Genomic DNA, 72089 nt, shown 5'->3' with positions numbered 1-72089 from the left:
GGAGAGGGAGAAGGTAGTGAGAGAGAAGGAGATAAGGAGAGAGGATAGATAGAGAGAGAAAGACAGACAGGGTAGAGAGAGGGAGAGAGAAATATATAGACAGAGAAGAGAGAGCCCTCAGAGGGAAAGAGAGAGGGAGACAGAGAGGAGAGAGAGGTAAGAGAGAGACAATGAGGGAGAGAAGAGAAAGAGAGACAGAGAGGGAGATGGAGCTAGAGAGAGGGACAGAGAGGAGATGGAGAGATACAGAGACGAGGGAGAGAGACAAAGAGGGAGAGAGAAGAAAGAGGGAAGGAGAGGGAGACAGAGATATGATAAGAGAGAGGGAGAGAGAGGAGAGACAGAGAGGAGAAACAGACAGAGGAGAGACAGAAGACAGAGAGAGGGAGAGAGAATTTCCCCAGCTTCTCCACATTCCTTCTGTCAGTTACACAGAACCAAAGACACAGCACGGTAGACTCCAGCAGATCCCTCCCATCTGACTGGTGGGTCCACTAGCAGCTCTGGTTTGCTGGTGAGACCTGAGTGACAGGACCAGGTGAGCAGAAGAGACACAGCACAATGGTTTAATCTGAGCAAAGAATTCCTGTGTGACCCCAGGGGAACAGAAAACCAGATTCCTAGAGGTGAATCCTGAGGTGAGGGCTTTTACCACCCAACCAGCCACTCCCCCCAACCCTCTGTGCATGGAGCCGGCAATAGTGGGCTTTTCAGGGGTAGAGTCTGGACTGAGGTGACTGCATGTGAAGACCTATCATTGGCATCTTGAGGGCAGGGTTAGGAACAGAGCAACCAAACATTCCAACCTCTCTGCATAGATACAGAAGCTGCTAGGGTTTCCACCTAAACAACCTAGACTCCCTGGGTACAGGAGCCTCCGTTTAATTCTGGCTTCTTCCAGCTGAAAAGGGACAGTATGGGAAGGGATGAGTCAAGACTAGGGGCTCACATTCAGCAGGAGGTAGGGGGGAGAATTATCCACTTAGCTGCCATCCTGCCACCCTGTAGACTTCAGGCATCGGTTCCTTGAGGAGGCAAAGAATGAAGGTTGGGTTAACCTTCCACCATAACAGGGAGGTGCAGGTGGAGAGAGGCTGCTTTGACTCCAATCTGTGTTTGGCTTCACTGATCCAATCCCAGCTCTCAAGGTGGCAAGGGCAGACCCTCCCCTGTAGTCACCTCAGTTCAGACTCAGCAATTAAAAAGCCAGCCATTGTCAAACAGAGAAGGGGAAAAGGACAAGAGCTCCTGAACAAATTGGAAGCATGTGGGGGAGGGGAGAGGGAATTTGGAGAAAGAGAAGGGGAGAAAAGGAGGGAGGAAGACATGAAAGGGCAGGAAGTTTGAGTCACGGGAAGAATAGAGGAGAGCAAGAAAAGAGAGACCATAATAGAGGGAGCCATTACAGGTTTAAAGAGGAATCTGGCTCTAGGGAATTGTCCAGAGATCTAAAAGGATGAACCCATCTAAGAGTCTAAGCAATAGAGGAGTGGCTACCTTAAATGCCCTCCCCTGATAATGAGATTGATGACTACCTTATATGCCACCCTAGAGCCTTCATACAGTAGCTGATGGAAGCAGTGGCAGACACCCACAGCTAAACACTGAGTGAACTCCTGGAACCCATTTGCAGAGTGGGAGGAGTGATGAGCAATGGTGTCAATACAAGGCTGGGGAAACCCACAGAGACTGCTGACCTGAACAAGGAGGAGCTCATGGACCCCAGATTGACAGCTGGGAAACCAGCATAGGATAAAACCAGGCCCCCTGAACATAGGTGTGAGCTAGGAGCACTGGGCAGTATCTGAGGCCTCTTAAGGTGGTACCAGTGTTTATCAAACTGCACAAATGGACTTTGGGTGGCCACACCCCTTGGAGTGACACTCTCTTAGACCACATACATGGTGGAAGGCCTAGGCCCTGCCCCAAGTGACTTGACAAATTTTAATGATCCCTCACTTAAGATCACACCATCCCTGGCGAGTGGACTGAGGTAGCACAAGGGTTCAGTGAGGGGTGTATGAGGATGTGAGGTAGATGGGGCCAGGGAGTGATATGTAAAATTAGATAGTTTCTAATTTAAATAGAATTCATATAGTAAAAAGAAAGTAACAGGGGAAACAGGGTCGTAAATACCAGAGCTAACAATTGCTGGGGCCATATCCATGAAGGACTAGAGATTAGGAGAAGACCCAGGACCTGCTGAGGTGCTTGCAGAGGGTAGAAGAAACACGAAATGGGGAGTGGAGGAAGGTAGCTCCAAATTCTGTCTAAGGCCACATCACCAGTAGCATAATGAGTGTTATAGCTGATGTGAGTGTTTCTGTTGTATTTTGTGAATGATGTATTCATACAGATATCTGTATGTGGCAGTATTCAGGCATCTGCACCGGATTGCCTTTGGGGTTCTGACAGGACATGCCCTCAGCTGCAGCCACTAAGAGCATCGCCTGTGCACATCCACGATGTTGGCTTTTAAAAGGGCCCTGACCCCTCAGGCATGAATGGAGCTTCTGGTAATGGATCAGTATTTATCCCTGGTGTACAAATTGACTTTGGGAGCCTACTCCACCTGGTGGGATGTGAATGCGGGAGGTCCTCCGTCCTGCCCTGGTTGATATGACAGATTTTGGGGATCCCCCATGGAGTGCCTCACCCTCCCTGGGAATAGATGGAAGATGGAATTGGGATTGGGGGCTGGTATGGGGCAGGGGAGGAGGGAAGGGAGAGGGGCCCAGGATTGACATGTGAAGCAGACTTATTTCTAATTTAAATAAAAAACTTAAAAAATAAAATAGCAATGAAATAAAATAAAAGTGACCCGACCACCTTGTTCCTGTCCAATTTTCTCATCCCCTCTGTCTGTCTGTTCCTCTCTCTGTCTTTCTCTGTGTGTCTCTCTCTCTGTCTCTCTCTCTATTCTCTGTCTTTCTCTCTCTCCCTCTCTCTCTACTGCTACTCTCTCTCTCCCTCTCTCTCCTGCTACTCTCTTTCTCCCACTCTCTCCTTCTCTCCCTTTCTCTCTCTTCTGCTACTCTCTTTGTCTGTCTCTCTCCCTCTCTGTCTCTCTTCCTGCTACTCTGTGTCTCTTTCTTCCTGCTACTCTATCTTTCTTTCTCTCTCTGTCTCCTGTTACTCTCTATACTCTCTTTCTCTCTCTCTCTGCTTCCACTCTCTTTCCTTGCCTCTGTCTTCTCTTCTGACTTTCCCACTTCAGACACCATTCTCCCTTCTCCCACTTGCACTTTTCCCATTTACTTTATTCCCCAATAAAATTCACATGACATCTCTCTCTCACACATGATGCATTCTTAAATGTCAACAGTATTTTCCTTCAGATTCCTTATCACATGTGGTAGCAACGATTAAGAGAATATCAGTGGTTATCAGATTTCAGTTTGAGTGATGAGAAAGATGTCCCCCAAAGGTCATTGACACAATTATAAATATATACAGCATTTATAATTATCTGTGGTATAGTCTTGTTTTGTTTAAGCATAATTATGACCTGGTTATTGTTTTCATTTGGAGATTTATCATGATAAATGGTGATATGATTGTGTGTCAAGTTGACAAGGGATGGAATGTGATGTCTATACTTGGTTGTCAACTTGACTGTATCTGGTATTTTATAATTCATAAATAGAGGGCAGAGTTGTGATCTGAACTCTGAGTCAGGAAGATGACATGCCTTTGACCCAGATTCTGAGGCTGGATGACACATGCCTTCAATCAAGACCTGGATGATTGAAGGCACACCTTTAATCTAGGTCACACCTTATGCTGGAAGGACAATGGAAGAAGGAAAGTAGTGTGTTAGTTCCTTGTCTGCTTTCCCTCCACTTGTCAGCACATCCATTCCTTCACAGGCAGTGAATCCTGCTTCTTTGGGATTCCATTATATAAAAAAATTAAAAAGAACTCTGAGACACCAAGCCTTAAGGGACCAATCAACTCTAGATTCTTCAGTTTTTCATTTACTGCTGTCCATTGTTGGACTGCAGCCTTTGAGGCATTCCTGGAAATCCCAAAACACACGTATGTAGACAGATAGATAAATCAATAGACAGATAGATAGATAGAGATAGATAGATAATAGATGATACATAGATGATAGAAAGATATGGATGATAGATATTGATAGATGATGCAGAGATAAATGACAGATAGATATATAGATAACTAGATAATAAACAATAGATGATAGATAGAGATAGATGATAGACATTAAATAAATGATAGATATAGATAGTTAGATACAGATAATAATAGATAGATGATAGATATAGAATGATGATGTATAGATTGATGTTAAATTATATATTTAGAAATACAGATTGATGAGGAATTGAGGTAGAGGTAGATGACACACATGCATAGATATGTGATAGATGAAAAGGGATAGACATAGATAGACTGATGATTGATAGATATACACAGATGATAAGTATATACATAGATGCTACAGGTAGAGATAACTAGATGATAGAGATGGATACATAGATGACAGACATAGAAATATAGATATAGACAGATGATATGTGTATAGATATAGATAGATGATAGACAGACAGAAAGAAAGATAGATAGATGGACAAAGAGATTATATTTTTAATTTCTGTGACTAGAGAACCCTGACTAATACTGTGGGATTTCCAATTAAATAAATTTCTATACTAATTTTGGATTTATACTCTAACTACACATCAGAAATACCTTTACCATATACTTTAATACCACAATACATAAATTTGCAGCAAATATCATTTTCTAGTATATAAAGCTAAAGAAAAAGGGAGACAGTGAATCATTGGGTTGGGTGTTATTTCTGATGAAAAGTTTCTAAAATAATAAAAGTCATTAGACACATGGCTAAATTTGGTTACTTTTTGGTCAAGTTCATAGATACTTGTTACTTAGTGTAAAATTACTTGTTTATTAACTTAATCTTATAAGCATTCATTTTGGAAACTTATTAAAGCTTAAAAAGGAAAATCCATCATCAAAGTTCCAATTACAAAGGAAAGAGAAAGTAAACTCTGTCTCCAGTTGTAAAGCCACCAATTATAAATGTAGTTAAAGGACTGAATGATGGAGATGGATAGATGGTGCAGCATTTAAGAACATTGGCTGCTATTCGGGAGGACCTAGATTCAATTCTCAGCTATCATATGGTAGCTCACAACTGTCTGTAGATACAGTTCTAGAATACCTGACACCCTCACACAGACATACATGTAGGCAAAACACCAGTGCACATAAAATAAAAATAAATAAACAGCATTGAATGAAATTTAACATCACCTTCTAAATGGAGATAACTTGTTCCAGTGGCATCCTGACTTGATGGATTTTCCAGAGTTATGTTTGTACAATACCATCACCTGGCTACATTGGTTTGTTTTTGGTTTTGTTTTGTTTTGATTTTTTTTTGGTGTTTAGAGACAGGGTTTCTCCGTATTGTTTTGGAGACTGTCCTGGAACTCGCTCTGTAGACCAGGCTGGCCTCGAACTCACAGAGATCCACCTGCCTCTGCCTCCCAAGTGCTGGGATTAAAGGCGTTCGCCACCAACGCCCGGCTGTTTTGATTTTTTTAAGAAAAAGAGACATGTTTGATCATGGCAGCACCAATATACCTCAGAGAACATAATGGGCATTAATGAAATTCCACATGGGTTTTACATTCTTTATCGCAAAACTAAGCCATTGGACAAAAAAGTGCTCTTGCCTCAACTGCAGACAGTATGCTGTCCAAATTGGGCCAGCAGGACACAAAAGAGAGTGAGTGCCAAACCTTCCTAATACAAGGTGGGACAGTTCTTCACAAATACTGCCTCATAGAAAATTCTGTCACATATGCTATGCCGGTAGGCCAAAGATGAATGAGTAGATGATACAGAGGATCCTTGGATGATTCTGTAAGCAGCCAGCAGTTTCTGCAATTTCTTCCAATTTTTGAAAGTTTCTCACTTGCACTTCCTGTTTACTTGGGTAATGTTATTCCCTTCTTGTGTTTCTGATGGATTTGAAGACTTTATAGATACAGTTGTAGTTTTTTTCATCAGTTTCAGAAAGTAAATTCACTTGAGAAATGTCAAGTGTATAAGGTTGAGAAATGCAAAAAGATAGTTTTGATAATGCAAGTTAGAATATACAGTGAATTATCCACAACCTCTAGGACTGAACAAAATAGCATAGATACTCCCGTATTTTCTTCTGAATTTGTCAAATGCTGATGGGCTAGACATGGTTGATGCATTTATTCCCTGTGTATACTGGATATAGTTATTGAACTTATTGCATAGTTTTTCTTATATTAGTTATAACCTTTCTTACTTTAGACAAAAAGGCAACATGTGGTGATATTTTGTTTTTGCTCCTTGAAGGCCTGTATTCATGGAGTTCTTTGATTGTTCTTCCAGGACCAACCACAGGCCAAATCCAGTCTATAGAAAGCTGAAGGTGGAGCATAAGCTGGTCTTGTTGAACATTCAGAACTCTGCAGGTTCCTGTTCTAGAGTAGGAACCAGGGCAGGGACCCCTATGCTGTGTCTTTAAGCACACTCTGACCCTTAAGGAAGTGCTCTTGTCACTCAAGACTCACCAGCCAATCAGGGTCACGGGGCCAACCCACCAGTCACAAGTCTCTCAGGACATTTCCTGGAGCCATGCTGCAGGCTTGTTTTCATAGCAGGACAAGTGCCAGGGGATTGATTACTGTGTTATGAGTGCTGCTGTAGGGGATGTGAGGGGAGCATGGAGGAGCTCTGAAGCCACAGCATGGTGAGCAAGGGGATGCTATCCCATTATGTGTAGGACAGGATGGAGAGGCTTGGGAGACAGTGTGGCAGGTCCTCCCCCAGAACGAGGTTGGGTGGGAACCTGTAGCCACATTCAGTGCTCTGTGAGGTCCCATGGGGTCATAATGACTCCCCAAACCCTGGTGCTGGCCTGTGAATCCTTCACTTTATGGGCTGCATTTGTGGAAAGCATTCTGATCAGGGAGCTTTGTGTAGACACATCTTTGTAGTTAACACCAACGTGCTCTTGATGCATGCAGAAGGCAAATTGTCAAACTTGAAACAACTTAGTTTCTCTATTGTCTTCTAGATGCTCTGTACTTTACATTTGATGTTTAGGTATAAGATCAATTCAGAGTTTATTTTGATATGGTGTAAATGGCATTCATTTTCCTTCTTTTTTATACTTATTTATTTTTGGATTTTTGAGACAGAATTTCTCTCTATAGCTTTGGAATCTGACCTGGGACATGCTCTATAGCGCAAACAAGTCACAAAGTCACATAGATCTGCCTACAGAGTGCTGGGATTAAAGGCATGTACCACCAATGCCTGTCTCTTGCTTTTTACATATATTTTTAATGATTTATTTACTTATTATGAATACAATATCATTCCCCCATATATGTGTGCACACCACAAGAGAACAAAATATCTCATTGTGGATGGTTGTGAGCCACTATGAGGATGGTGGGAATTGAACTCATGACCTCTGGAAGAACAGTCAGTGCTCTTAACCAATGAGCCATCTCTCCAGCCCCTATTTTTGTTGTTTTTTTATTTGTTTGTTTGTTTTTGAGACAGGATTTCTCCATGTAGCTTGGGAGTCGGACCTGCAATTTGCTCTCTAGAGCAGGCTAGCCCCAAACTCATGGAGATCTGCCTGCCTCTTCCTCCCCAGTGCAAGGATTAAAGCATGGGACACTAAAGACATCTGTAATGGCCTTGTCGTGTTGGATCACACTCCACTATTAAGCTGTGATGTTGGAGAGTAGAGTTGTTGATATAAAGAATTTACCAATCTTTAGGGAATAGTAAATCCTGCAAAATAGAATTTACCTGAGGGAGTGCTGACTCTAAAATATCCTGAAGATAACTGGTATGCTAACCAGGACTGTTAGAGGTTAGGATGCTAAAATATGCATTAGTTCTCCATGACTGTCCAGACATATGGCTCCAAACCATGACAAATGAGAAACCCCTGATTTACAAACAGGCCATGGGCCCATCCCCATATCACAGGACAGGGATGCTGTCTTAAGTCAGGGTTTCTCTGTGGCTTTGGAGGCTGTCCTGGAACTCACTCTTGTAGATCAGGTTGGTCTTTAATTCACAGAGATCTGCCTACCTCTGCCTCCTGTGTGCCACCATTGCCTGGCTGAGGAATAGCATCTTGTATATGACTTCCCAGGGAAAATGGACCAAAAGAGGAAATTTCTAGGAAGTCATAAGAAATTATCACACATTGAAACAAACTCAGGTGGTCACTCAAATGATGCTGCACAATAGGACACCTGGTTACAACTATTTGAAACATAAAACACTGTTGTATTAAGTCCTTGCCTGATCAATCAAGGATTTCATTTAGGCCCTCAGGCAGGGAGGAGGATCATTCCTGGGAAAGCTACAGACATCCTCAGGCCTCGGTCTTTTGTGCTTTCCCTAATGGCCTGATGTATTGATAATTAAACAGGGAGCCAGCTATGTGTTGGTGGCACATGCCTGTATTCCAAGCACACAGGAGGCAGAGGCAGGTATATTTCTGTGAGTTAGAGACCAGCCTGGTCTACAAGAGCGAGTTCAAGGACAACCTCCAAAGTCACAGTGAAACCCTGACTTGAAAAACCCCCCATAAGAAGCGATTCCTCTTAAGAAGCTGACTTAGAATAGTGCATTGCTTATGCAAATCCTCCCTGCCCTAGCATGTAAAGACTCAACACCTTCAGCTCTGCATCTGCCTGCTAGCTGCCATGACCCCTCCCATGATGATGATTAAGTGAACCTCTGAAATTTTAAGTGAGACACCTCAAATAAATTTTTCTTCATAGGCGTCTGTTCACAGCAATAAAAACCTATAAAAGACAGAGGTTAGAATCAGGGACTGGTGTATTGCTGTCATAGGCTGGTCCTGTTGTACAATTTCTCTGATGTGTTCTCAGTAGTGTTGATCTGTTGTCTTGCCTCTCCCTTTATGTCTTTTCTCTGGGATTTTTTTCTCAAGTCTATAGGCTACTTAAAGGGCCAAGATATGTTGCATGCGAGCCTCCTAGTCTGTTTCCTGCTAAAGTCGCTGGGTGAATACATTTTAATCTCCATGTCATGAAATAAGTGTGTGAAACACCAGAATTATATAATCATATTTTCAAAGAAGCATACATTTACACTGTGAGAATCAAACTTCCTGGTTTAAACATGTATGGGTTCTTTTAGGACACAGTGTCTTATCATGATGTGCACATCAACTTCACTCAGGAAGAGTGGGCTTTGTTGAATCCTTTCCAGAAAATTCTCTACATGGATGTGATGCAGGAGACTTACAGGAACCTCTCTGCCATAGGTGAGGCTGAATTTCCCTTCATGATTTTAAATAAGGGGACAACATTTTCTTGGTTATTAATACTCTTCTGTAATTTTGATTGAGAAATGGAATATTAGGTGAATAAGACTTAGTTCTAATGTTCATTGACAATATAATTTAAAATTGATGCAATTTTCTTTCATATTTCATGTATTTTCTGGTGTTGTATTTTAGGCTACAAGTGGAAAGACCATAATATTGAATAACACTGTAACAGTTCTATAAGAAATAGAAGGTAATTTTCATGTGCAAGCTTATGCAAATTGGTATTACATCCCATTGAGATGTATGCTGTAGGAATGCAAATCCTTTTAGTTTCATACCACTTAGATATTTTAAACAGTATACACATTTAATAGGAGATATGTTTATATCCAAGAATTTTTAAGAAATAAACATTCTATCATGAAGCAGTCATTACTCATATGTTTGTGACTTTGCTAAATATATTGAAAGGGTCAGAATATGAGTGTCAAGAAGGTTGTTTGGGAGTACCCTTGATTGCTATATAACCTGTCTCTGAGGACAAGAAAGCCAAATTGTGGGAAGGAAATGTGCAAACAATTTATTTGTTACTCTTGGTTGGGCATTGGTGGTGCATGTTTTTAGTCCCAGCACTTGTGAGGCAGAGGAAGGTGGATCTCTGTGAGTTCAAGGACAGCCTAGTCTACAAAGTGAGTACCAGGACAGCAGTGTGGGAACACCAGACCTTGAGCAGAGACCCACTTCCCCTTCGGCCTGGGAGTAGACAGCTGTAAGACAATGTTTACTAAGAACCATACAATGCCCCGGGCAATAAGTTCCTGGAAAAGGCCTGCCCACAGAAACCGCCCTGACCTCGACCTTGTCCAAAGACTAACCGCACCTTCAGACCCACCCACATCCACCTCTGGTGTCAGAGCAGAACCAGCCAGGGGAGAGGAGAGAGCAGAAGATTTTCTGGAGGGAGTCTTTCTTAGGAAGTTTTCTTGAGCTTTTTTGGGGCCTGCTTAAAGTTTTCTTTACATCATTGAACTAGTCTCTGTGTTGTCAATCCCCGACACCCTCCGCACGTTCTCGGACACAGGTTGCGTGGCGGACACAACACAGCAGGACAGCCTCCAAAACAATAAAGAGAAACAATGTCTTGACAAATTAAAAAAAGAGTATATTGTCCAGCGGGGCAGTGGTTGTGCATACCTTTAAGTCCACCACAGAGGAGGCATAGGCGGCTGTATCTCTGTGAGTTGGAGGCCAGCCTGGTCTACAGAGTGAGTTCTAAGACAGAATCCAAAGCTACACAGAGAATCCTGTCTCAAAAAATATCATGAAAATAAAAGTGTATCACTCATCACTCTAAATACAAGCCACGGGAGCATAGAAAATGGAAAGAAGCAATGTAGCCCCCTCATTCTCTGGGCAACTAGAAATTATGAATGTTACTTAGTAGTTTCCCACCTTGAGTAACTGTATTGAATGTGATACAAGATTACAGTTAATTGGATTTCCAACCTCCTTGGGAAGACATCAATGAACTCACAACTGCAGAAAAGCCCTCTGAGCCTAGGAACATATGTATATGTTCATTTGTCCTGTTCATTCAGCTAATGAAATATAATTCAAAATACAGGAAAACTTATGAATGCACTAAGTATGATAAAGCTCTGAGTTCATCCAGTTTTTCTCAAATATGTGAAAATCTCACATAAATAAGATGTCATAGATGTGGGCCACAAAATAATGGCTCTAACTCTCTGCCACAGGTATCTTCATAGCCACAAAGCAACTGCTCAAGAATGGAAGCATCATGAATATAAACCTTAAGAACTGATTCATCTTTGCAATGAGGCAAAATTTTAAATTCAATGTATATATGCATCATGGTTCATCAGTATAATGGAAGTGGTAAAGCTTTTATATGTTCCAATTATCTTTGCATGAATGAAAGAACCCATCCAGGACAGAAAAACCTGTGAATATACTCAATGTGTCAAAATCTTTGTGTGTTACAGGCATCTTCAAAGACATGAAAACATTCACACTGGAGGGAAACCATATGAAGTTCTTCAAAAAGGTGGAGCCTTTGCATGTCACAGTTGTCTCAAACTCAATAAAATAACAGGTGATTGTGAGGTAGCCCATGAATGTAATCAACGAGGTAAAGCTTTTTCACAGCACAGCAGTCTCATAAGTCATAAAACATCACATATTAGAGACAAACACTATGAATGCAATCAGTGTGATAAAGCTTTCTCTCATATCAGTGGTCTTCAATATTATAAAATTACACACACTGGAGAGAAACTCCACAGCTGCAAACAATGTGGTAAAAATTTTTCACGGCTTAGTCACCCTGAAGTACACCAAAGAACACACACTGGAGAGAAACCCTATGGATGCAATCAGTGTGGTGAAGCTTTTGTAAGTCATAGTCACCTTAAAAGACACAAAAGAACACACACTGGAGCGAAATCCTATGCATGTAGTGACTGTGGTAAAGCTTATATAAGTCATAGTAATCTTAAAAGGCATAAAAGAACACACACTGGAGAGAAACCCTATGAATGTAATCACTGTGCTAAAGCATTTGCAAGTCATGGTCAACTTCAAGTACATAAAAGAACACACACTGGAGAGAGACACTACAACTGCAATCAATGTGATAAAACTTTTTCACACAACAGTCATCTTCACATACATCAAAGACCACACACTGGAGAGAAACCGTATGAATGTAATCAGCGTGGTAAAGCCTATTCACATGCCAGTAGTCTTAAATATCATAAAAGAACACATACTGTACAGAAACCTTATGAAGGCAGTCAATGTGGTAAAGCCTTTTCACATGCCAGTGGTCTTAAATACCATAAAAGAACACACACTGGAGAGAAACTGTAGGAATGTAATCAATGTGGTAAAGCCTACTCACATGTCAGGAGTCTTCAATATCATAAAAGATCACACACCTGAGACTGACCACATGAATGAAACCAACGAGTTAAAGCCTTTGTAAGAAACCACACTGAAGAGAAACCTCTTAATTGTAAGCAGTGTGGTAAAGCTGTGGACTCTGCATAACTTAATAATCTGAGCGGTTCTGAAAATTTTAATACTGAAGGAAATCTTGGTATAAAGGATTTGGTAAGATCTTCAATGAACACATTTGGTTACACATAACTTCAGGGAAAATATTCTGACAAGGGTCAACAGTCTGTTTAAGCATTGTGATGTCTGTTGTGTTAGCACCTACAAACTCTTATGGGCAAAACTCCTATGAATTCACTGATAAGGTAACCCTTTTTGTTTCCATGCTTTTCTTTAATTGCATACAAAACAACACAGATCAGTTGATTTCTCTACATTCATTCCTAAGTGCTTGCTTTCTGTTACATGAACCAATGCATGATGATGGGAAACTGTTAAGACTTTAAATGCCTCAACCACTGGGATACAGGAATGAGTGAATACTAGAGAAAATCTTCACCTGTGAAAATCTGTTTGGTTAGAGAATTGATTGAATTCAATTATGTCATGTCAGTGTTTGGGATTATGACATGTATTGTATGTTCCCAAGAAGGGTAATACCTGGTGTTTTTCAGTAGCAGAAACTACAGAAAGTTCTGAAAAACCTGATGTAGCTCCTGGTAATGAACAAGTTATAATTTTGCTCATCCATATCTCTAATACTATTCATATTTTAAATCCTTTTTGTATCATCTTGATATCAGTTAATGGGGAAGAAATCATGGAAGAGAAATCCATATTCATGTAAACTGTTTGGTAGAGACATTAGACCGTATACTTGTGTTTATTTTCAATAAAATGTTTTTTCTTGTGAAGATGGATGTCAATGAGTTCACTGGACCCAAGATAAATAATTAATGGGTGTTTTACTGGGGAACAACTTACACAGATAATAAAATAAAAGAGGCATTGAGGCATCCTTTTTCCAGAATATGCAATCTGTGCCCTTCTGAGACTGTCAGAATCCGAGAGAGAGAGAGAGACAGAGAGACAGAGACAGAGAGACAGAGAGAGTGATAGAGAGCCAGCAGAACTCTTCCCAGGTCTGAGAGAGAGAGAGAGAGAGAGAGAGAGAGAGAGAGAGAGAGAGAGAGAGAGAGAGATCCTGCCGATCTCTTCCCATGTCCTTTGATGATTTTTAAGCAATGATAGGGATAACTATTTCTCATAGTTGGAAGACAGTGGACTTGAAGGTTGAAAGCTGCATTCCTTGGTTACCTTCTTCTGTTACAGGAGTTAGGAACAGAGCCTGTGCCCTGGCTGCCCTAACCAGCCAGACTCAGTCACTCATCCTCAGGAAGCCAATTAAATGAACCAAATTATCTAGTGACATGCCCATCTATAATGCAGGCACTCTGTACTCTAAATGAACAGACCTCTCTGATGTCCTAGGACACCATATTCTAGTGTGAGTTTATAGTCCAGAGAGGGAGTCACAGAAATGCTATAATTAAAAAGAAGAGAAGAAAAATGACACAAAATGAATAATGAACAAATTAATAAAAATTTAAAACATTTATTGATGTTGACTAAATAAAGAAAACATTATTGGGATGCTAATGGGCTGAGATAGAAGGCAGATATGTGCAAAACTAAATAATGAAGGAAAAAATGCATTTTTCCCATCTCTAAAACACCCCCAAATTCTCAGTTACTCTTTATCATATAATGTAGTCAGATAAATGTAAATGTTTCTCCAATAGAGACATTCTCATGTGGAAGACTCAAGTCTTTTCCCACAATGAGATTCCCCAGGAAAATATTTTCTTTTTGTTTTTTGAGATAGGGTTTCTCTGTATATTTTTGGAGCTGTCCTGAAATTTGCTCTGTAGATCAGTATGTTCTCGAACTCACAGAGTTCCCCCTGCCTATGCCTACCCAATGCTGGGATTAAAGGAGTGCACCACCAATGCCCCACAATAAAGTATATTTTTATGGGTTTCACTAACTGAAGGTCAATAGTAGACCCCATGAAGATGACTTACAGTCTCCACATAACTGTCATAGTCTAAAAGCTTGTAATTACATTACAGACTCACACATATAATGGAAATTATTTTGTTTTATTTTGAATAAATCTCCTTGCCATGACATTATAAAGTCTCTCTGGATAATCCCTTTTAAGGCAGTACTTCAAGAGGAAGTGAATCTTGGGTAAATAATGGGGACTTGAAAAAGCATGGGATATGAAATAGTAAGTATTTATGAATATATCCATTGCACATGAAGATGTGTTGTGAAATAATGACATGGACAACAATTGCTGATTGACAAAGTTCCCGCATTTCAACACTTCAGAACCACCTCACTTCTCCAGCACCTACAGTGGCAGGCAGATATCCATGAGCTCCAGGTCAGACTGGCAGAATGAGTTGCAGGACAGGCAAGGCCACACAGAGAAACCATGTATTGCAAAAGGAAATGAGCTCCAGCTTTAGCTGCTTGTTGCCTGTGTACATGTTTAACCCCAGTGCTCAGGAGAGAGAGGCAGTCAGTGTTTTGCATTTCAGGCCAGGTCTTGATGGTATCTATAAAAATCCACCTATCATCCCTTTTGTATACATAAATCTATATTTAGTAAACATTCTTGGCATTCTTCCAGCCCTTTGACAAAGAATCCCTCTGTTAAGAGAAGCTTTTTCCTTGCTTGCCGATTTGGTATATCCCCCGCCAGTCGCCTGGGCTCTGCCGCGCCAGACTGGTTCTAGATCCGCATGAGTCCCAAATAAACACACAGGAGGCTATATTCATTATGAAGCTGTTGGCCTTGTTTGTCTCTTACTGGCTAGCTCTGCCTTAAGTAATTACCCCATAATTGTTAATCTAAGTATGTTTCTTACTGGAGAATAGTTCCCGGTGTCCTACTCCCATGGCGTCACATGTTGACTCTCCTGTGTTTCTCCTACCCAGAATCCTCCTGGATTCCTAGCCCCACCTATCTAGATTCCTATTGGCCAGACAGTGCTTTATTAGCATAAGACTTCCCCAACATCTCCTCTTTTCTGTTTAAACAAAAAGAAAGGTCTTAACTTTAACACAGTCAAATTGTATATAACAGAACAGTTATCAAGTAAGAACATAGTTACAATATTTTAGCAAGATTTAAAGAAAATATCATCCATCCCATCCTTGTGAGTCCAAAGTCCTATATGTAGCTTATCTTTTATCATAACTAAAGAAAACTATAATTATAACTATCTGTCTTCAACTCCATCAAAGACCACAGAAGGATAATATATAAACACTAGGATTGACAGAGACATCTTACTGCCTGGACAGTCACCCGAAGTTCCTCTGTAACGTTGGGGCATCCATCTTCAGCCCATAGGCCACAATGTGTCTGGAACACTTCTCAGCATAGCAGGAAATTTCAAACTGTCCATCTGCGTTGGCAGTCTGTCAGTCATTTTTCTTTGTCCTGCAGAAAGTCTCGTAGACTCTTCATCAAGCAGGAACCCTGTAAGACTGAGTTCAGTAGTCACTTTCCTGTGGGTCCTGCATGTCCAGATGATACAACAACAGTCAAGAAGTACAGGCAAGAGCAGTTCTTGCCCAAATGGCTAATCTTGCCATGTTGAAAGCAAACTTTATAACGAGTTTCTTCGATGCCCATCTTCCTCTCAGACGTAATTGGTGCTGCCAGGAGCAGACATTTCTCATTGTCAAGACAAACCCTAAACCATTTTAAATGCCATGTTCTGAAGGTCTTTGAGAGGTTTGAAGACTGTCCATCTCAAATATATTTCTGTATATCTAGAAACCTAACTTATGTAACTAGAAATTCTATTATAAGTAACTATCTATAGTCTGTATTCAATTATGCATTACGTTGTAAAAGATCAGTATAAGCACAATACTTAATCAAGAGGAGAAAATATACACATCACAAAATTGACCTTGAATTTGTATCAATAAATGAAAAACAATACCCATACCATAATTCCCCTTTTTACCATTAAAAAGAGATTGGCTGTGATCATTAACCAATTATAAACAACCCATTTAAATGAAAACAAAGATTTATAAACAAGATGGGAATTGGGACGTCGCTCATTCCAAACTGCTTCCTGCTGGAAGGGGGCGCCGTTCATACCATGGGGATCATGACAAAACTCAGAAACCTGTATAAGTCCATATTTTCGGGGTCTGTAAAACTGCATCATCTTAGCTGTTTCAATTGTTGGAACACCTGGTCCACTGCTTCTGGGGGTCTTGGTTCGTCAAACCACAGAAGCCTGGAAGGAATCCTTAGCTTTTCATTTTCTGTAGAAACATAAATAAAAACTCCTTTTCCGAGTAACATATCCTTATGCTTAAATTTTGAAGTCAAGGTATTTTCAAAAGATATAAGTTGTATTAATTTAACAGCATTTATAAGCAAGTGTACTTTAGTATCAGTTCCTTCCTGAGCAAGCAAAAAACTGAAAAACATAATAGCGTACAGTATCCAGACTCTCTGTGTATTTTCCATCTTTACGTGGCTTTTTTATTTATCTATTATTACTTTATTTATTTTACTTTTATTTATTTTTCTTTGAGACAGGATTTCTCTTTGGAAATCTGCCTGCCTCTGCCTCTGGAGTAAATCCTACCGGCGTGCGCCACCACAACGCCGGCTTTTGTATTTATATACCACTTTGTTGTTTCATTTTCTCTCTCAATCTCACGTATATTTTTAAACACACTGTAAACCTTTAGAGATTTTCTTCATCCAAGTCTGACTTTACTGTAAAGCTTTACGTTTTTCTGGCCACGTGTCTTATCTGTAAAACCGCGGCTGTTTTAAACTGCAGGTTTTTTTTTTCAAGATGGCGGGCGTAAGCCTGACTCCAGCTTACAGCCTCAGTCCATGCTGACATCCAGCAAAAGCTGCCACTTCCAGCTGTACGTACACACCTTTCAATCATTAGCAGAGTCTCTTAAAACAACCTTGTTGGTTTTTTTTTTTTCTTTTTCTTTTTATGCTGAGTCAGGAAGACTCTGGTAACCGAGCCATGTGAATCTCGGCTTGTCGCTAGCAAAACAGAGCACACCTGAGAAAAATGCTGCTACCAAAATCTGTGCTTCTCACCGTTCTTCTGTTTCTAAAATTTCTTTAAAGCTTTTGTCATTTTATGTGGAAATTCATCATCCCACTCCTGATCACCATTATGTTAAGAGAAGCTTTATCTTTTGCTAGCCGCTTTGGTTTATCCCCCGCCAGTCGCCTGGGCTCTGCCACGCCAGCCTGGTTCTAGATCCACATGAGTCCCAAATAAACACACAGGAGGCTATATTCATTATGAAGCTGTTGGCCTTGTTTGTCTCTTACTGGCTAGCTCTGCATTAAGTAATTACCCCATAATTGTAAATCTAAGTATGTTTCTTACCGGAGAATAGTTCCCGGTGTCCTACTCCCATGGCGTCACATGTTGACTCTCCTGTGTTTCTCCTACCCAGAATCCTCCTGGATTCCTAGCCCCACCTATCTAGATTCCTATTGGCCAGACAGTGCTTTATTAGCATAAGACTTCCCCAACATCCCTCTACCACATAGCAAGTGTAGGAGGCTTTACAAGCTAGCTAGTCACACTGTGTCCAAGAGGAAGAATGCGAACTGCCTTTGGAGATCAGGAAGATAGCAGGGTTGGCTGTTGGAGCTAGAGGCAAGTGCTTTAGAAATGCAGATCTCTGCTGACCTGGATAAAGACTTTGCCTTGGATGAAAGGTGGGGTCAGGAACTATTTTGCTGTGTCTTTAAGCATTTTGTAACCCTGTGGGAGGTGAGCTCATCACCCAGTCCTTACTAGCCATTCAGGGTCCTAGGCATCTTGCCTGTTAAAATTGATGCAGAATCCTTCCAGTATCTACCTTCAGGCTTGGCTTTGAAAACAAACTGGAGCCAGTGGTTTTGTGTGCTGTGCTTTGAGCAAGGGTGAGCTGGAAAACCACAGCATGGTGTGCAAGGGGCTGCTGTGAGCATACGTGGAGTGGCACATCTTGAGATGCTGAAGCCGGTGTGGGGGGTATTCTCTGGGTTACGGGGGAAGCTACAGCCACAATTCCTGTCCCATGAGGTCTCGTGCAGTCCTTGAAATGGTATGGGGAGAGTGGCACCCACAAACTCGCCATGGCATGGCTTGCGGTCCCCTCACAGCTCCTCAGAGCATAGCAAGTGGAGAATCTTGTAAATAACCCATGCACCCACTCCGACTGGTGTTCCTGACAGCTAAGTCTTCCCAAAGCTTATCATTATTTAAGAAAACCCTGCTTGGCTTCAGGACATCAGCATTCACCCTACTGTGAGAATAGGGAAGTAATGACTCAGGCCACACAGGCCCTCCCATGTTTGACCTTCCTCACTACAGTCAGGCAGGGTCGTGATCTGGAAAATTCTTTTATTTGGTTATTTATTATGTATACAATGTTCTTTCTGTATAGTGTCAGCCAGTGCTTTTAGCCACTGAGCTATCAATCCAGCCCTGGAAAATTCTTAGTTCAGTAAAAGCCTCTACTCACCCAGAGCACTTCCTGTTCCTCTTCCAAGGCACAGGGTCCTGCATGTGCACAGTCATTTACACACTCAATGTCCAGCACAGCCAACAACTTGCTTCATAGCTGGGAGGTCCTGCAACCAAACACAAGTCACATTCAAACATCATCTGTTGTAAAACAAAAAGAGGCCATGGATGAGGACACAAGGAAGGGGCTATGGGAGGCCTTGGAGTCAGGAAAGTGACAATGGAAATAATGTAAATATAATGCAAAAATATGATAAAAAGTTGAAACAGGCTTTATGGCTGAGTGTTCCAGAGACTAGGGATTTGCATTAGAGCACAGCAAGTACTACTCTTAGCTTATCTCTCAGAGCTATCACTTTAAACATGGTAAAAACAGTCATGTTAGGTAGGGCAGCACCATTTTTACCTGATTCTTCTATTTATGGTGCAATGGCGTGACTACAGGAATTTGGTTTTATGAATGTTTTGTTCTTTATCTAGGTTTTTGATTGCCTGATCAAGAAAACTAAGAAATACCCAGTCAGGACATTTATGAACCATCTAAAATTGATAACCTGACTCTACATTGATAATGTCAATGACTGTCATAGCAGGAAATCTTTCTTCCTACTTCGTGCCCCTCCCTTTCTGTGCTATGACTATCCCTGCTTTGCAGTTGGTGAATGAATTTGTCACACAGGTTCCAACTTCATTTTAAATTCACAATAAAATCTAGATGGATATTCTTTCACTGGTTATTTGTGGGAACACCAGACCTTGAGCAGAGACCCACTTCCCCTTCTGCCTGGGAGTAGGCAGCTGTAAGACAATGTTTACTAAAAACAATACAATGCTGGGGGCATTAAGTTCCTGGAAAAGGCCTGCCCGCAGAAACCACCCTGAGCTCGACCTTGTCCAGAGACTAACCGCCTCTTCTGCCACGCCCAGATCAGTTTCTGGGGTGAGAGCAGAACCAGCCAGGGTAGAGGAGAGAGCAGAAGCTTCTCTGGTGGGGCCTTTCTTGGGAAGTTTTCTTGAACCTTTTTGGAGCCTGCTTAAAGTTTTTTTTACATCGTTGAACGAGTCTCTGTGTTGTCAATCCCCGACACCCTCCGCATGTTCTCGGACACAGGCCGCGCAGCAGACGCGACAATTGGAGGTCCTACCGAGATCGTGAAAGCGAGGTAAGTGGACGGGGTCGTCCCTTTTGCCAGCTAGGGACAGATGGAGGAAAATAGGAAAAGAAACAATGGGAAATAGTCCCTGGAAGTTTAAATTACAGTATCACGTAAAAAAGTTGCTTGAAGAACAGGGGACTACAACCATGGCAGGCTTTTTAAAATGGATTGAACGAGGGAGCCCATGGTTCATTAGTGGGGAAGGCTTAAATGTCCCAGATTGGGAGGATATTTGCTATGATATTCAGAGAGCCGGGTGTTGGTGGCATACGCCTTTAATTCCAACACTCGGGAGGCAGAGATAGGAAGGAATGAGGCCATCCTGGTGTATAGAGCGAGTTCCAGGACAGCCTCCAAAAGGATAGAGAGAAACCCAGTCTCAAAAAAAAAAAAAAAGAAAAAAGAAAAAGAAAAAAAGAAATGAAAAAAAAGGGTAAAATAAGAAATAAAATAAAAAATCTCCAGTCTTTCGCCTGATCCACTGAGGTCAGGAAAGTAAAGGGGAACTGAGAGATCTAAAAGGCTAGCCAGTAAGGCTATGTGGATGTGTTAAAAAGGGGTACCGGATGAAATCTCCAGGCCTTCGCCTGACAAAGGTCAGGAAAGTAAGGGGACCCTGAGATATTGCCCTCAGTTGGGGGTGGATTTGATTAAATCTCCAGGCCTTCGCCTGACAAAGGTCAGGAAAGTAAGGGGACCCTGAGAGATTGCCCTCAGTTGGAGGGGGTATTGGATTAAATCTCTAGGCCTTAGCCTGACACTAAGGTTGGGAAAAGGGGAACCCAGAGATTGCCCTCAATTGGAGGGTGGATTGTGTAAATCTTAAGGCTTTTTGCATGAGGAAACATCCTGGGTTGAAAGTTGGATTGAAAATGGGTGAATAGCCGGGCGTTGGCAGCACATGCCTTTAATCCCAGTACTCGGGAGACACAGGCAGGCAGATCTCTTGAGTTCAAGGCCAGCCTGGTTTACAAAGCAAGTTCCAAGACAGCCTCCAAATAATACAGAGAAAAAAAATTGGTAACAAGCTGGGCAGTGGTGGCACATGCCTTTAATCCTAGCACTTGGGAGGCAGAGGCAGGCAGATCTCTGTGAGTTCGAGGCCAGGCTGGACTGACAGCCTCAAACAATACAGAGAAACCCTGACTTAAAAAAAATGGGTGAAAAAAATTTGTAACAGTAAAGAGGTACTGGTATTAAGTAAAGAAAAAGAAAAAGACAAAGGTATATACAATGGAAAAATTTTGTTTACATTTAAGTTCTATTTTGTGAATCATCTCTAAAAACTTTTGGCCAAAAGCTTGGCCTCTCTACCTTGCATCTACAGTTACAAGGAGTAGGTACAGCTGTACCCCATGACTGTAGCTCAAATGGAGGAATGATAAAGAACATACAGGACTTTTTAACCCTTTTAGTTCAAGGATTGGCTGGAGTTGTTCTTTTACATAGATTTCAATTAAGGAAGCTTCATTGCAACAGACTAATCATGACCTAGGGAAAAAGGATGACTGAAAGATGCATGTATGTTCTGAATGTATGGTGTGGCCACACCGGTATGTATGAAATGTGATTGTGAATGCGTGAGTGTGAACTGCTTATATGATTTAAAGGATACTTAAATCCCTTCAAAAATAGTTAAGAAGCTACCAAGATTGCTTTAAATATAGACAAAAGGAACATCCAGCCAGTCTGTTAATGTTTTTACAGAAAAATTTAAGATGCAAACGAGGCCTTGTCAGCTAGTGAGAGTTCTACAGGTTAGATTGGGAAAGACTGCTCACAGACTTCAAATAATTTTCACAAGTTATTTGGACACATTATAGTTTACAAACTTTGAGTGATTTTCAGAAGTTTTAGGGAAATATTTAATGAATATGTCCTTTTTAATGGGCATCTACAAATAATCTAAGTAGTAATCCCAATTTACCTAGATAGTTAACCAAGGAGGGTAGACAAATCCTTCTACTATTATGGTCCAGCTTCAACAGTTCAAAAAAAATTTTTTTTAGAAAATAAAAAAGGGGGAATAATGTCCCCAGTCCCCACATGACTCATCAAATAATACACTCCTCATTTAAAATTTTATAATGTGAATGCCAGTGAGCTTCAGACAGATTCTGGCATGATGGAACTTGAGCAACCATTGCTCAGGTCAAATGGAGACATCCATGCACTAGACAGTGGAGAAGGCCCTAATTTGGGGTCGAGGGCATGTTTGTGTTTTCTTGTAGGAAAAGAATAAAAGCTTCGGCATGGAGCAGAGAAAAACTGGACCTGAGACCATGGGAGCCTACCTAAGCCAGTTTGAGTGAGATCTCCTAAATCAGTGTTCCTGACCCTTGCTGTCTTCGAATCTAGAGCCCAAGAAAGAAAGAAAACAGTCGGTTCGAGATTTCCAGTTTCTCAACAGACCTGCTGCATCAACCTTCCAGACCCATGAGTTTTCATTGTGAAGCCAACAGAAAAAAAGGACCCATTTAAAACATTTGGACATTGGTATGGACTGTGATGAGGGGCAAAAGCCTCTTTTAAGTAATTGAACAGGACATGGTCACTTGAAATATCAGACTTGATGGTTCCTGTTTCTGGAATCACGACTAGGCCAGTGTATTTTTCTGGAGAGATGCAACTTGTCCTAATGTGACAAAAAGGGATTTGACTCAAGTCGCATAATCAGCTGACATTAAATCAACAAACTGCATCACCACAGGAACAAATTGGTGCTCTGTGGATAGTGCAACAAGCCTATTGTTCATATTTTTCATAATGCTACATGTGTAACATCAATGATTGTACCTAATGTATCTGTGCAAGTGCACTTTCTAAATGCTTTGAACAATTTAAATAGAGACAGGTGACTTATACGTCTAGACATTTAGTCATATGCGAGGATTACACTGCAAAGATATATCCTAGAATAATTCCTAAGGACCCCAGTGAGCTGGGTTTAAACTCACAAACAGCCTCTGCTTCCACAGTGCTAGGATTTAAGCTTCTTAAGAAGAATAGCAGTTTGTATACTACTCCTGGGGGTAGGAGGAGCTAGGAATGAGAATTCTATGAAGTAGCAGGAAGCATCATAGGATGGTACAAATTCAGGAGTTGACCACTCAAATGACACTACACAAGGGGACCACAGGGTATCTCAAGATAATCACTGACTAAGCCCACAGGGACCTTGGGACAGATAAGCACTACTCCATGTAGTGGGAAGAGTTTGGCTCTCAGGATCTGAAGCAAAACCTCCAAAAATGCCCTGACCCCAGAACATTATAGGCTCTCTTCAGCAACTTCCTGGTTTCAGAGAAAGAGTTTTGCTTATCATCAAATCACCAGTCCCTTAGGGAACCATCTCAAGACCTTGGCCCCTGGATGTTACTACCTATCCCAAGAATGTTCCTTTACCTGTCTGAGGGACTAAATGAAAGCCTAGCTTTATCAGGAAAGTCCCTATCACAGAAGTGTTTTGATTTTCAAATAATTGTCACCTGGTGTCCTACTATGCTTATCTGGAAAAGTAAACTGGAAATGTGGCACACCAGGCTTCAAGTTTAGTTGAGACCCTGCAAAGCCTCCTTGAGCAGCTTGTTAGAGGCCTTTTCATTGATATGGGGATGGGCCTTGTGGCTCTTGTAGACCAGGCTAGACTCAACTCACAGAGATCTGCCTGCCTCCTGAATGCTGGGATTAGAAATTTGTACAACCATCGCTCCAACACAAACACATTTTTATTTGTCCTAAAAATCACTATTTTTTACAATCTTGGGCTGCCTTCCACCTGTTGAATGAGAGAATCATTCCAGTCCGCACTGTGTCATGGTCTGTGCATGCTCGGCATGTGGTGTGGAGGAGGTGGAAGAGGATGAACCTGTGAACTTCAGGAGGAGAGCTGGATCATGTCCTGGAGACACAGGTGAGTGATAATGAAATCTGTGTCTCTGCAGATCTCTAAAAGGCCCAGGTCTGGAGCAGAAACCAGGGCCAGGCCCCGTGTGCTGTGTCTTTAAGCACACTCTGACCCCTAAGGTGCTCTTGTCACTCCAGCCTCACCAGCAAATCAGGGTCACCAGGCCAACCTGCTAGTCACAGGTCTGGCAGGATCCTTCCTGGAGCCATGCTGCAGGCTTGGTTTTACAGCAGGACAGGCACCAAGGGATTGATTGCTGTGCTGTGAGTGCTGCTGTAGGAGATGTGAGGGGAGCACGGATGAGCATGGAAGCCACAGCATGGTGAGAGAGGGGATGCTCTTCCAAGATGGGGAGGCATGGGAGACAGTGGGGCAGGCCCTCCCAGAGGCTGGGTGAGAACCTGAGGCTAGAGTCAGTGCACTGTGATGTCCCATGTGTTCCTAGCAAATTCCCAAACACTGATGCTGGCCTGTGAATACTTCCCTCTGTGGGCTGCATCTGTAGAAAGCATTTTGTTCAGGGAGCTTTGTATAGAAACATCTTTGTAGTCAACACTAATGTGCTCTTGGTGCATATGGAACCATGTTGCCAAACGTGGAGAGGCCTTGTTTTTCCAGTGTTTTCTAGAAGCTCTGCATTTCACACTTAACATTTAAGTGTAAAATTCATTTGGAGTTCATTTTGTGCATGTTGAAATGGAATTATTTTCCTTTCTTTTTTATGCTTTTTTAACATTTATTTATTTACTTATTTTCATGACAGTATTTCTCTGAATAACTATGGAACCTCACCTGGAACTTGCTCTGTAGAGTAGGATAGCCTCAAACTCATAGAGACTTTCCTGCCTCTGTCTCCCGTGTGCTGGGATTAAAGGCATGGGCCATTAGGTAGACTGGAAATGGCATTCTAGTGTTGGATTGCACTCCAATGCCAGGATGTGATGTAGAAGACTAGAATTGATGATATAAAGCATTTACCAATGCTTAGGTGTTAGGAAATCCCACAAAATAGGATTTAGCTGAGGGAGGATTGCTTCTAAAATAACCCAAAGATAAGTAAAATGCTAATTAGGCCTGTTAGAGATTAGAATGTTAAAATACACATTTGTTCTCTGTGACTGTCCAGACATTTGCCTCCCTACCACAACAAAGGAGATACTCCTGATTTACAATAAGCTCCCATGCCCATCCCTGTATTACAGAGCCTGACTTTTACAACCTGGTCAAGGTGACATTGCTGGATCACAGTGAACATAAGGGCATGATATGCAATAAAGGTCCAATTTTCATCTAGAGTAAATGACATAGATCTGCCAGATGGGCAAGGTGAGACAAGAGGACAAGTCTTGGACAAGGAAAACATTGTTGTGTTGATGTTGAACTGAGCAAAACTTTCCATTTAGGTCATCATTCATGGAGAAGGATCGTAGCTCCTTTTCAAACACAGGAACATGTTTTGCATAGCCAGTAACAGCCTGGGTCCTAGTCCTAGTAGTTTTCCACCAGTCCCCTAGGTATCTAGAATAAAATAGAGCTCCTCCTTTAAACCAAGGAAGATGTTCCAGGGAGAATGCAATTGTCTGTAGCCAGGGACATTGTGGAGGGATTTTTTCAGAATCTTTCCATCATAGGGAGCTATGGTTATTGGTTCCAAGGCCACTATGGGCTTAGGCAGTAATCTTCTTAAAATAACCTGTTTTCCCATTATGCTGATTTAATTATCTATTTATTTATTTGGAAACTTCCTTAGTTTGTTCCATTGTATACTTCCTGCTGACTTCCTAGAAGTCTCCTATTTCCCCCTGGAAGTAGAATACAGGAACCTATTACTTTTATGAGTCTCACTTAGAATGAGACAAAGCTTAAGAGAGACCTCCCTGCCCCAGTTTTATCTTTACTTTATTCTGCCTTTCCTATCTTTTTCACCTTCTGTCACCTCTACCTCGGAACCTGTCAGTAAAGTATGACCTGCTGTTTCATGTTACCAGTGTAGTATGAAATAATTAAGGAAATATCTTTTCTGCTGAAGTCTTTCAGTTGCTAGCTCTCCCAGCTTTTAGGTTTCTGTCACTATTTAATTTTTTCAAAGTGTACTCTGGAGACTGAACCTAAAAGAATTTGATGATGACAGCATATTTGGGAATTCAAACTGTTTCATGAGCCAGGCGGTGGTGGTGCATGCCTTTAATCCCTGCACTCGGTAGTCAAAGGCAGGAAGATAGCTGTGAGTTTGATGCCAGCCTGGTCTACAGAGCTGCTTTGAGGACAACTGGCTGTTGCACAGAGTATCTCTGTCTCAACATACCAAAAAGAATGTCTTTTATGCTCTCTCTTCTTTGAGCATTAGACAGAGCAGAATGCATGCTACCTCTACAGAGATTTTTCTTTATTAATCTATTAGTCTGTGGAGTTATTTCTAATTGGAAAGGCATATTAATTGTAGCACAGCAGCACTTCCAGCATTTTAGAGAAAAGGTTTCTGAGATGAATAATACAAATCATATGCTGTTTCTTTTTAAATTTATTTAAAAATTTTTGCTTTCATTTTACATACCAGCCTAGTTCTCCTCCCTCTCCATCTCCTGCTTCCTGCCTATCCCACTTTGCATTCCCCGTTCACTCCTCAGAAGTGGTTATTTCTTCTTAAAAGTGTAATTTATTCTTTTGGGAGTCAACAAACACTGTCACACCAAGTTGAGGAAGGAACTTTGGGAACAAAAGACCTTGACTGGAGGACCACTTCCCCATCAGCCTGGGAACAGGCAGCTATAAGACAATATTTACTAAAAACATGTTTACTGAAAACAATCTGGTGTCCATAAGAAATGGAGCAATAAGATCATGATAAGGGCTCGCCCATGCCATGTCCTGACCTCAGCCTTTTCCAAAGACTAGCCACGTCTTCCTGACCCACCCACCACCATCTCTGGTGTCAGGGCATACTGAGCCAGGGGTAAGGAAGGGAGTGGAAGCTTTTCTTGAGGGAAGCCTTTCTTGGGAATTTTTCTTGAGCCATCTTGTGGCCTGCTTAAAGTTTTCTTTGCACCACTGACTGGTCTCTGTGTCATCAGTTCCAACACTCTCGGCACATAATTGGATACAGGTTGCACAGCAGGTGTGGCAAGGAACAAGACACTCAATTCTTTATCAACACTGAGGAAGGCATCCTTCATTGGAAGTGGTCTTCAAAAAGCCAGTTCTTGCATCTGGGATGGGTCCTGGTTTCACAGTCAGGGTCCCCAAATAATTCAAGTCACATAACCACCACCCACATTCTCAGGGTCTAGTTTAGTCCCATGCATGTTCGCAACTGTCAGTTTATGGTCTCTGCATTCCCAGATGTAACAGGAGTAGGAGGTGTGGCTTTGTTGGAGTGGGCTTTTCCTTGTTAGAGGAAGTTATGTCACTATGGGGTCAGGCATTGAAGTTTCTCATACTCAGGATGCTGCCCAGTGAGTCAATGTATGTTCTAATGTCTCTGTGTCAAGATGTAAGGACTCTAACCTCCAACACCTCATCTGCATATAAGCATCCATGCCCCGTGCCATGAGGATGCTCAACTGAACCACTGAAACTTTAAGTGACACACTTCAATTAAATTTTATCTTTGTAAGAGTTGCTGTGGTTCATGGAGTCTCTTCACAGCAATAAAAACCTAACATAGACAGAAGTTGGTACCAGGGACTTGGGTATTGCTGTCATAGGCTTACCCTGTCATACAATTTCTCTGATGTGTTCTGAGTAGTGTTGATCTGCTGGCTTGCCTCTCCCTTCATGTCTGTTGACTGGGATTTCTTTCTTAAGTCATATGCTACTTAAATGGCAAAGTAATGTTGCATGGGACCTCCTAGACTATTTCCTGCTAAAGTAGCTGGGTGAATACATTTTAATGTCCATGTCATGGAATAAATGTGGGAAGCACCAGAATTGTATGAATATACAATTAATCACACACACACACATACACATGCATATTTGTGTGTATATATATATGTGTGTGTGTGTATGTATGTATGTATGTATGTATATGTATGTATCACACTTTCTGTTTTACACATATGTGGGTTGTTTCAGGACACAGTAACCTATGATGATGTGCACATCAGCTTCACTCAGGAAGACTGGGCTTTGCTGAATCCTTCCCAAAAAATCTCTACAAAGATGTAATGCTGGAGACTACAGGAACCTCTCTGTCATAGATGAGGCTGAATTTCCCTTCATGATTTAAAATAAGGGAAAACTGCTTCTTGGTTATTATTACTCTTCTGTAATTTTGATTGAGAAGAGGAATATTAGGTGAATAAGACATTGTTCTAATGTTCATCAGTGATATTAACTTAAATTTGGTGCAATTTCCTTTTATATTTCATGTATTTTCTGGTGTTGAATTTCAGGCTACAAGTGGGAAGACCATAATATTGAAGAACACTGTGACAGTTCTAGAAGAAATAGAAGGTAATTTTTGCTTATGCAAGTTTATGCAAATTTGTATTACACCCCATTGAGATCTGTGCTATAGAAATGTGAATCCATTTAGTTGCATACCACTCAGATATTTTTGAACAGTATATATGTTGAACAGGAGATATGATTATGTCCAAGAGCTTTTTAGAAAAAAAGGTTCTATAGTGAATCTGTCATTACACGTATGTTTGTGATTTGCTAAGTATATTGAAAGGGTCAGATTATGAGAGTCAAGCAGGTTGTTTTGGAGGAACCTTAATCACTACATGACCTATCTCTGAGGAAAAGAAAGCCAAATTGAGCGAATGAAATGTGCAAACAATTTATGTTATTCTTGCTTTAATAAGAGTATATTGTCCTGCAGGGCAGTGGTTGTGCATACCTTAATTCTACCACACAGGAGAGGCATAGGTAGCTGGATTTCTGGGAGTTGGAGGCCAGCCTGGTTTGCAGAGTGCATTTTATGACAGAATCCAAAGCTACACAGAAAATCCTGTCTCAAAAATCATGAAAAAATGAATATCACATATCACTTTAAATACAAGCTATGTGAGCATAGAATATGGAAAGATGCAATGTAGCCCCCCTCACTCTCTGGGCAACTAGAAAATATGAATGCTATTTTGTAGTTCCCCATGTTAAGTAGCTGTTAAATGTGATACAAGATTTTAATTAATTGGATGTCCCACTTCCTTGGGAAGACATCAATGAACTCACACTGCATTAAAGCCCTCTGAGTCTTTGAATGTGAATACGTTCATGTATCCTGGTGCATTCAGCCAATGAAATATAATTCAAAATACAGGAAAACTTATGAATGCAGTAAGTATGACAAAGCTCTGAGTTCATCCAGTTCTTCTCAGATATGTGAAAAATCTCACATAAATAAGAGGCCATAGATGTGGGCCATGAAATAAAGGCTCTAACTCTCTGTCACAGATATCTTCATAGCCACAAAGCAACCCCTCATGAATGAAAGCATCATGAATGTAAAACATAAGAACTGATTCATCTCTGTAATTAGGGAAAATTTTAAAATCAATGTATATAGACACCATGATTCATCAGTATAATGGACATGGTAAAGCTTTTACATGTGCCAATTCTCTTTGCAGGAATCATCCAAGCCATACAGGAGAGAAACCCTGTGAATACACTCAATGGGTGAAAGCCTTTGTGTGTTGCAGGCATCTTCAAAGACATGAAAACATTCATACTGGAAGGAAACCATATGGAGGTCTTCAAAATGGTGGAGTCTTTGCATGTCACAGTTGTCTCAATGTCCATAAAATAACAGGTGCTGGGGAGACAACCCATGAATGTAATCAACATGGTAAAGCTTTTTCTCAACACAGCAGTCTCATAAGTCATGAAACAACACATATCAGAGACAAACTCTATGAATTCAATCAATATGGTAAAGCTTTTCTTCATGTCAGTGGTCTTCAATATCATAAAATAACACACAATGGAGAGAAACCCCACAGCTTCACACAATGTGGTAAAAACTTTTCACGGCTCAGTCACCTTCAAGTACACCAAAGGACACACACTGGAGAGAAACCCTATGCATGCAATCACTATGGCAAAGCTTTTGTAAGTCACAGTGATCTTAAAAGGCATAAAAGAAGACAAACTGGAGAGAAACCCTATGAATGTAATCAGTGTGGTAAAGCTTTGCAAGCCAGAGTCAACTTCAAAGATAAAAGATCACACATGGGTGAGAAACCCTATGCTTGTAATCACTGTGGTAAAGCCTATGCAAGTCCTAGTGAAATTAGAAAACACATAAGAACACACACTGGAGAGAAACCCTATGTATGTAATCAATGCTGTAAAGCCTATTCACATGTCAGCAGTCTTCAATATCATAAAAGAACACATATGGGAGAGAAACTGTATGAATGACGTCAATGTGGTGAATCCTTTTCATATGCCAATGGTCACAAATATCATAAAAGAACACACACTTGAGAGAAACCGTAGGAATGTAATCAATGCGGCAAAGCCTATCCTCATGTCAGCTAGTCTTCAATATCATAAAGGCACACATACTGGAAAGTAACCTTGTGAATGAAACCAATGTGTAAAAACTTTGTAAGGAATCACTCTGCAGAGAAAACCTTAATTGTAAGCAGTGTGGTAAAGCTGTGCACTTTGCATAACTCAGTAATCTGTGAGGTCCTGAAAATTTAAATATTGAAGGAAATCTTGGTATAAAGGATTTGGTAAGATCTTTAATGAATACACATTTAGTCACATAAGATTCTGTAGGGAAAAATAGCTGACAAGTGTCAACAATCTGCTCAAGCATTGTGATATCTCTGTTGTGTTTGCACCTGCAAAATACTATGGACAAATGTCCTATAAATTTACTGATAAGGTAACCCTTTTTTCAGACTATTTTTTTTTGGTTTTTCGAGACAGGGTTTCTCTGTGGCTTTGGAGGCTGTCCTGGAACTCACTTTGTAGACCAGGCTGGTCTTGAACTCACAGAGATCCAACTGCCTCGGCCTCCCAAGTGCTGGGATTAAAGCATGTGCCACCAACGCCCGGCTTCACACTATTTTTGTTTTTTGTTTTTTGTTTTATTTTTTTCGAGACAGGGTTTCTCTGTGGCTTTGGAGGTTGTCCTGGAACTCACTTGGTAGTCCAGGTTGGTCTCGAACTCACAGAGATCCGCCTGCCTCTGCCTCCCGAGTGCTGGGATTAAAGGCGTGCGCCACCAATGCCCGGCCACACTATTTTTGTTTTGTTTTGTTTTGTTTTTTCAAGACAGGGTTTCTCTGTGGCTTTGGAGGTTGTCCTGGAACTCGCTTGGTAGTCCAGGCTGGTCTCGAACTCACAGAGATCCGCCTGCCTCTGCCTCCCGAGTGCTGGGATTAAAGGCGTGCGCCACCAATGCCTGGCCACACTATTTTTTTTTTAATTTTATTTTCCAGTTTAAATTTAGATAAGAATCAAGGTTGCTTCACAAGTCAGTTCCAGGTCCCTCTCCCATTCCCTCCCTTCCTCCCGTGCCCTCCCCCCCCGTTATCCTCTCATTTCTCCAGGGAGGGTGAGGCCCTCCATGGGGGTGTACATAGTGTGTCATTTCATATAGGGCAGGGCCTAGACCCTTTCCCAAGAGTTCTGGGTGAGAGTGCACCTCACATTGTTCTATTGGAGTCCAAAGTCCATGTGTATACTTGGGATGGGTACTGATCTGCTGCCCAAGGCTCAATAGATTCCCTAGGCCTCTTCACTGACACCCAGATTCAGGGGGGTCTTGATCAGTCCCATGCTGGCTTCCCAGGCTGATGCCTGGGATTCAAGAGTTAACCTTTGTCTGGTCAGCTGTTTCTGCGGGTTAAACCAGCCCAGTCTTAATCCCTTTGATCATCAGTCCTCCCTCTCTGTTACTGGCTTTCTTGAGTTCAGCTCAGTACTTAACCAAGGGAGTCTGCCTCTTCTTCGATCAGCCACTAAATAAAGTTTCTGTTTCCCAGACTCTCTGGCCATAGGATTGTAGGCTGGCACTCCCCAGATCTATGTCTAAAATCCATATATGAGAGAGTACATGCCATGTTTCTCTTTTTGTGACTGGGTTACCTCACTCAGGATGGTTTCTTCTAGTGTCATCCATTTGCCTGCGAATCTCATGATTCCATTATTTTTTTCTGCTGAATAGTACTCCATTGTGTAGATGTACCACATTTTCTCTATCCACTCTTCAGGTGAGGGACATCTAGGTTGCTTCCACGTTCTGGCAATTACAAATAAAGCTGCTATGAACATAGTGGAACAGACATCTTTGTTGTATGAATGGGCATCTTTTGGATATATGCCTAAGAGTGGAGTTGCTGGGTCTTGTGGTAGGTTTATTCCCATTTTTCTGAGGAATCTCCACACTGATTTCCAAAGTGGCTGAACCAGTTGGCACTCCCACCAGCAATGGAGGAGTGTCCCCCTTTCACCACATCCTCTCCAGCATAAATTGTCATTGGTGTTTTTGATTTTAGCCATTCTGACAGGGGTGAGATGGTATCTGAGAGTTGTTTTGATTTGCATTTCCCGGATGGCTAAGGATGTTGAGCACTTTCTCAAGTGCCTCTCAGCCATTTTAGACTCCTCTATTGAAAACTCTCTATTTAGTTCTGCAGCCCACTTTTTAATAGGGTCCTTTGGTGTTTTGGAGACTTGCTTCTTGAGTTCTTTGTAAATTTTGGAGATCAACCCTCTGTCAGATGTGGGATTAGTGAATATTTTTCCCATTATGTGGGCTGCCTTTTTGTCTTGCCGACTGTGTCCTTTGCCTTACAGAAGCTTCTCAGTTTCAGTAGGTCCCATTTATTAATTGTTGATCTTACTGCCTGTGCTACTGTTGTTATGTTCAGGAAGCTGTCTCCTGTACCAATTCGTTCAAGGGTACCACCCACTTTCTCTTCTAAGAGGTTCAGTTGGCCACACTATTTTTAATTGCATAAAAAGCCTCATTCACATCACTTGATTTCTCTAAATTCAATGCTACATGCTTGCTTTCTGTTACATGAACCAATTAATGATGAAGGGAAATTGTTAAGACTTTAAACACCTCAAAACCTGGGATACAGGAATGAGTGCATACAAGAGAAAATCTTTACCTGTGAAAATCTGTTTGGTTAGAGAATTGATTGAATTTAATTATGTGATGTCAGTGTTTGAGTTTTTTGAAGGGTCATGCATGTTCCCAAGAAGGGTAGACCCTTGAGTATTTATGTAGCAGAGACTATAGAAAGTTCTCAAAAAACCTGACCTCCTTTCTGGCAATGAACTTGTAATAATTTTGCTCATCTGTATCTCTAACCCCGTTCATATTTTAATCCTTTTTTGTATCATCTCGATATCAGGTAATGGGGAGGAAGTCATGGAAGAGAAATCGCTATCCATGTAAACAGTTTGGTAGAGACATTAGAGTCCACACTTGTGTTCATTTTCAATAAAATGTTTTTTCTTGTGAAGATGGGTGTCATTGGGTTCACTGGACCCAAGATAAATGATTAATGGGTGCTTTATTGGGGAACAACTTACACAGATGAAAAAAAAAGCCATCAAGGTATACCTGCTCCAGAAGATGCAATCTGTGCCCTTCTGTCTCTGTCAGAAGCCCAGAGAGAGAGAGAGAGAGAGAGAGAGAGAGAGAGAGAGAGAGAGAGAGAGAGAGAGAGAGAGAGAGAGAGAAGCAATGATAGGGATAACTATTTCTCATAGTTGGAAGACAGTGGACTTTAAGGTTGAAAGGCTGCATTCCATGGTTACCTTCTTCTGTTACTGGAGTTAGGACCAGAGCCTGTGCCCTGGCTGCCATAACCAGCCAGACTCAGTCACACATCCTCAGGAATCCAATTAAATTAACCAACTTTTCTAGTGACACACCCATCTATAATGCAGGCACTCTGTAGTCTAGATGGACAGACATTTCTGATGTCCTAGGACAGCATATTCTATAGTATGAGTTATAGCCCAGACAGGGAGTCACAGTTATGCTATTCTTAAAAAGAAGAGAGGAAAAATAACACAAAATGTAAAATGAAAAATTAAGTAAAATATAAAACATATTTATTCAGGTTGACTAATTTGGAACCATAAAGAAAACATATGGTGAATAATCCATCCCTGGGATGCTAACAGGCTGAGATAGAAGGCAAAAATATGCAAATCTAAATAATGAAGTAAAAAAATGCATTTTCCCCATCTCTAAAACATCCCCACTTTCTCAGTTACTGTTTATCATGTAAGGTAGTCAGATAAAAATAAATGTTTCTCCAACAGAGACATTCTCATTTGGAGGACTCAAGTCTTTTCCCACAATGAGATTCTCCAGGAAAATAGATTTGTTTTTTGAGACAGGTTTTCTCTTTATTGTTTTGGAGTTGTCCTGGAACTTGCTCTGTAGGCCAGGATGGTCTGGACCTCACAGAGATTCCCCCTGACTCTGCCTCCCAAATGCTGGGAATAAAGGAGTGCACCACCAATGCCCAGCAGTAAAGTATAATTTTATGAGTTTCACTAGTTGGAGGTCAAAAGTAGACCTCATGAAGATGACTTGCGGTCTCCAAATAACTGTCATGGTCTAAAAGCCTGTAATTACATTACAGGCTCACACATATAATGGAAATTATTTTGTTTTATTTTGAATAAATCTCTTTGCCATGACATTATAAAGTCTCTCTGGATAATCCCTTTTAAGGCAGTACTTCAAGATGAAGTGAATCTTGGGAAAATAATGGGGACATGAAGAAGCATGGGATTTGAAATAATAATTACTTATATACATATCCATAGCACATGAAGCTGTGTTGTGAAATAATCACTTGAACCACTTGGTGCCCATTGCTGTTTGGCAAAGTTCCAGCATTTCACTATTGCAGAACAACCTCACTTCTCCAGAACCTGCAGAGTCAGGGATATGTCTGTGAGCTCCAGGTCAGACTGGCAGAATGAGAGCCAGGATAGCCAAAGCCACACAGAAAAACCCTGGATCAAAAAGTTCATGAGATCCACCTTTATCTGCTTGTTGGCAGTGCACACGTTTAAGACTAGTACTCAGGAGGCAGAGGCAGTCGGATTTTCTGAGTGTGAGATCAGCCAGGTCCATAGAATGAGTTCCAGGGCTACACAGATTAACTCTGTATCAAAAACACCAAATAAAACAAAACACATAAAGAAGTTACATCATTAATGTGGATCGAACCATCTGGCGGCAGACTGCATATATAAAGGACATTGAAAGATGAATCTCTCTCTCTTTGGCTGCTTACCCTAGCTCTGACTACCAAGTTCATTCCTTTCCTAGAATTAGACCCTACATCTTTGGAATTTTGGTGTATAATGAAGACCAGATGAGACATCCCTGCCTGATGAACTCAACAACTATTGGACTCTTCAACTTTTCATTGATAGGCAGCAATTGTTGGACTACCTGGGCCAGAGCCTGTGAGACACTCTAATAAATCCACTTTCTGCATACATGGAGAGGTTCATGCCATCATTCCTGTTCACGTAGAGAATCTAGCATAACACTGTTGGATTTTTCTATAGCAAGTGCTATAGAAATGCATATCTCTGCTGATATAGAAATGGTCTTTGTCTGGTGTGGAAGGCAGAGTCCAGAACAATTGTGTTGTGTCTTTAAGCACACTGCAACCCTATGAGAGGTGCCCTTGTCACTCAGGCCTTACTAGCCAATCAGGCCACTAGGTGACCTGCCAGTCAGAAGTGGTGCAGAACCCATCTGGCCCCTAGCTTCTGGCTTGGCTTTGAAGAGAAGCTGGAGACAGTGGATTTGTGTGCTGTGCTTTGAGCAAGTGTGCACTGGAAAACCACAACATGGCGAGTGAGGGGCTGCTGCTCCCAGATAGTGGCAGATGGTGAGGTCCTGGGGCTGGTGTGATGGGTAATCTCTGGATTTGTGTGGGAAGCTGCAGCCACACTCCCTGTCCTTTGAGGTCCCATGCAGTCCTATAAATGTCCTGTACACAGAGTCAGGCCTCTGAATAACTTTGCTCTGTGGGCCACGTCTGCTCTGAGCATCAGGAGCAGGGAGCTGTGTGTAGAAACATCTTTGTAGTCAACTTCAGCTTGCTTTTGGTGCACCCGTGGAAAGCAGGTCACCAAAATTTGACAAGGACTAGTTTCTTCAGTAATGTCTATAGGTCCAGCAGTTTTCATTTCCCTTTTACATTTAAGATCCATTTATTGATAATTTTGAGGAGGTTGTAAAAGGCATCTCATATGTTGGGCTACATTCATCTGTTAAGCTGTGATGTAGAAGAGTAAAATTGGTAATAGAAAGTATTTACAAATGCTCAGGAGATAGTGAGTCTCACAAAGAGGAATTTATTTGAGGTTGTACTGCCTTTAAAATACCCAAAGATAAACCGGGCATTGGTGGCGCATGCCTTTAATCCCAGCACTTGGGAGGCAGAGGCAGGTGGATCTCTGTGAGTTCGAGGCCAGCCTGGTCTACAAGAGCTAGTTCCAGGACAGCCTCCAAAGCCACAGAGAAACCCAGTCTCAAAAAACCACCAAAAATAATACCCAAAGATAAGTATATACTAACAAGTCCTGTAAGAAATTAGGATGATCAGATACATATTTGTTCACCAGGATTGTTTAGACAATTACCTCCAAACTATTACAAATGAGCCACTCCTGATTTACAACCAACCATGAGGCCCATCCCAATATCAAAGAACAGGCCTGGAACAAGGCATCCTCCCTAGTCACATGCAAAATGCTATGCTAATCTGAAACACCTCTACAGTTCAGAAAATCCCTTTGTGCCTAGGAACTGAACCTTATTCAGTCACACCATGGTGGCTGTCAGTAGCAGAGAGTTGAAAACTCATTCTAATCCTGAATTTCTGGGAGGCAGGGCCCATCCCCTCATTCTACTAGTTTCTAAGACAAGCCAGACAGTGGGATGTTGTAAGGTGCAGTCTTCCTGCCAGCCACTTTGGCTCTGCCAACGATCTGTTTGAGCCCCTAAATAACACGCAGGATGCTATATTAATTATTAAGCTGTTGGTGGTTTGCTTGGTTTCTCACTGGCTAGCTCTGACTTAAGCATTTAACCCATCATTGCTGATCTGAGTATTTCCAAGTCTCTTAACGGAGGAAGGGTCCAGGCCTGCTACTTCTCCTGAATCCTACATGGTGGCTCCCTGTGCTTCTCTTTCCCAGAATAGTCCTTGACACCTAGACCTACCTATCTTGCTTCCCTATTGGCAAAGAGTGCTTTATTCAATTAACAGATAGACAACATACACACAGGATGTCCCCCATCAGAAGGTAATATCCAGAAATTCTAGAAACCAGATCTTCAGCCTGGCGTTGGTGGCACACACATTTAATATCATCACTTGGGAGGCAGAAGCAGGAGGATCTCTATGAGTTCATGGCCAGCCTGGTCTACAGAGGGAGTTCTATGACAGCCTCCAAAACAATAGAGAGAAACCCTGTCTCAAAATTTTTTTTGCCATCATGAGGTTGTGGCACACACAACACTCAGGAGACAGATCCCTGTGTGTTTGAGGCCAGCCCAGTCTACAGAGTGAGTTCCAGGACAGCCTCCAAAAGTACACAGAGAAACCCTGTCTAGAAAAAGAAAAAAGGAACCAGATCCTCAGTTTCCCAATCTGTCTTCACACTGCGCAACAACAGCAACCCCTGTGTGTGCACATGGACAATGACATCATCAGCTCAGAGTCTCTCATACCAGGATTGCAGAGCCTCCCCCACTCAGGGAATTCACACTCAACAAAGCACAGAGGCGGAGGGCCACTGCCCAGGTTCACACAGGGACAAACAGAATCTCAATTTGGCTCATGGTCCATCCCATTCCAGGCAGTCAGATTCTTTTGTTTGTTTGTTTGTTTGTTTTTTTTGTTTTTTGAGACAGGGTTTCTCTGTATTGTTTAGGAGGCTGTCCTGGCACTCACTCTGTAGACCAGGCTGGCATCGAACTCACAGAGATCCGCCTGCCTCTGCCTCTGCCTTCTGAGTGCTGGGATTAAAGGTGTGCATCACCAACACCTGGCTTGCAGTCCAGATTCTGACAGCTCAGCCAACCTGCTCTTCCTGGTCTGGTGACAGTGGCCCCCACACTCACCATGTCATGGCTTCTATTCTTCCTCACAGCTCCTCACAGCAGAGCAAGAGGAGAATGCTGGAAAGAACCCATGAGTCACCTCCCACTGGTGCTCCTGACAGCTCAGCCTTCCCAAAGATCCTCACTAGTCAAGATGACCCTTCTGGGATTCAGGATATCAGCTGTCATCCTACTGGGTGAGCAGGGATCAAATGACTCAGATCACATAGGCCTTCCCAGCACTGCCCTCCACACTACAGTCAGACAGCTTCCTGATGTAGAAAATTCTTTTCTTTATTTCTTTATTTTATTTATTATGCATATAGTGGACTGTCTGCATGTATCCCAGCAGACCAGAAGAGTTCACCAGGTCTCATCACAGAGGGCTGTGAGTCATCATGTGGTTGTCAAGAATTGGACTTAGGCACCCGGGAAGAGCAGCCAATGCTTTTGGCCGCTGAGCCATCTCTCCAACCCTGGAAAATTCTTAGTTCAGTAAAATACTTCAAGCTCCCAGAGCACTTCCTGTACCTCTTCCAAGGCACAGGGTTCTGCGTGTGCATATTCAATTAAACACTGAATGTCCAGAACAGCCAACCCTTTGCTTCATACCTGGGAGGTCCTGCATCCAAACACAGGTCACATCCAAACAGGATCTGTAGTTAAATAAAAAGAGGCCATGTATGAGAACACAAGGAAGAGGCTATGGGAGGCCTTGGGTCAGGATAATGGAAATAATGTGAACATATAATCCCTAAAAAAATTATGTTACAAAGTTTAAGCAGGTGCCTGGATAAATGGCTCAGATGTTAAGAGCCCTGGTTGCTCTTCCAAAGGTCCTGAGTTCAATTCCCAGCAACTGCCTGATGGCTCACAGCCATCTGTAATGAGATCTGGTGCCCTATTCTAGCCTGCAGAACACTGTGCACATAATAAATAAATAAATACATAAATAAATGCAATCTTTAAAGAAATGTTGAAACAGACTTTATGGCCATGTGTTCCAGAGACTCCATAGTATTTGTATTACAGCACATTAAGTACTGCCCACACTGTTTCTCTCAGGGCTTTCATCTTAAACCTGAAAAAATAGTCATGTTAGGCAGAACAACACTATTTTATCCAGTTATTCTATTTAGGTTGAAATGGTGTAACTACAGGAATTTGGTCTCATGATAAATTCTGTTTTTTATCTAGATTCTTGATTTCCTGATACATGAAACTGAGAAATGGCCAGTCAGGATTTTACAGAACATCTACAGTTGAATACCTGACTCCACATGGCTGATGACAATGACTGTCACAGCAGGAAATCTTTCTCCCTTCTTTTTGCCCCTCCCTTTTTGTGCTGTGACTAAACCTGCTTTAGAGTTGGTGACACAAGGAAGTTCTTACACAGGTTCCCACCTCATTTGTATATTCGCAATAAAAATCTAGAGAACTTGGAGGATATACATTTAGTTGTTATGTTTACTTCCCAGAGACCAGTCAAGGCCCAGCCTGGAATGAGAAGCATGACTGTCTCCCCATAATGGGGCAGCAGGAGCAGGATTAGGTGCTCAAAGAAATTCTCAACTACACAGTGCGAGACAAGCCTGAGCTACAGGAGACATTGATCAAAACCAAGTGGTTCTCAGCTTTCCTAATGCTGTGACCCTTTAATACAGTTCCTCATGATGTGGTGACCCTAACAGTAAAATTATTCTACTTCAAAACTATAGATTTGCTGTTATGAATTTTAAGATAAATATTTTTATTTTCTGGTGGTCTTAGGCTGATCCTGTGGCAAGGTCATTTGATTCTCCTAAAGGGAGCTATGACCTCACAGGTTGAGAACCACTGCTCTAAATTAGTTACCAAATTACTAATTCAGTATTCATTGGCTCAAGATAACCTTACAAGCTGTACACACACACTGCTCTGTGTTCTTTCACATGACAAGATTTCAAACATGCTGGGAAATTACAAAATCACTCCCCCTACCACAGTTAGGCCCTTTTTCATAATAGTGACGCCATGATTGCCTGCCCTGTTTCCCTGCAGTGTATACTACAATCTGTTTTGGTCTGAAGGCAGAAGCAATGCTCCCCATGCAAATCCTTTTCCTGTGACTGCTTTGGATATGTGACTCCATGACTCAAATGGTTTATTTTCAATCTCTGAGGTGGCACAGTCCTTTAATTTAAGAATTTTGGAGGTGTCATTTAGAGACATGAAAGATCATTTCCCTGGAGAGCAACAGACTGGAATCAAAGCCACCTAACTCAATATAAGAGTTTGTCTCAGAAACATTATTTTTCTAACATGATGGAAATGCAGCTGTCCTCTAATTACTATGCATTCCCAGGGAGAAATCACTTCACACACTTGGGAGGTTGATAAAGAAAAATCTCTTTAATGAAGGCATGCATCCATCTCTCCCTAATGCTCAGAGAAGCCACCTTAGACACATTTGAATTCCACATATGCCATCGTCCTTAAGTATCTTTTAAGTTCATGCTCCAGCTTACACTTTGAACAAATTAAATACAGTCAGGTAACTTGTAGGCCTCACCATTCAGTCATCTGAGGGGATTACACAGCAAAGGTCCATCCTAGAATAATTCCTAAGTACACCGGTGACCTGGCTTTAGACTCACAGAGATTTGCCTGCATCTGTCCCCCGAAGGCAGGGATTAAAGGTATGGACCGCCAATGCCCAGTGGGATTTGAGCTTCTTAAGAAGAATAGCATCTTGTATGCTACTCACAGGGGTGAATGGAAGGAATAGGAAAAGTCTATGAAATATTAGGAAGCATCATAAGAGGGGACAAATTCAGGAGGTGGCTACTCCAATGACGCTACACAAGGGGGACATGGGGTATCTCAAGAACATTACTTGCAGTGCATTGGGGTGTAAACCTTTCATCCCAGCATGGGGGAGGCAGAGGCAGGCAGATCTCTGTGAGTTCAATGCCATACTAGTCTACAAGAGCGAGTTCCAGGACAGGCTCCAAAGCCACAGAGAAGCCCTCTCAAAAAATCAAAAAGAAAAAAACAAAAAAAGAGAACTTTACTGATTAACCCACAGTAACCTTGGGAATGAAAACTGTATCTCCATATATTGAGAAACGTTGGGTTCTCAAGATCTGAATCAAACACTCCACAAAGCCCTGGCCCCATTACCAGCTCTCCCAGGCAAAATCCCTGTTTAAGATAAAGAGCTCTGCTTTATTGTCGATACACCAGGCCCATAGGGAACCCTGCCAAGACCTATACTCCAGGCTGTTACCAGTTATCCTAAGAATGTTCCTCCTCCCTGCCTGAGGGCCTAAATGAAAGCCCTGTCTGATTAGGTAGGGCCTTAACATGATCATGATTTACTTTTCAAATAGTTCTCACGTTGCTGGGCAGTGGTGGTTCATGACTTTAATCCCAGCACTCTAACCCCCCCACCCAAAAAAAATATAGTTGTCACCTGGTATCCTGTTGCCCACCTGGCAGAACTATGCTTTTCTCATGAAGAAAATTGTAACTTTATGGCTCACCAGGCCTTAAGGTTGTTGTGACCCTGTAATGTCTCCCTGAGCAGCTTGTTAAAGGCCTGTTCTTTGATATGGGGATGAGACTTGTGACTGGTTGTAAATCAGAGGTTTCTTTGTAATGGTTTAGAACCAAATGTCACAATCCTAATGAACAAATGTGTATCCTAGCATCCTAATCTCTCTCTCTCTCTCTCTCTCTCTCTCTCTCTCTCTCTCTCTCTCTCTCTCTCTCTTTCTCTCTTTGGTTTTCCAAGACAGGGTTTCTCTGTGGTTTTGGAGGCTATCTTGGAACTTGCTCTGTAGACCAGGTTGGTCTTGAACTGACAGAGATCTGCCTGTCTCTGCCTCCTGCGTGCGGGGATTAAAAGCATGTGCCACCACCACCCAGTGCATCCTAATTTCTAACAGGCCTGGTTAGCATACACTTACCTTTTGGGTGCCTTAGAGGTAGTCCCCCCTCAGTGAAATTCTACTTCATGAGACTTACTATTTATTTACTAAGCATCAGCAAATCCTTTATACCAACAATTCTACTCTTCTACATCAAGGCAACCAAACACACATGATTCCTTTTACAATAACCACAATATTTGATGTTTATGCATAAAGGTAAAATGCAAAGTGCTAAATGTCTAGAAGATAAAAGAAAACAAGGCCTCTCCAAGCTTGGCATCCTTTCCACGGATGCACGAAGAGCATGTTGATGCTGACTGCATAGATGTTTCTACACACAGCTTGTTGTTCCCAATTCTGTGAGCAGACTCAGCCCACAAAGCACAGTTACTCAGAGGCCTGCATCTGGGGTCAGGGAGTTGCAAGGACCACATGGAACCTCACAGGTCAGGGAATCTAACTGCAGGTTCCCACTCAGGTCTGTGGAGGCTGCACCAAACCGGCTCCTGCATCTCTCCATCTATGTCTCCCATCTGGTGATAGCTACCCATCACTCACCATGTTGTGGTCACCAAACTCACCCATGCTCTTCACTCAGCTTTCCTGGTGCAGTACTCACAGCACAGCACACAAAACACAACTCCTGATCCTCTTCAAAGACAAGCCTGAAACTGGCTCCCAGAAGGGCCCTGACTGGCAAGTCGCCTAGGGGATAGTTGGGTAGTGAGGCCTGAGTGACAGGAACACCACTTATCGTGTTACACTGTCCTTAAGGATGCAGAATAATGATTCCTTATCCTGCTTCCCATCCCAGAAAAAGATCTCTTCTAGATCAGCAGAGATCTGCATTTCTATAGATGCATTTGGCCCGGGCTCCAATAGCAGACCCTGCTGTCTTCTGCACTCCCTTCCTCCTCCTGGACACAATGTGGATATGAAAGACCCCTACTCAGGGCCCCCCCTAGGAAAAAGAAAAACAAAGCCAAGCCATTGCCTAGTGGAAAAACCCAGACAGGTGTCTCACCCTCAAAACAGGATGTCTCTACTCACTATAGCAATCATGAGACCCAGATACTAATTGCTGAAGCGTGCTGGGAACTTTCATATGACAATACTAGAAAACCTAGTCCTTGGCAACTACCCTGGCCCCCAAATGTGTCTGATCACTGTAGCAATCATAGGACCCGGATACTAATTGTTGAAGCATGCCGGGGTCTTTCATGTAGGAAACCTAGTCCTTGGCAACTACCCCTGCCCCCCCAGATGATCTCAGCCCATGCTTCAGTAGCCAATGAAATACCTGTTGCTATGCTGATACTTATGTAATCATTAAAACTCCATAAATAGTGTACTCCCTACAAGCCCGGTATGCTCTGCATCTGAGTTGCAGTAGCATCCGCAGGTGCCTGTGTACCCAATAAATCGCCTCTTGCATTTGCATCCAGTGGTCTGGCCCCGTCCTTGGTCAGAGGATTCGGTCCGGTGCCCGGCGCTTTGATGCCGAGGTTTTACATTGGAGGTCCCCACCGAGATATCTGCCCCAGGACCGCCAGTGCCGCTGGGAGGTAAGCTAGCCACCGGCATCCAATCCGCTTTGTGCTTTGTTATGTATATGTATGTTGATCTGTCTCCACGCAGCGTTTGAAAGGTAGGCTACATAGCCAGTCAGTAATCAGAGGCGGCTTGAGAAGGAGCTGACAAGCTCAAGACTTCTCCCCCGCCACCCTGGCAGACGTGCCAGGGATCTGGGAGCTCAGTTGTTTAAAGCTCACTACATATCCAATGGATACGTTGGCCCGCCTGAATATTTACTTTCGGTGCTCCGCCAAAAGCGCGCAGCGTGTCTGGTCGTGAGTTGCTTAATTGTGTCATTTGTCTTGTTTGTCTGCTTGTCTTTGTGTTTTTAGTTTTCTGTTTCAAGCATGGGACAAACCATAACCACCCCTCTGAGCCTTACTTTAGATCATTGGAATGAAGTGCAGACCCGCTCCTCTAACCAGTCAATGAACGTCAAAAAGAGAAAATGGCAATTTTACTGCACATCTGAATGGCCAACTTTTGATGTGGGCTGGCCACGGGATGGGACTTTTAACCTAGAAATTATCTTACAGGTTAAGGAACGGGTCTTCGATAAGGAACCCCATGGACACTTGGACCAAATAGCATACATTGTTGTTTGGGAAAATTTGGCTACAGACCCTCCGACATGGGCAGCCCCGTTTGTGACTCTCTGACCTCCTCCGAAGGCGGTCTCGGAGAAACCATCGGCTCCTCCCCTCCCTCCTTCTTCACCCTTGGTCCCTGTCCCAGCTCCAGACCATCACCTCTATCCTGTTCTAGAGAAGAACTCCCCTCTAAACCCCCTAAGTCTAAACCTGTACTACCCCCAGATGACTCGGTTCTCATAGACTTGCTTACAGAAGAGCCACCACCATATCAGCCAGCTCCACCCCTTCCCGCCCGAGCTGCTTGGGATAAGGAGGAAGGAGAAAGACCGGATAACACAACCCCCACACTGGGCGAGGAGGAATCAGACTCCCCAGTAGCTGGGAGGCTGAGAGGGAAAAGGGAACCCACCCAGTCAAGGTGAACCTCTAGAGCTTTCCCCTTGCGCCAAACGGGGGGCCCAGGGAACCAATACCAGTATTGGCCTTTTTCTGCCTCTGACTTGTACAATTGGAGATCTCACAACCCCTCTTTTTCCAAGGATCCTATGGTTCTCACAAACCTGATTGAATCGATCCTTATAACCCACCAGCCCACATGGGACGATTGTCAGCAGCTTTTACAGGCACTCTTAACTTCAGAAGAAAAACAAAGAGTGTTCCTGGAGGCCAGGAAGAACGTCCCGGGCGATGATGGGCGACCCACTCAACTCTCCAATGAAATCGATGCTGCTTTTCCCTTAACTCGCCCTGAATGGGATTTCAACACGGCTGAAGGTAGGAGACACCTACGTCTTTACTGCCAGTTATTAATAATGGGTCTTCATGGCGCTGGACGCCGACCTACCAATTTGGCTCAGGTAAGACAGGTTAGTCAACGAATGGAGGAGACTCCTACTGCCTTTCTGGAGCGTCTGAAAGAGGCCTACCGTGTGTACACCCCCTTCGACCCTGAAAGTGATGCACAAAGGGGCAATGTACTGATGGCCTTCATATGGCAATCGGCGCCAGATATCCACAATAAGTTGCAGAGACTAGACAATCTGCAAGATTATACCTTGCCTGATTTATTGAAAGAGGCAGAGAGGGTTTTCAACAAAAGAGAAACTCCTGGAGAGAAGGAAGAAAGACTTAGAAAATTACAGGAGGAAAGAGAGGAAAGACAAAAAAAGGAATTAGAGAATAGAGAAAAAGAAAAAGATCGAAAACGCCATAGGGAACTTAGTAAACTCTTGGCCACCGTAGTACAGAATAACACAGGCACAGGGAGACAGGAAAGGAAGGGAGATAGAAGGAGGCCCCAGGTGGATCGAGACCAATGTGCCTACTGCAAAGAAAAGGGTCATTGGACCAGAGACTGCCCAAATCGACCAAGGGGGCCAAAAAGAAGGCCTGACCAACAAGCCCAGTTACTAGCCCTCGGTGAAGACTGAGGAAGTCAGGGCCAGCTGCTCCCCCCTGAGCCCCGGATAACTTTACAAGTTGGGGAGCAACCCATCACCTTTCTAGTGGACACTGGAGCTCAACACTCAGTGCTCACTAGTACCCAAGGACCCCTGAGCAGCCGAACTGCCTGGGTACAAGGGGCTACCTGAGAAAAGCAGTATCACTGGACCATGGAAAGGAAAGTTCACCTGGCCTCAGGTAAAGTCTCCCACTCCTTTCTACATGTTCCTGATTGCCCCTATCCGCTCCTGGGGAGAGACTTATTGACCAAGCTAAGAGCCCAAATACATTTCGAAGGATCAAGGGCCACCATATCAGGCCCTAACGGGACCCCCCTCCAGGTCCTCACCCTACAATTGGAGGACGAGTACTGACTTTTCGATCCACCACTCAAACCAACTGAAAATCTAGAGTACTGGATCAAAAGGTATCCCTTGGCCTGGGCAGAGACTGGGGGGATGGGGCTAGCAAGGTGCCAACCGCCCCTTGTTATAAACTTAAAAGCAACAGCAACCCCAGTCTCCATAAAGCAGTATCCCATGACCAAGGAGGCCTATGAAGGGATAAAGCCACACATAAAAAGACTCTTGGACCAGGGGATATTAACCCCCTGCCGTTCCCCTTGGAACACTCCCCTCCTTCCTGTCAAGAAACCTGGAACAGGGGATTACTGCCCAGTCCAAGACCTCAGAGAGGTCAATAAAAGGGTGGAAGACATCCACCCCACAGTGCCTAATCCTTACAACCTGCTGAGCACTTTGCCGCCGACACATCAATGGTATACTGTCCTTGACCTGAAGGACGCATTTTTTTGTTTAAGGCTCAGTGCGCAAAGCCAGGCCTTATTTGCATTTGAATGGAAAGACCCTACATTAGGAGTATCAGGGCAATTGACCTGGACCCGATTGCCCCAAGGGTTCAAAAATAGCCCCACCCTCTTCGATGAGGCCCTCCACCACGACTTGGCAGATTTTTGCATCAGACATCCGTCATTGATCCTGCTCCAATATGTGGATGATATTTTGTTGGCTGCCACCAACGAGGAGAACTGTCATGCAGGTACCGAGGCCCTCCTATTGACCCTGGGGCAGTTGGGATACTGGGCTTCCGCAAAGAAAGCCCAGATCTGTCAGGAAAAAGTCACTTATTTGGGGTATGAACTTCAAAACGGTCAGAGATGGCTAACCACCGCACGCAAGGAGACCATATCCCGCATCCCAACCCCCCAAAGCTCCCGCCAGTTGCGGGAGTTTCTGGGGACAGCCGGGTTTTGCCGGCTATGGATTCTGGTGTTCGCTGAAATGGCAGCACCCCTTTACAAGCTAACTAAATCAGACACCCCCTTCGTTTGGGCGGAGGAACACCAACAGGCCTTTGATGACATTAAACAAGCTTTGCTTTCCTCCCCGGCCCTGGGCCTGCCTGACATAACTAAGCCCTTTGAACTCTGTGCGGATGAGAGGCAGAGCTTTACTAAAGGAGTTTTAACACAAAGACTCAGACCCTGGAGGCGCCCTATTGCATACTTATCAAAAAAGCTGGACCCAGTTGCAGCAGGGTGGCCTCCATGCCTAAGGATGGTAGCTGCTATTGCTGTTCTCACCAAAGATGCCTCTAAATTAACCTTGGGACAGCCATTAACTATCGTGGCACCACATGCCATTGAGTCTCTGGTCCGCCAGCCTCCCTACCGCTGGCTGTCCAACGCTCGACTAACCCACTACCAGTCCCTGCTCCTGGATGCTGACAGGATCCAGTTTGGGCCAGCTGTCACCCTTAACCCGGCGACCCTGCTGCCCTTGCCAGTAGGGCCCACATCCCACGAATGCCAACAGATCCTTGCGGAAACGCACGGAACTCGGCCTGATCTGACCAATCAGCCGCTTAAGGATGCAGACTTCACTTGGTACACAGACGGCAGCAGCTATCTACTGAATGGAGAGCGGCGGGCAGGGGCAGCAGTAGTGGATGCCACCCAGGTAATCTGGGCCAGCGCACTTCCAGCTGGCACCTCTGCTCAACGTGCGGAATTGATTGTCCTAACCCAAGCACTCCAGATGGCAGCAGGTAAGAAACTCAATGTTTACACTGATAGCCGGTATGCCTTTGCTACAGCCCACATACATGGGGAAATATACAAGAGGAGAGGACTTTTAACTTCAGAAGGCAAAGAGATCAAGAATAAAAATGAAATTTTAGCCCTTTTAAAAGCATTATTTCTCCCAAAGAAATTGAGCATAATACACTGTCCAGGGCATCAAAAGGGGACAGCCCAGAGGCCATAGGAAATCGCCGAGCCGATGAGGCAGCTAAGCAGGCAGTGCTGGGACCTCAACTGTTAACTGTCGCCGTGCCAACTGGCAAATCAATCCCTGTCTGGGAGTATACGGACGAGGACCTGGACCTCGTCCAGAGATTAGGAGCTGACTATGACTCAGTCCGCAATTGCTGGACCCACCAAGGAAAGACTGTAATACCCATAAAGGCAGCTAAAGAGTTAATTGAGCGCCTTCATAAGTTAACCCATTTGAGCAAGCAAAAGATGAAAACCCTATTAGAGCGGGGAACCATGAGCTTACACCTGCCACAGAGAGACATGCTGCTGCAACAAGTAACTGAAAATTGCAGGGTTTGTGCACAGGTCAATTCAGGGAATACCAAAATTGGTCAAGGAAAGCGCCTCCGAGGTCATCGCCCTGGGAATCATTGGGAGGTAGATTTTATGGAGATCAAGCCCGGGATGTATGGTTACAGATACCTACTAGTCTTTGTAGATACTTTCTCTGGATGGGTGGAGGCCTTCCCCACCAAACACGAAACCGCGAAAATGGTCACCAAGAAGCTTCTGAAAGAAATCTTCCCCAGATACGGGATGCCACAGGTATTAGGGTCGGATAACGAGCCTGTCTTTGTCTCCCAGGTGAGTCAGTTGGTGGCTAAGCTCTTGGGAATTGATTGGAAATTACATTGTGCTTACAGACCCCAAAGTTCAGGACAGGTAGAAAGAATGAATAGAACAATTAAGGAAGTTTTAACCAAATTATCACTTGAAACTGGCTCTAAAGACTGGGTACAACTCCTGCCTCTAGCCTTATACCGGGCCAGAAACACACCTGGCCCACATGGTTTGATCCCATTTGAAATTTTATATGGGGCTCCACCCCCTGCCATCACCTTCTTTGATACTGATATTTCTGATTTTGCCACTTCCCCTTCCATGCAGGCCCATCTGCAGGCCCTGCAATTGGTGCAACAGGAGGTCTGGACGCCAATAGCAGCGGCCTACCAGAAAGGGATAGAATCTCTCTCTGTACCTCATCCCTTTAAAATCGGTGACACCGTCTGCGTCCAGAGACACCAGATCAAGAACCTAGAACCTCGCTGGAAAGGACCCTATACTGTACTTCTGACTACCCCCACTGCTTTGAAGGTAGACGGCATCGCTGCCTGGATCCACGCCTCACACGTCAAGGCCGCCCGACCAGAACACTGCACCGATACGCCAGCCCAAAGAAATCCAGAGTCATGGAGGCTCCAACGCTCTCAAAACCCTTTAAAGATAAGATTAATACGCCAATAATATGCTTGATTTTATTACTGCTAGCTGGTGATACACTAGAGAGCCCCCATGCCATATATAAAATAACTTGGAAGATTATCAATCAGGACACCGGGGCAGTCGCTAGCTCCACTACGATGTGGGGTGTTATAAATGCAACCTTTCCCCCTTTGCATGTAGATCTTCGCGACCTAGTGGGTAAGCGATGGGATCACTCAGAACAAGCACTCTTCCCCGGCTATGGCTGTCAACACACGGGCCAGCGCATATCCACACGCAAACTTGACATACATGTTTGCCCAGGACATAACCGTGATAAAGAGCTCCAACATAGATGTGGTGGATCGGGAGATGGGTATTGTGCTGAATGGGGATGTGAGACCACCGGGACCACCTATTGGAAACCCACTTCTTCCTGGGACTTAATCACCCTCCAACGAGGAACTATCCCGGGGTATAATGGAGATGGCCCCTGGACTTGTGGGGGGCAGGATTGTGGACCATGCCATGATTCAAGTTCCAAACTCCAGGGCAGCACCCCTGGAGGAAGATGCAACCCCCTAATTACCACTTTTACTGAGGCTGCTAAACGGTCAGCATGGGATGCCCCCAAGGCCTGGGGGCTACGGCTGTATCATACTGGAATGGATCCCGCAGCCACCTTCCTAATCTCCAGAACCATTTCTCCCACAGCTATGGCCTCTATTGGGCCAAACTCTGTGCTACTCGACCAACCGGATAGGCCATCCCAGAACCTCCCTAGACCCAAGCCAAACCCCTTGCCATCTGTCACCACCCTACCTACCCATGCTACCGGGCATAGTAATGCCACTCTACCCCCTAGACCAAAGTTCAGTTCTGCCAGTAGACTATTGAACTTAATCAGAGGAGCCCACCAAGCGTTAAACGAAACCCATCCTGATAAGGTGGAGGATTGTTGGCTCTGCTTGACAGCGGCTCCCCCTTATTATGAGGGCTTGGCATTGGACTCTGACCTTATCAGCTATACATCTCCCCCTTCCCGATGCAGCGAAACACTTAATCATAAACTAACTCTGCCCCAGGTGACTGGGCGAGGACTATGTCTTGGAAATGTTCCCAGATCGTCTCAAAAACTATGTAACCATACAGTCTCAGTACCTCCCAGCAACTCATACCTGACCAGCCCTAACGGGACTTATTGGGCCTGCAATACAGGACTAACTCCTTGCGTCTCAGTATTGGTTCTTAACATCACAGCTGATTATTGTGTACTTGTCCAGCTATGGCCCCACATTACCTACCACTCCTCAGAGACTGTGCTAGGATACTTTGAGAATCGTTATCGATTCAGAAGGGAACCTGTTTCAATAACATTAGCTCTTCTCCTGGGAGTGGGGGGAATAGCGGCTGGTATAGGGACCGGGACCACTGCCTTACTTCGGAGCAATCAAAATACACAGCTCCAGGCAGCCATGAATGAGGATCTACAGGCCTTAGAAAAATCAGTTAGAGCCCTCAAGGACTCTTTGGTTTCATTATCTGAATTGGTCCTACAGAATAGGAGAGGACTAGACCTCCTATTTCTTAGACAAGGAGGCTTATGTGCTGCCCTCAAAGAAGAATGTTGTTTCTACGCAGACAAAACTGGGGTAGTAACTGAAACTTTGGATAAACTCAAGGAGAGGCTGACTGTCCGTCGAAAGAATTCTGAATCTCAACAATACTGGTATGAGGATTGGTTTAACAAATCCCTCTGGTTCGCTACATTAGTCTCTACTCTTATGGGCCCCCTAATTATTTTCATATTTATGTTAAACTTTGGGCCCTGCAGTCTCAACAAACTAGTTCAATTTATAAAAGATAGATTAACAATAATTCAAGCCTTAATCTTAACTCAACAAAACCATGCCCTCAAACAGACAGAACCATAAGGAAACCTTAAGTAAAGAGGGCTGGACAATAGGTAAAAGATTCTACCTATGCACAAGAAAAAGGGGGGAATGAAAGACCCCTACCCAGAGCCCCCCTAGGAATAAGAAAAACAAAGCCAAGCCATTGCCTAGTGGAAAAACCCAGACAGGTGTCTCACCCTCAAAACAGGATGTCTCTAATCACTATAGCAATCATGAGACCCGGATACTAATTGCTGAAGCGTGCTGGGAACATTCATATGACAATACTAGGAAACCTAGTCCTTGGCAACTACCCCTGCCCCCCCCAGATGATCTCAGCCCATGCTTAAGTAGCCAATGAAATACCTGTTGCTATGCTGATACTTATGTAACCATTAAAACTCCATAAATAGTGTACTCCCTACAAGCCCGGTATGCTCTGCACCCAAGTTGCAGTAGCATCCGCAGGCGCCTGTGTACCCAATAAATTGCCTCTTGCATTTGCATCCAGTGGTCTGGCCCCGTCCTTGGGCAGAGGATTCGGTCCGGTGCCCGGCGCTTTGATGCCGAGGTCTTACAGTAACATATAAAGGCAGACCTATCCGAATTACACCTGACTTCTCAATCAAAACGATGAGAGCCAGAAGATCCTGGACAGATGTCCTACAAACGCTAAGGGAACAAGGATGCCAGCCCAGACTACTATATCCAGCAAAGCTTTCAATTACCATAGATGGAGAAAACAAAATATTCCATGACAAAGCCAGATTTAAACAATATGTGTCCATGAATCCAGCTCTACAGAAAGTGCTAGAAGGAAAACTTAGATCCAATGATTATAACTACACTCACAAAGACACAGGCAATATATAATCCCACTTGACATAACACCAAAAGAAAAAGGGAGGAGAAACTACACAAAATAGCTTCACCACCATTAAATCAAGCACAAACAAGAATCATCAATCAATGGTCATTGATATCCCTCAATGTCAATGGCCTCAACTTGCCTATAAAAAGACACAGACTAGCAGAATGGATACAAAGGCAGATCCCATCCTTCTGCTGCATACAAGAAACACATCTCAATATCAAATACAGATGGTATCTTAGGGTAAAGGGTTGGGAAAAGATTTTCCAATCAAACGGACCCAAGAAACAAGCAGCTGTAGCAATCCTAATATCTAACAAACTAGACTTCAAATTAAAATCAATCAAAAGAGATGAAGAAGGACATTTCATATTCATCAAAGGAAAAGTCCATCAAGATGAAGTCTCAATTTTAAACATCTATGCCCCAAATACAAAGGCACATACATTTGTGAAAGAAACATTACTAAAACTCAAATTGCACATAAAATTGCCCACACTAATAGTGGGAGACTTCAACACTCCGCACTCACCACTAGACAGGACCGCCAGAGAGAAACTTAACAAAGAAACAAAGGACTTAATAGAAGTTATGACCAAACTGGGTTTAACAGACATCCATAGAACATTCCACCCAAACACAAAGGGATATACCTTCTTCTCAGCGCCACATGGAACCTTTTCTAAAATTGACCACATAATAGGAAACATAGAAAATCTCCACACATACAAAAATATTGGAATAACACCCTGTATCCTCTCAGACCACCATGCTTTAAAACTAGAATTCAACAATAACACAATTCGCAGAAACCCCACAAACTCATGGAAATTGGACAATGCTCAATTGCACCATCTCTGGGTAAAGGAAGAAAGAAAAAAATGAAATTAAATTCTTCCTGGAATTCAATGAGTATGAAGACACAACATACACAAACCTATGGGACACTTTGAAAGCAGTGCTAAGAGGAAAGTTCATAGCACTAAGTGCCCACATGAAGAAACTGGAGAACAGTCATACTAGAGAATTAATAGCACAGCTGAACGTTCTAGAACAAAAAGAAGCAAACTCACCCAGGAGGAGCAGACTCCAGGAAATAATCAAATTGAGGGGTAAAATTAATCAAGTAGATACCAGGAGAACATTGAGAAGAATCAATGAAACAAAGACTTGGTTCGAGAAAATCTACATAATAGACAAACCTCTGCCCAAACTAACCAAAAGACAGAGAGAGAGCATGCTAATTAACAAAACCAGAAATGAAAAAGGGGACATAACAACGGACTCTGAGGAAATCCAGAGAATCACCAGGGCATACTTTGAAAATCTGTACTCCACAAAATTTGAAAATTTAAAGGAAATGGACAATTTCCTGGATAGATATCACTTGCCAAAATTAATCATGAGCAGATAAACAATCTAAACAGACCTATAACCCCTAATGAAATAGAAGCAGTCATCAACAGTCTCCCAAACAAAAAAAATGCTCAGGCCCAGATGGCTTCAGTGCAAAATTCTACCACAAATTCAAAGAAGAGATAACTCCAATACTCCTCAAAGTATTCCACACCACAGAAGCAGGATGCTCACTGCCAAACTCTTTCTATGAGGCTACAATTACTTGATACCCAAGCTACACAAAGACACAACTAAGAAAGAGAACTATAGACCAATTTCCCTCATGAACATCGATGCAAAAATACTCAATAAAATACTCGCGAACCGGATTCAAGAACACATCAGAAAAATCATCTACCATGATCAAGTAGGCTTCATCCCAGGAATGCAGGGATGGTTCAACATTAGAAAATCTATCAATGTAATCCACCATATTAACAAACTGCGAAAGAAAAACCACATGATCATCTCACTAGATGCTGAAAAATCCTTTGACAAAATCCAGCACCCCTTCATGATAAAGGTCCTAGAGAGATCAGGGATAACAGGAACGTACCTGAATATAATAAAAGCAATATACAGTAAACCAACAGCTAACATCAAACTAAATGGAGAGAAACTCAAAGCAATTCCTCTAAAATCAGGAACAAGACAAGGCTGTCCACTCTCTTCATATCTCTTCAATATTGTACTTGAAGTTCTAGCTACAGCAATAAGACAACAAAAGGAGATAAAGTGGATACAAATAGGAAAAGAAGAAGTCAAACTTTCACTATTTGCAGATGATATGATCGTTTACATAAGTGACCCGAAAAACTCTGCAAGGTTACTCCTAGTGCTGATAAACACCTTCTCCAAAGTGGCAGGATACAAGATAAACTCAAAAAACTCAGTGGCATTTTGAGCTTTAGTAATGCTTCTTTCACGAATGTAGGTGCCTTTGTATTTGGGGCGTAGATGTTTAAAATTGAGACTTCATCTTGATGTACTTTTCCTTTGATGAATATGAAGTGTCCTTCTTCATCTCTTTTGATTGATTTTAATTTGAACTCTAATTTGTTAGATATTAGGATTGCTACACCAGCTTGTTTCTTGGGACCGTTTGATTGGAAGATCTTTTCCCAACACTTTACTCTGAGATAACGTCTGTCTTTGATGTTGAGATGTGTTTCTTATATGCAGCAGAAGGAAGGGTTCTTTCTTCGTATCCATTTTGCTAGTCTGTGTCTTTTTATAGGCAAGTTGAGGCCATTGACATTGAGGGATATTAATGACCATTGATTGATGATCCCTGTTTGTGTTTGATTTATTGTTAGTGAAGTTATTTTGTGTAGTTTCTCCTCCCTTTTTCTTATGTTGTTTTGTAAAATGGGATTATATATTGCCTGTGTCTTTGTGAATGTAGTTATTTTCCTTGGATATAGGTTTGCCCCATTTCATGGATTTTTTTGTTTGTTTATTTTCTGTTTCTTTAAGGGATTTACTCGTTTCTTCTTTGAGGGTCTCTATCATCTTCATGAAATAATTTTTAAGGTCTGTCTCCACTTCCTCGTCTATGTAGTGCTTTTTGGGTCTTGATGGTGTTGGATCCCTAGATTCTGGTGGAGTCATGTTGGTGTTTCTATTGCTCAGTGAGCAGGAGTCTCACTGCCAAACTCTTTCTATGAGGCTACAATTACCTTGATACCCAAGCCACACAAAGACACAACTAAGAAAAAGATCTATAGACCAATGTCCCTCATGAACATTGATGCAAAAATACTCAATAAAATACTCGCAAACCGGATTCAAGAACACATCAGAAAAATCATCCACCATGATCAAGTAGGCTTCATTCCAGGAATGCAGGGATGGTTCAACATTAAAAAATCTATCAATGTAATCCACCATATTAACAATCTGCGAAAGAAAAACCACATGATCATCTCACTAGATGCTGAAAAAGCCTTTGACAAAATCCAGCACCCCTTCATGATAAAGGTCCTAGACAGATCAGGGATAACAGGAACGTACCTGAATATAATAAAAGCAATATACAGTAAACCAACAGCTAACATGAAACTAAATGGAGAGAAACTCAAAGCAATTCCTCTAAAATCAGGAACAAGACAAGGCTGTCCAGTCTCTACTTATCTCTTCAGTATTGTACTTGAAGTTCTAGCTACAGCAATAAGACAACAAAAGGAGGTAAAGGGGATACAAATAGGAAAAGAAGAAGTCAAACTTTCTCTATTTGCAGATGATATGATAGTTTACTTACGTGACCCAAAAAACTTCGCAAGGTTACTCCTAGAACTGATAAACACCTTCAACAATGTGGCAGGATACAAGGTAAACTCAAAAAAATCAGTGGCCCTATTATATACAGATGAGGAAGTGACTGAGAAAGAAATCAGAGAAACAGCTCCTTTTACAATAGCCAAAAACAGCATCAAATATCTGGGGATAATGTTAACCAAGGAAGTGAAAGACCTGTATATCAAGAACTTTGTGTCTTTAAAGAAAGAAATCAAAAAGATACCAGAAAATGGAAAGATCTCCCATGCTCTTAGATTGGTAGGATCAACATAATAAAAATGGCAATCTTGCCAAAAGCAGTCTATAGATTCAATGCAATCCCTATCAAAATTCCATCACAATTCTTCAAGGACCTGGAAAGAACATTAATCAACTTTATATGGAAAAACAAAAGGCCCAGGATAGCCAAAACAACCCTATACAATAAAGGAACTTCAGGAGGCATCACCATACCTGACTTCAAGCTCTATTAAAGAGCTATAGTCCTGAAACAGCTTGGTACTGGCACAAAAATAGGCAGGTAGACCAATGGAACCGAATCGAAAGCCCTAATTTTAACCCACACACCTATGAGCACTTGATTTTTGACAAAGAATCTAAAACTGTACAATGGAAAAAAGAAAGCATCTTCAACAAATGGTGCTGGCATAACTGGGTACTGGTATGCAGAAGACTGCAGATAGATCCATGTTTATCGCCTTGTACAAAACTTAAGTCCAAATGGATCAAAGATCTCAACATAAATCCAGCCACACTGAAACTTTTAGAAGAGAAAGTGGGAGATACTCTTCAACGAGTTGGTACAGGAGACCACTTCCTAAACATAACACCAGTGGCACAGGCACTGAGATCGACAATTAACAAACGGGACCTTCTGAAACTAAAAAGCTTTTGTAATGCAAAGGACACAGTCATAAAGACAAAAAGGCAGGCCACAGAATGGGAAAAGACATTCACTAACCCTACATCTGACAGGGCTAATCTCCAAAATTTACAAAGAACTCAAGAAACAAGTCTCCAAAACACCAAAGGATCCAATTAAAAGGTGGGGTACAGAGCTAAATAGAGAGTTCTCAGTAGAGGAGGCTAAAATGGCCAAGAGACACTTAAGAAAGTGCTCAACATCCTTAGCCATCAGGGAAATGCAAATCAAAACAACTCTCAGATACCATCTTTCTCCTGTCAGAATGGCTAGAATCAAAAACACCGAAGACAATTTATGCTGGAGAGGATGTGGAGAGAGAGGAACACTCCTCCACTGCTGGTGGGAGTGCCGACTCATACAGCCTCTTTGGAAATCAGTATGGAGATTCCTCAGGAAAATGGGAATTAATCTACCACTAGACCCAGCAATTCCACTCTCAGGCATATATCCAAATGAGGCAAGGTCATACAAAAACGGTATCTGCTCCACTATGTTCATAGCAGCATTATTTGTAATAGCCAGAACCTGGAAGCAACCTAGATTCCCCTCAACTGAAGAGTGGATAGAGAAAATGTGGTACATTTACACAATGGAGTATTACTCAGCAGAAAAAAACAATGGAATCTTGAAATTCGCAGGGAAATGGATAGCACTGGAAGAAACCATCCTGAGTGAGGTAACCCAGTCGCAAAAAGACAAACATGGTATGTACTCACTCATATATGGATTCTAGACATGGATCAGGATAGTGCCAGTCTGCACTTCCACTGATATAGAGTCTGGGAAACAGGAAAGAACCTAAAAGATATGCATATATGCATAGTACTCAAGAGAAGAGGATTGAGACAAGATCCTCTGAATGGATGGGGAACACGGCGAGGGGTAGGGGGAAGTGGGACCTGGGAAGAAGAGAGGGGGTGAAGAGGAAGAGAGTTGGTCATGGGGGAACAGGAAGTTGAGGGGTGGGGGTAAAATAGGAGGAAGAGGGAATCATAGGATCGAATACAGATCAGGCACCAGAGTGACCTCGAGTGATCTAAAGGGATAACACCAATTGGCAAGCTAAGCAATAGTGGAGAGACCACCTCGAATGCCCATCCCTGATAATGAACTTGATGTCTATAACCATCCGGGAGCCTTCATCCCGTGACTGATGGAAGCAGAGGCAAACACACAAGTAATCACTGAACTGAACCCAAGGAACCCAGTGACAGAGAGAGAGGAGTGATGAGCAAATTGGCAAAGAATGGGCTGGCAAATCCAGAAGAGACAGCTGATCTGAACAGGGGAGAGCTCTTGGACCCCAGATCTGTCAGTGGGGAGGGCAGCATGGAACTGATCTGGAACCCCCAAATGTGAGTGTCAGCGAGAAGGCCTGGGCAACCTATGGGGCCCTGAGCTGTGGATCAGTGTCTATCCCTGATATACAAACAGTCTTCTTGTGCCTATAGCACAAAGAGGGATCCTCTCTCAGCCTGGACTCTCAGGGGAGTGCCTGGACCCTACCCAGAATAAAATGACAGACTCTAGATATCCCCTATGTGGAAGGATTTGGCAATAAGGTGGGAGGGTGGGGGGAAAGGAAGTGCGGGAGGAGGGGAGGGAGAGGGAACTGGGATTGACATGTAAAACATGCTATTTAAAATTAAAATAAAAAATGATAAAAAAAGAGATAAACAACACTCTACGATTAACATTTAGAGATAAACACAACTCTGTGATTAATATTTAGATATTCACACATTCTGTGTATAATATTCATAATAACCACAAACTCCATATAAATATTTGGAAGAAAAAGACACACTGTCATTAATATTTGAGGTAAATACACACATTGTGATTAATATTTAGAGATAAACACACACTCAATGATTAATATTGAAAAATACATACACTATGTGATTATTATTTAGAGATAAAACACACACTGTGATTAATATTTAGTGAAAAACACACACTCTATTATTAATATTTAGAGAAAACACACACTCTATGATTAATATTTAGATATAAATACGCTCCAAGATTAATAAATAGAGATAAACACACAATCAACGAAATAATATATCAAGATAAACACACTCTCTATGATTAATATGTACAGATATATTCACTCTGTGAATTAATTTAGAGATTAACACGCACTCCATGATTAAAATTCAGAGTAAACAAAAGATCTATGATTAATATTTAGAGATAAACACTCAATGATTAATAATTAGAGATAAACACATACTCTGTGATTAATATTTAGAGATAAAAACACACTGTATGATTAATATTTAGGAGATAAACACACACATATTATTAATATGTAGAGATAAACACACACTCTATGATTAATATTTAGAGATAAACACACGATTTATGATTGATACTTAGAGATAAACACACACTATATGATTAATATTTAGAGATAAACACTCTATGATTAATAATTAGAGATAAAGACACAACTGTGAAATAATATTTAGAGATAAGCACCTGCTCTATAATTAATATATAGATATAAATACACTAAATTGATTAATACTTAGAGATAAACACACGATCTATGATTAATACCTAGAGATAAACTCAAATCTATAATTAATATTCCAAGATAAACACACTCTCTATGATTAATATGTAGAGATAAACACACACTCTGGGATTAATATTTAGAGAGAATCATGCACTCTATGATTAATATTTAGAGATAAACACTCTATGATTAATAATTAGAAATAAACACAGTCTCTGTGATTAATATTTAGAGATAAACCCTCTATGATTAATAATTAGAGAAAAACACACACTTTGAAATAATATTTAGAGATAAGCACACACTATATTATTAATATTTAAAAGATACACACACACTCCATTCCTTCATCTTCAGAAGAGCCTTTCTTTTTAGCTGCTTTAGCTTTGAAGGAGACAGTTTCCTCCATTCCTTCATCTTCAGAAGAGCCTTTCTTTTTAGCTGCTTTAGCTTTGGAGGAGACAGTTTCCTCCATTCCTTCATCTTCAGAAGACCCTTTCTCTCTAACTGCTTTAGCTTTGGAGGAAACTGTTTCTTCCATTCCTTCATCTTCAGAAGACCCTTTCTTTCTAACTGCTTTAGCTTAATAAGAAATAAAATAAAAATCTCCAGTTTTTCGCCTGATCCACTGAGGTCAGGAAAGTAAAGGGGAACTGAGAGATCTAAAAGGCTGGCCAGTAAGGCTATGCGAATGTGTTACAAAGGGGTACCAAGATAGGGGTACCGGATTAAATCTCCAGGCCTTCACCTGACAAAGGTCAGGAAAGTAAGGGGAACCTGAGAGATCACCCTCTGTTGGAGGGTGGATTGGATTAAATCTCCAGGCCTTCGCCTGACACCAAGGTCAGGAAAGAAAGGGGAACCTGAGGGATTGCCCTCAGTTGGAGGGTGGATTGGATTAAATCTCCAGGCCTTCCCCTGACACCAAGGTCAGGAAAGAAAGGGGAACCTGAGAGATCACCCTAGGTTGGAGGGTGGATTGGATTAAATCTCCAGGCCTTCCCCTGACACCAAGGTCAGGAAAGTAAGGGGACCCTGAGAGATCGCCCTCAGTTGGAGGGTGGATTAAAAGTGGGTAAACTGAAAATTGGTAACAGTTAATAAAGGAGGTACTGGTATTAAGTAAAAGAAAAAGAAAAAGACAAAGGTATATGGAATGGAAAATTTTGTTTACATTTAAGTTCTATTTTGTGAGTCATCTCTAAAAACTTTTGGCCAAAGCCTGGCCTCTCCACCTTGCATCTACAGAATTACAAGGAGCAGGTACGGCTGTACCCCATGACTGTAGCTCAAATGGAGAAATGATAAAAAACATACAGGACTTTTTAACCCTTTTAGTTCAAGGATTGGCTGGAGTTGTTCTTTTACATAGATTTCAATTAAGGAAGCTTCATTGCAACAGACTAATCATGACCTAGGGAAAAAGGATGACTGAAAGATGCAGTGTATGTTCTGAATGTATGGTGTGGCCACACTGGTATGTATGAAATGTGATTGTGAATGCATGAGTGTGAACTGCTTATATGATTAAAAGGATACTTAAATCCCTTCAAAAATAGTTAAGAAGCTACCTAAATTGCTTTAAATATAGCCAAAAGGAACATCCAGCCAGTCTGTTAATGTTTTAACAGAAAAATTTAAGATGCAAATGAGGCCTTGTCAGCTAGTGAGAGCTCTACAGGTTAGATTGGGAAAGACTGCTCACAGACTTCAAATAATTTTCAAAAGTTATTTGGACACAGTATAGTTTACAATCTTTGAGTGATTTTCAGAAGTTTTTGGGAAATATTTAATGGATATGTCCTTTTTAATGGGCATCTACAAATAATCTAAGTAGTAATCCCAATTTACCTAGATAGTCAACCAAGGAGGGTAGACAAATCCTTCTACTGTTATGGTCCAGCTTCAACAGTTCAAAAAAATTTTTTAGAAAATAAAAAGGGGGAATAATGTCCCCAGTCCCCACATGACTCATCAAATAATACACTCCTCATTTAAAAATTTTATAATGTGAATGCCAGTGAGCTTCAGACAGATTCTGGCATGATGGAACTTGAGCAACCATTGCTCAGGCCAAATGGAGACATCCATGCACTAGACAGTGGAGAAGACCCTAATTTGGGGTCGAGGGCATGTTTGTGTTTTCTTGCAGGAAAAGAATAAAGCTTCAGCAGCTGTTAGACCATTTAGTGAGATGCATGGAGCAGAGAAAAACTGGACCTGAGACCATGGGAGCCTACCTAAGCCAGTTTGAGTGAGATCTCCTAAATCAGTGTTGCTGACCCTTGATGTCATCGAATCTAGAGCCCAAGAAAGAAAGAAAACAGTCGGTTCGAGATTTCCAGTTTCTCAACAGACCTGCTGCATCAACCTTCCGGACCTGTGAGTTTTCATCCCGAAGCCAACAGAGAACTGAAAAGACTAACTGTCTGCCCTTGACACACCTTGAAACAACAGAATTCATTTTGCCAGTTTTCCCTTTAGGGGAAAAAAGGACCCATTTAAAATATTTGCACATTGGTATGGACTATGATGAGTGACAAAAGCCTCTTTTCAGTATTTGAACAGGACATGGTCACTTGAAATATCAGACTTGATGGTTCCTGTTTCTGGAATCATGCCTAGGCCAGTGTATTTTTCTGGAGAAATGCAAGTTGTCCTAATGCGACAAAAAGGAGACTTTGACTCAAGTCGCATAATCAGCTGACGTTAAATCAACAAACCACATCATCACAGGAACAAATTGGTGCTCTGTGGATAGTGCAACAAGCCTATTGTTCATATTTTTCATAATGCTACATGTGTAACATCAATGATTGTACCTAATGTATATGTGCAAGTGCACTTTCTAAATGCTTTCCTGAGCAGATCTTGAAACGATTGTAAATTTTATCAAATTGTAAATGTAAATCACATGCGGGTTACCCTTGTAACAGAATGTAAATCACGTGCAGGTTACCCTTGTAACAGACGAAGGCTGGTAGAATGTTTTGGCCCAGATCTGGTGATGGGTACAGTGATGGAGAGGCGCTATGTCAATGGGGGTCCTGGAAATGGTGGCAGTGGCAGTAGGCATTCTGGCTTTATGCCGAGCTCAAACGTGCCTTGTTTCAGAGGCAAGAGATCCGTAACCAAGTATTGCTTAGCTTAGCCCATGGCAATCCCGATGGCCATGAAGGTTGGTTACAGATGATTTAAGGTTGGGGTGTCTCCGACGACGGGCAACCTGTGGGGAAGACCCCTCCCACCTAAGACAGGGGTTCAAGGTCCCCCAAAGACGGGAAAGGGAGGGTGACCCTACTTGACCTAAGCCAGGAGTGCCTCATTTGAAAATAAAAAGGGGTAAATTGTGGGAACACCAGACCTTGAGCAGAGACCCACTTCCCCTTCTGCCTGGGAGTAGGCAGCTGTAAGACAATATTTAGTAAAAACATGTTTCCAAAAAACGATACAATAAGTTCCTGGAAAAGGCCTTCCCACGGAAACCGCCCTGACCTCGACCTTGTCCAAAGACTAATCGCACCTAAAAACCCACACACATGCACCTCTGGGTCAGAGCAGAACCAGCCAGGAGAGAGGAGAGAGCAGAAGCTTCTATGGTGGGAGCCTTTCTTAGGAAGTTTTCTTGAACCTTTTGGAGCCTGTTTAAAGTTTTCTTTATATCGTTGAACGAGTCTCTGGGTTGTCAATCCCCGACACCCTCTGCACATTCTCGGACACAGGCTGAGAAGCAGACGCGACACTCCATGATTAATATTTAGAGATAAACCCACATTCTATGATTAATCTTACAGATAAACACACTGTATGATTAATATTTAGAGATAAATACAACTGTATGATTAATATTGAGAGATAAACACTGACACTGTGATTAATATTAGAGATAAACACACACTCTATGATTAATATTTAGAAGATAAACATACACTCTATGATTAATATTTAGAGATAAACACACTCTATGATTAATATTTAGATAAACACATACTCTATGATTAATATTTAGAGATAAACACACACTCTATGATTAATATTTAAAGATAAACACACACTCTATGATTAATATTTAGATAAACACACACTCTATGATTAATATTTATAGATAAACACACACTCTATGATTAATATTTAGAGATAAACACTCCTCTATGATTAATATTTACAGATAAACACACACTCTATGATTTATTTTTATTGATAAACACTCTATAATTAATATTTAGAGATAAAAACACACTCTATGATTAATATTTAGAATAGACACAACTCTATGATTAATATTTAGTGATAAACACACTCTATGATTAATATTTAGAGATAAACACACAATTTATGATTAATATTTAGATAAACACACACTCAGTGATTAATATTTAGAGATAAACACACAATATATGATTAATATTTTGAGATAAACACAGATCATATGATTAATATTTAGATAAACACACATTCCATGATTAATATTTAGAGATAAACATACTCTCTATGATTAATATTTTGAGATAAACACACAATTTATGATTAATATTTAGATAAACACACATTCTATGATTAATATTTAGAGATAAACACACACTCTATGATTAATATTTAGAGATAAACACACAATTTATGATTAATATTTAGATAAACACATCTATGATTAATATTTAGAGATAAACACTCACTTTATGATTAATATTTAGAGATAAACACACACTCTGTGATTAATATTTATTGATAAACACTCTATGATTAATATTTAGAAATAAACACACTCTATGATTAATATTAAGATAAACATACACTCTATGCATTAATATATTAGATAATACACTATGATTAATATTTAGAGATAAACACACACTCGATGATTAATGATAAACACAATTTATGATAAATATTTAGATAAACACACAGTCTATGATTAATATTTAGAGATGAACACACAATCTATGATTAATATTTACAGATAAACACACTCTATGATTTATATTTAAAGATAAACACACAATCTATGATTAATAATAGAGATAAACACACACTCTGTGATTAATATTTGAGATAAACACACTGTATAATTAATATTTGCAGATAAACACACACTTTATTATTAATATGTAGATGATAACACAAATCTATGACTAATATTTAGAGATAAACACACACTCTGTGATTAATCTTTACAGATAAATACACTGTATGATTAATATTTAGAGATAAACACACAATCTATGATTAATATTTAAGATTAACACACACTCTATGATTAATATTTAGAGATAAACACTCACTCTATGATTAATATTTAGAGATAAACACACTCTATAATTAATATTTAGAGATAAACACACACTCTGTGATTAATATTTAGAGATAAACATACACTCTGTGATTAATATTTAATGATAAACACACTATGATTAATATATTAGAGATTAACACACACTGTATGATTAATATTTAGAGATAAACATACAATCTATGATTAATATTTAGATAAACACACACTCTGTGATTAATATTTAGAGATAAACACACTCTGTAATTAATATTTAGAATAAACACACACTCTATGATTAATATTTAGAGATAAACACACTCTATGATTAATATTTAAAGATAAACTCACAACTCTATGATTAATATTTAAGATAAACACACACTCTGTGATTATATTAATTGATAAACATTCTATGATTAATATTTCAAGATAAACACAAGCACTGTGATTAATATTTAGAGATTAACAGAAACTATCTAATTAATATTTAGAGATAAACATACACTCTTCGATTAATATTTATTGATAAACATTCTATGATTAATATTTAGAGATAAACACACACTCTGTGATTAATATGTAAGATAAACACTCACTCTGATTAATATTTAGAATAAACACACACTATGATTAATATTTACAGATAAACACATACTCTATGATTAATATTTAGATATTAAATACAATCTGTATGACTAATATTTAGAGATAAACACACACTCTATGATTAATATTTAGAGATAAACATCCACTCTGTGATTAATATTATATTGATAAACACTCTATGATTAATATTTAGAAATAAACACATCTTATGATTAATAATTTAGAGATAAACACACACTCTATGATTAGTATTTAGTGATAAACACACAATCTATGATTAATATTTAGAGATAAACACATACTCTATGATTAATATTTAGAGACAAACACACACTCTGTGATTAATTTTTATTGATAAACACTCTATGATTAATATTTAGAGATAAACACACACTGTATGATTAATATTTAGAGATAAACACACAATTTATGATTAATATTTAGATAAACACATACTCTGTGATTAATATTTAGAGACAAACATACACTCTGTGATTAACTATTTATTGATATACACCCTATGATTAACACACAGTGTATGATTAATATTTAGAGATAAACACACAATTTATGATTAATATTTAAGATAAACACACACTCTGTTATTAATATGTAGATGATATGATAGTTTACATCAATGACCCATAGAACTCTACCAGGGAACACTTACAGCTGATTAACACCTTCAGCAAAGTGGCAAGCTACAAGATCAACTCAAGAAAATCAGTAGCCCTACTATATACAGATGATAAAAGGGCTGAAAAAGAAATCAGAGAAACATCACCCTTTACAATTGCCACAAACAACATAAAATACCTTGGGGTAATGCTAACCAAACAAGTGAAAGACCTGTCTCGCAAGAACTTTGAATTTTTAAAAAAAGAAATTAAAGAAGCCCTCAGAAAATGGAAAGATCCCCCATGCTCTTGGATAGGTAGGATCAATGTAGTAAAAATGGCAAGCCTGCCAAAAGAAATCTACAGATTCAATGCAATCCCCATTAAAATCCCAGCACAATTCTTCACAGACCTTGAAAGAACAATAATCAATTTTGTATGGAAAAACAAAAGACCCAGGATAACCAAAACAACCCTGTGCAACAAGGCAACGTCCGGAGGCATCACCATCCCTGACCTCAAGCTCTATTATAGAGCTATATTCCTGAAAACAGCTTGGTATTGGCACAAAAATAGACAGGTAGACCAATGGAATCGAATTGAAAACCCGGGTATTAACCCACACACGTACGAACATCTGATCTTTGACAAAGAAGCTAAAAATATACAATGGAATAAAGAAAGCATCTTCAACAAATGGTGCTGGCATAATTGGAGACTGGCATGTAGAAGAATGCAGATCGATCCATGTTTATCGCCATGCACAAAACTTAAGTCCAAATGGATCAAAGACCTCAACATAAATCCAGCCACACTGAACCTCTTAGAAGAGAAAGTGGGTGGTACCCTTGAACGAATTGGTACAGGAGACAGCTTCCTGAACATAACACCAGTAGCACAGACAGTGAGATCAACAATTAATAAATGGGACCTACTGAAACTGAGAAGCTTCTGTAAGGCAAAGGACACAGTCAGCAAGACAAAAAGGCAGCCCACAGAATGGGAAAAATATTCACTAATCCCACATCTGACAGAGGGTTGATCTCCAAAATTTACAAAGAACTCAAGAAGCAAGTCTCCAAAACATCAAAGGACCCTATTAAAAAGTGGGCTGCAGAACTAAATAGAGAGTTTTCAATAGAGGAGTCTAAAATGGCTGAGAGGCACTTGAGAAAGTGCTCAACATCCTTAGCCATCCGGGAAATGCAAATCAAAACAACTCTGAGATACCATCTCACTCCTGTCAGAATGGCTAAAATCAAAAACACCAATGACAATTTATGCTGGAGAGGATGTGGTGAAAGGGGGACACTCCTCCATTGCTGGTGGGAGTGCCAACTGGTTCAGCCACTTTGGAAATCAGTATGGAGATTCCTCAGAAAAATGGGAATAAACCTACCACAAGACCCAGCAACTCCACTCTTAGGCATATATCCAAAAGATGCCCATTCATACAACAAAGATGTCTGTTCCACTATGTTCGTACCACCTTTATTTGTAATAGCCAGAACTTGGAAGCAACCTAGATGTCCCTCACCCGAAGAGTGGATAGAGAAAATGTGGTACATCTACACAATGGAGTACTATTCAGCAGAAAAAATAATGGAATCATGAGATTCGCAGGCAAATGGATGACACTAGAAGAAACCATCCTGAGTGAGGTAACACAGTCACAAAAAGAGAAGCATGGCATGTACTCTCTCATATATGGATTTTAGACATAGATCTGGGGAGTACCAGCCTATAATCCTATGGCCAGAGAGTCTGGGAAACAGAAACTTCATTTAGTGGCTGATCGAAGAAGAGGCAGATTCAGTTGGTTAAGTACTGAGCTGAACTCAAGAAAGCCAGTGACAGAGGAGGACTGATGATCAAAGGGATTAAGGCTGGGCTGGTTTAACCCCCAGAAATGGCTGACCAGACAAAGGTTAACTCTTGAATCCCAGGCATCAGCCTGGGAAGCCAGCATGGGACTGATCAAGACCCCCTGAATCTGGGTGTCAGTGAGGAGGCCTAGGGAATCTATTGAGCCTTGGGCAGCAGATCAGTACCCATCCCAAGTATACACACAGACTTTGGACTCCAATAGAACAATGTGAGTTGCACTCTCACCCTGAACTCTTGGGGAAGGGTCTAGGCCCTGCCCTATATAAAATGACAGACTATGGACACCCCCATGGAGGGCCTGGGCCTCACCCTCCCTGGGGGAATGAGGGGATAACGGTGGGGTTGGGGGGGAGGGCACAGGAGGAGGGGAGGGAATGGGAGAGGGACCTGGAACTGACTTGTGAAGCAACCTCGTTTCTTATCTAAATTTAAACTGGAAAATAAAATATATATAAAAAAGAATATTTTAGTTTCAATATACACTGTCCTGGATCAATGATATAATTAAGAACCAATTTATTATTCTTGAAAATCTTAAAAGTTGCAATATCATTAATATTATTCTATTAATTTTATTATTAATAAAAATTATATCAATATGCATAAATTCACACAGGATACTTAAATGCTTTGGACAAAATATATAAGTATTAAACATCTGATTAAGGGCTGGGAGTGTAGCTCTTTACAGTACTTATCTAATTTATGCTTGCAATGAAAATAGAGTATTTCCAGCAGATCCATCTTTAGCCATGAATCGGTTTTCATAAATATCACATAGAAAAATTTAAAAGCTTATGAAGCTAATAATTCTGTACTCCAAATCTATCATATAACTCTTCCATCAACTGTCAGATTTTATACTTAATCCATAGGATCACTCATTTGAAACATAAGGAGCTAGAATGTGAGTACTGAAAATTGTTAAATTAACACATAACAGTCAATAACTGTAAGTCTAACAGAATAAAGAAAAATCTTACAAATTCAAGTTTAAGATTCCTGTCAGAACAAAGTACACATAAATGGCTCAAGATTATTTTATTATTTTTATTTTTAAGAAAAAACCACACCATCATTTCCATGTGGTAATAACATAAGTGTAATCAAAACAACATAAGCAGCTTTTTTTCAAACTTCCTTGCCAAACCAAAGACACCTAAAACCTCCAAGTATTGCATTCCTAACAATGCACCATTTTATCAGTTGTTTTCAGTTGGAGATACTTGGTAACAGAACAATATTATCTCCTGTTAGCATACTCTAAGTAGCTGTTTCCTTTTAAATTAATCTTGGACTGGAGAGATGTCTCATCAATAAAGAGCTCTGGCTGCTCTTCCAGAGGAGCCAGGTCCAATTTGCAACACCCACAAAGCAGCTCATCACCCACCGTCTTTACTTCCATTTCCAGGAGTTCCAACATCTTCTTCAGACCTCTGAGGGCACCAGGCACCCATGTGGCATATGTGTAGACAAACACCCATAAACATAAAATGAAATAATAATAAAAATTTTACAAATTCAAAACGAATTTGTTCTGAATAATCCCATATGAGCCAAAGAGTCAGAGCTGGGAGTGGTAGAATACACCTGGAGTCCCAGTACTTAGAAAGTGAATGGGATCAGTAGTTCAAGATTATCTTTGGTTATACCAAGTTGAGGCCAGTCTCAGGTTACATGAGATCCTGTCTGGACAAACCTAAACAAAGAACAAACAAAAATGCATTAGCCCCACCTAATGTATATGCGCTTGCTCACTGAGCCACACCTGATTAGGGACCTACTCTGCAAGTATCTGAGGATAAGACTGATGGGTTATTCACACCTTCACCTTCTGCACTTTTTTGACCCTTGTCACCTATGGTGTTTACAAATATCATACTGAACCATGTACTCCCTTAGAAAGAAATTTCTAGAACTGATATGCCAATTTTTATAAACCCCTTTAAGTTACAAAGAAATATAATACAATATACATTATTAGCCTTCCAAATCCAAATCCATCCTAAGTGGAATTTTCTAGTTTTCCAAAACAGTAGATCCTCCAACCCTCATAAACATAGCTGACTGGGGAAGTGCAGACAAAACATGTAATATAAAGACAATGAATATCCAGGGTAGCCATGGCCAGGCTACTAAAACTTGCAGTGACAGGCAAAAACAAGACTAACTGAAGCAATGAAATCTACCTTTTGGAAACTCAAGATGGGCATTCAGGATGATCATAACTCAAGAGTACTGAGGAGTATCAGAATATAGGAAGACCTAGAGTGCTTGACATTTTCTTAAGTAGGCATCGGTCAAGATAACTAGGGCATACTGAAAAAGAAAAGAGGCCATAACTTGGCAACTCCAGTTGCAAAATATCCAGAACACAGCCTGGTATTTTTGTTTCCCAATTCCAGCATCTATAGCTCTGACTATAAAGTGTTTCATGTCCTGACCATAGGGCCTACTCAGTTATTTTAATAAATCTCTATCTGGAGCTAGAGTGAGTCTGTTACTTGCAACCTGAGGAGACCAAATTGAGAACACAAGATATTATTTCTGAGCTGAAATAATACTATGTACTCAGAAGGCCATTTGTATGGTGTCATGCTAAGCAATAATAACATAATAACATAAAAAACGACATGACAAAGTTACCATTGCTGAGGAAGTCAACAAGCCACAAGGAGGCATGCTTAAGAGAGTTCTGTATTCATTTACTGTTATGCTGGATGAACCCCTACGTGTACACCTTTATACAACTGTCTACCAAAAAATAAAAATGGTACTCTTACTTCCCACATAAGTCTGTTTCAAAAGGCCTAAGTATGTGATCAGTTTTAGTTCATTAAAATGAGCGAAAGCTGTAAAACACGTGTGTACACATTAGTACATGAATGCACCTACATATAGGATCATTTGTGATGGACATTTCACTCTGCAAGCTCTACACAGCTAAAGAAACAAAAATATGGTCTGGGAGTGCAGGACTGTAGTAGCAACTATTTTGGAGGCTCATGCAAATGGATAAGTTCAAGGGCTACTTAGGGTAAAGAGCTGAGTTTAGAGAAAGCCTGGAAACGTTAATAACAAGATCCTGTCTCAAAATAAAAACATGAAAAGAGGATGAGAATATAACTCACTTCAATCACCAGCCTTATACAAATAACATTTTATAAGCGTAGACACTTGGAAAGCACTTTGATGTGAAGGAAGGTTGCCATGAAGTCGATTATGCGGTGTGCCTTTGGCTTTGCAGCAGTGTATACTTGTGGATGGAAAGCCACCCTCTAATGCTTTTTAACTTAGGGAAGGAGGCTCTGAGAGATGAAAAGTGCTGAAAGGGTCACGGAGGAACAGAGAATGCAGCAGTCTTCCCTCCTCACCTCCTAAGTGTGGGGCAGGATACGTATGCATGCACGTGTGCATGTGTGCGCTGTGTGTGTTGGGGAAAGCAGAATGACAGGAGTATGGGGAGTGACAGGCACTGCATAGTGCTTCACCAAGAATCTAGGCTTTAGCTGTGTTCCCCCTCCCCAAATCACACAATAGAATTTAGTAAACTGCATTTATAACACACTAGGCAGACAATTTTTAAAAATGGCAAGAGTGAAGATAAACCTGTGAGTGGGCTATGCCTGTTAATGTAGGCCAATAATCCTAGGTTCTGAGAAGGCCACAGCAGAAGGATCACAACAACTTCCAAGGCTACATGGATTACAGAGTGAGTTCAAGGACAGCCTGGTAGACATGGTGAAACTCTATCTCAAAATAAAGGATTGGAATAAAGCGCAACAGTAAAGTGCTTGCCCACCATGTCTAAAGCCCAGGGTTCAACCTTTAGCACAGCAAAAATAAGCTGTGAGTATTGGAAGAACAAGGAGAAAGGAAGAGACTGGAACTGTGAGTAAGATGAACAAAGATAGTTGGTGCTTTATGCTTTATGCCTAAATGTGCCTTAAAGGCAATGTGTTAAATGGCCTCCAGCTTCTGGTGCTATTGAAAGATGACAGAACCTGTAGGAGGGGGACAAGGGTAAGGAAGCTAGGTCACTATCTTGAAGGGGATATTGGGACTCTGGCTCCTTTCTCTTTTGTTTCCCAGCTACCATAAAATGAATAGCTTTGCTCTGCTCCACAGTATTCCACATTGTTACAGGCCCACAATGACGGGCCAAGCAGCAGTGCACTGAAGCTTTGTACACTGAACCAGCATACATGTTTTATCCTATAAATTGATTTCCTCAAGTACTGTGTCACATCCACAGACTGACACCGAGAGACTATGAGACTTGGACATAAACTTTCAGACTTATTTTCTTTCAAATATGTGTTGAACTATTCTGAATAATCTGCAGTTAGTTCCTGGCATAAAATCTGTCACTAAAAACAGTACAAAAGTTTCTGACACACCTTGAAATTTTTATGCACAGGACAGAGATCAACATAACAAAATCCACAGTTAATACATACTAAATAGCAGAATAGTGCTGACAGTAACTGTCATAAAACTTAAGTTCTTTCAGTGTTAAGAGCCAAGTCCTGGGCCACTTCAGCACACACTCAGGTTGACTCGACCCCCGGGCTGACAACCAAGCGACCAGGAGCCTGCGGAGAGAGATGGTCCACTTCCTCCCACACTCAGGGCAAAGGGCAGAGGTGAGCTCTGGATTACGATCTTAGACACAAATTCCTCCTGCTTGCCCCCTCTCGGATCCCCTGA

General features: G+C 41.5%; 2 protein-coding genes across 2 annotated transcripts; both read left to right on the top strand.

Annotated features, from left to right (window-relative positions):
• The first annotated feature begins 43859 nt into the window (after positions 1 to 43859).
• Positions 43860 to 49128, top strand: LOC121136326. Its single transcript, XM_040736659.1, is given in 4 exon segments — positions 43860 to 44159; positions 44306 to 44456; positions 44568 to 47822; positions 47825 to 49128. Coding segments are annotated over 4 exon segments (5010 nt in total).
• Positions 49129 to 49244: 116 nt separating this feature from the next.
• LOC121136325 (MLV-related proviral Env polyprotein-like) lies at positions 49245 to 50815 on the top strand (the record flags this gene model as incomplete). Its single annotated transcript, XM_040736658.1, has 1 exon — positions 49245 to 50815. A coding segment is annotated over exon 1 (1571 nt), but the record flags the coding sequence as incomplete, so codon positions are not given.
• Positions 50816 to 72089: the final 21274 nt, after the last annotated feature.

This window comes from Mesocricetus auratus, unplaced genomic scaffold (assembly GCF_017639785.1).
Source record: "Mesocricetus auratus isolate SY011 unplaced genomic scaffold, BCM_Maur_2.0 Super-Scaffold_100066, whole genome shotgun sequence".
NCBI lineage: Eukaryota > Metazoa > Chordata > Mammalia > Rodentia > Cricetidae > Mesocricetus > Mesocricetus auratus.
The sequence above is the reverse complement of the archived record's forward strand: the minus strand, read 5'-3'. Positions and strand labels throughout refer to the sequence as shown.